The sequence below is a fragment of the Bubalus bubalis genome, chromosome 14, assembly GCF_019923935.1.
Source record: "Bubalus bubalis isolate 160015118507 breed Murrah chromosome 14, NDDB_SH_1, whole genome shotgun sequence".
Lineage (NCBI taxonomy): Eukaryota > Metazoa > Chordata > Mammalia > Artiodactyla > Bovidae > Bubalus > Bubalus bubalis.
This window is the reverse complement of record NC_059170.1, coordinates 30963403-31035491: the sequence shown is the minus strand read 5'-3', so window position 1 is coordinate 31035491 and position 72089 is coordinate 30963403. Positions and strand designations below refer to the sequence as shown.

The following is a 72089-nucleotide window of genomic DNA, read 5'->3' as shown; positions in this document are numbered from 1 at the left end:
CAAATAGGTTCATCAGTACCAATTTTCTAGATTCCATATATATGCATTGTATACAATATTTGTTTTTCCCTTTCTGACTTACTTCACTCTGTATAACAGGCTCTAGGTTCATCCACCTTAATAGAATTGACTCAAATTCATTCCTTTTTGTGGCTGAGTAATATTACATTGTATTTATGTACCACATCTTCATCCATTCTTCTGTTGGTGGACATTTAGGTTGCTTCTCTCTGACAAAAATTGTAGTGATATCTTTTTCAATCCATCTCTCTGAGTAATGATAATAAAAACAAAAATAAATAGGAGCTACTTAAACTCAAAGGCTTTTGCGCAGCAAAGTCAACCATAAACAATATGAAAAGATAATGCACAGAATGGGAGAAAATATTTGCAAATGATGTAACTGACAAGGGATTAGTCTCCAAAATTTACAAACAACTCATGTGGTTTAATATCATAAGAAAAAACCCAACAAAAAATGGGCAGAAGACCTAAACAGACATTTCTCCAAGGAAGACATACAGACGGCCAACAGGCACAGGAAAATGATGCAAATCAAAACTACAGTGAGATATCACCTCACAGTCAGAATGGATATCATCAAAAGATAATAAATGCTGGAGAAGATGTGGAGAGAAGGGAGCCCTCCTACACTGTCGGTGGGAATGTAAATTGGTACAGCCACTGTGGAGAACAGTATGGAGGTTCCTTAAAAAACTAAAAATAGAGTTATCATATGATCCTGCAATCCCACTCTTGGGCATATATCCAGAGAAATGTGGTCTGAAAGGATATATGCACCTCAATGTTCACTGCAGCACTGTTTACAATAGCCACTTACAATGTAATTATTGACAGGTATGTTCTTATATTAATAATCTCAGATATGCAGATGACACCACCCTTATGGCAGAAAGTGAAGAGGAACAAAGAGCCTCTTGATGAAAGTGAAAGAGGTGAAAAAACTGGGTTAAAACTCAACATTCAAAAAACTAAGATCATGGCACCTTGTCCCAACACTTCATGGCAAATAGATGCGGGAACAATGGAAACAGTGACAGACTTTTATTTTCTTGGGCTCTAAAATCACTGTAGATGGAGACTGCAGCCATGAAATTAAAAGACGCTTGCTCCTTGGAAGAAAAGTTATGATCAACCTAAACAATGTATTAAAAAGCAAAGACATTACTTTGCCAACAAAGGTCTGTATAGTCAAAGCTATGGTTTTTCCAGTAGTCACGTATGAATGTGAGAGTTGAACCATAAAGAAGACTGAGCGCCAAAGAATTGATGTTTTTGAACTGTGATGTTGGAGAAGACTCCTGAGAGTCTCTTGGACAGCATGGAGATCAAACCTGTCAATCCTAAAGGAAATCAACCCTGAATATTCATTGGAAGGACTGATGCTGAAGCTGAAGCTTCAATGCTTTGGCCACCTTATGCAAAGAGCTGACTTGTTAGATAAGTCCCTGATGGTGGGAAAGATTGAAGGCAGGAGGAGAAGGGAATGACAGAGGATGAAATGGTTGGATGGCATCACTGACTCAATGGACATGAGTTTGAGCAAGCTCTGGGAGATGGGGAGGACAGGGAAACCTGGCATACTACAGTCCATGTGGTCACAAAGAGTCGGACACAACTGAGTGACTGAACAACAACTGTTCTTATTGCTATGTTGTTTAGTATCTTTTGGTTGTTTCTGTATTGAAAGTTTTTTGTTCCTTCTTTTGCTCTCTTCATTTGTGATTTGATGGTTATCTTCAGTGTTATTTTGGAATCTTTTCTTTTTTTGGTGTGTATCCATTATAGGTTTTTGGTTCATATACAACTATATATATAACTATATATACACACACATACATATATGTGACTATTTTAAGTTGATGTTCTTTTCAGTTTGAATGCATTCTTACAATCTTGCATTTTTACCCTCCCCATAGTCAGTGTTTTTGGCATCATATTTTACATCATTTTTTGTGTGTATCCCTTAACTACCTATTGTGGATATAGGTGGTTTCACTGATTTTGTCTTGTAACTTTCCTACTAAATTTATAATTGGTTGATCTACTACCTTTACTGTATGTTTGCCTTTACGAATGAGATTTTCCTTTTGTAATTTTCATTTTTTCTGATTGTGGTATTTTCTTTTCTACTTAGAGAAATCCCTTTAATATTTCTTGTGAAGCTGGTGTAGTGTTGCTGAACTCTTTTAGCTTTGCTTGTCTGTAAAACTATAAAGTCTGAATGACAGCCTTTCTGGATAGAGTATTCATGCTTATAGGTTTCTTCCTTTCATCATTTAGAGGGATAGACCCTATAGGGAGGACTCCAAAATGGCACCAGCCAACAGTACTGTCCTTGTAGTAGAACAAACTCAAAAATGGTCATCATGAACATCCCTTTCCCCAAGGGGAGTCCCAGTTACCTCCTGCCTCTCCAGGAGGCTTTCCAAGATCAGCAAATGGGTCTGACCCAGGATCCTTATATTACTCTTTCTGAGTTGGGCCTCAGATTTGTGGGCAAGATTTTGAATGAAGTCTCTGGTTCATACAGCCCTTGCTTTCCCATACTCAAGCCCCCTTGGTCTTCAAATCCAGGCTTCTGGGAGCTCATCTTTCTGCTTCAGGACCTCCAGACTAGGGAGCTTGATGTGGGCCTCACACCCCTTGCTCCTTGGGGGAAACCTCTCCAATTGTGGTTATCCTTCTGTTGAGGTTACCTACCCAGGTGGGTGAGTCTTGACTATACTGCATCTCCACCCCCTCCTTCCTTTCTAATTGTAGTTTCTTCTTTGTGTCTTCAGTTATAGAAAGTCTTTTGTGCTATTTTTCAGGTCATTCTCATAAAGAATAAATAGTTGTAATTTTGGTGTGCTCATAGGACAAGATAATCTCAGGGTCTTCCTACTCCATGATCTTGGCCACATTTTGAATAATTCCAAGGTTTCTGACCTGAAAAGCTGGAAAGAAGGAGGTTCCACTAACAGTGGGAAAGGACAGGGGTCAGAAATTCAGTTTGGATATGTTATGTTAGACACAACAACTTGAGAAACATTTATTTAAGAACATCTACCAAGCCTCGATATGAACAATGGGAATTCATGGCATATGAGCTGTTTTCCCACTACCCACTACCCCCACCTCTGTAGTCCTATGAGGACATGGTAGGCCATGAAGGCTAATGAAAGGGACAGACTTTATAGGAGAAGAGTACAGAACCACTTGCCAGGGTGGTTGTAAAAATCAGCAGTGACATCAGTGGCAAATAATTAGAGAAGGCCAACAGCACAGCTAACCTAAGGTCTCTGTAATGGTTGGGGCAAGCAACAGACAGATAAACCAGCCAGAAATTTAACAAGGGAGATCTAGGTAGGAGTCAACCAGAGTGGATCTTTGTAAGATCTCTGCTTAATTCCTGGTGGTCTGAAAGGCTGTGCTCATGCTCAAGGCTGTGAGCTCCTACGGAGAGACCAGAGAGGACACCAGCCAGCTGCTCCTTCCTTGTTGAAGGTGAGGTACTGTAAACACAGAGCATAAAATGTGGACCCCCCCCCTCCTTGAAATTTGCTTGAACTTTAAACACGTTCTCTAAACCACTCACAGACCCATCAGCAAAGAATGGGTGTCTTACTGGCTCAAGGTGCTTTCAGCACAACCTCTGACTAATCATATGTTGGCCAAGAGTGACCTCTAGGAAGTCAGACTTAAAAGTAAAAGCAAGAATTAAAAAGAACCCTAAGTAAAGACATCAGCGCACAGTGTGAGGGAAATAGATTTCATGGAATTAATCCAGGCAAACAAATCCAGGACACACACAAAAAAACACTACTAACAATCACCCCTTCTGGTGGGATTAGAATTCAGAGTTGCAATGATACATAAAATGTCCAATCTTCAACATGTATAAGACATGCAACACACACATACACACATGCCCACACCCAGGAAAGTGTGATTCCTACAGAGAAGAAAGCAGTCAATAACACAATCTTTTTGGGGACCCAGATGTTAGACTTAGCAGAACAAGACTTCAAAGCAGCTATTATCATTATGTTAACCTAACAAATCTGTAGAACACCCAGCAACAACAGAACACACATTCTTCTCAGGCACACATGGAACGTTCTCAAGGACAGACTAATTGCCAGACAACAAAAAGAGCCTCAATCAATTATTTTTCAGATTAAACTTTTTATTTTGAGATAAGTATAGATTCACATGCATCTGTAAGAAGCAATATGGAGAGATCCCACATATTCTTTACCTGGTTTCCCCTAGTGGTAGCATCTGGCAAAACATCTTGTATGGTATCACAACCAGGATATTAACGAAGCAGTCAAGAGAGAGAATATCCCATCACAAGGATCCTTGTTATGCCTTTTTATACCCACACTCTTTCACCTTCAACATCTCCTTAACCTCTGGCAACCACTAATCTGTTCTCTGTTTCTACGACTTTGTCACTTCAAGAATGTTACATACTGTTGGCTCTCTGCATCTATGGGTTCCACTTTCATGGATTCCACCAACCATGGACTGACATTCTGCAACTGATTGAATTCATGGATGCAAAATCTCTGGATGAAGACAGTTGACAGTACTGTGCCATTTTGTACAAGGGACTTTAGTGTCCTTGGATTCTGGCATCTGAGTGGGTCCTGGAACCAGTCCCTCTAGATACTGAGGGATGATTGTACATGGGATCAGATAGCAGGTAACATTTTAGAATTGACTTTTTTCACTCAGCGTGGTTCTAGGAGATTCTTCCAGGTGTTGCATGTATCAAATCTGTTCCTTTTTTATTGTTAAGTAGTATTCCACAATATGGATGTACCACAGTTTAACTACTCACCAGCTGAAAGACATCTAGGTTGCTTTCCATTTGGGTCTACTACAAATCAAGCTGCAATAAATATTTATGTACAGGTTTTTATGTGATCACATTTTTCATTTCTTGGAATAAGTGCCAAGAGTACAATTGTTGGGTTATGTTAGTTGCATGTTTTTTAAAAAAGGAGTTTTTTTTGTTTGTTTGTTTGTTTTTTGTTGCCAAACTATTTTACAAAGTAGCTGTAACATTTCATTTACCCCAGCAATGTAAAGAGTTATCTTGTTCCTCAGTATCCTTGCCAGCATTTGGCATTGTCACTATTTTTAAAGCCATTTTGTTGGTATGTAGTGCTATCTCATTGTGGTTTTAATTTGTAATTTCCTAATGTCTAATACTCCTTGGAAGGAAAGTTATGACCAACCTAGATAGCATATTCAAAAGCAGAGACATTACTTTGCCAACAAAGGTCCATCTAGTCAAGGCTATGGTTTTTCCAGTGGTCATGTATGGATGTGAGAGTTGGACTGTGAAGAAAGCTGAGTGCTGAAGAATTGGTGCTTTTGAACTGTGGTGTTGGAGAAGACTCTTGAGAGTCCCTTGGACTGCAAGGAGATCCAACTAGTCCATTCTGAAAGAGATAAGTCCTGAGTGTTCTTTGGAAGGAATGATGCTGAAGCTGGAACTCCAATACTTTGGCCACCTCATGCGAAGAGTTGACTCATTGGAAAAGACTCTGATGCTGGGAGGGATTGGGGGCAGGAGGAAAAGGGGATGACAGAGGATGAGATGGCTGGATGGCATCACCGACTCGATGGACATGAGTTTAAGTGAACTCCGGGAGTTGGTGATGGACAGGGAGGCCTGGCGTGCTGTGATTCATAGGGTCGCAAAGAGTCAGACACGACTGAGTGACTGAACCGAACTGAAGTGAATGCCTAATAACATTAACATCTTTTCATGTGCTTGTTTTTCATCTCTATCCTACTCAAGGAAAAGTTTATAGATTTTCAGGTTTTCTTAGAGAGATTTTATGCCGTTCTTTACATATTCTAAATGCTAGTTCTCTGTCAGATATGTGGTTTGCAAACATTTTCTCCCAATGTGTAGCTTGTCTTTTCATTCTCTTAACAGAACCTTTTTGCAGAGCAAATGTTTGATTTTTGATGAAGTCTAATTTATCAGTTTTTCTTCTTGGAATTTTGATAGAAATTGCACTAAGCCTGTATATCAGTTTGAGTAGAACTGACTTTTTAATTATGTTGAGGCTTTCAATTTATGAACATGGTATGTCTCTCCATTTATTTGGGTCTCCTTTGATTTCTTTCACCAACATTTTATAGTTTTCAGCATATAAATACATATGTTTTGTTAACTTTACATCTAATTTTTTTTAGTGATTATAAATATATTTTAAATTTTAGTTTGGATTAGTCATTGATGGTACATAGAAATGCATTTGATTAAGGAATTGACTCACACAACTATGGAGGCTGACAAATCATATATATATATCCTATTGATTCTGTTTCTGTAGAGAACCCTGACTAACATGAGCATTACCACTACCACAATCGCCCTCTGCCTTTTTTGCTTCAATTTAAGAAAGAGTCATAAATTGGAGGGAAGGGGTTGACTACAGAGGGGCCGTGTAACAATTTGGGGGAGATAAAAAAAAAAAAAGAGTCTGATAACCCACTCTGCCAGACCAATACATAGAATGCCAAGGATCTTTCTGAGGGACAGCCTCTTAGGCCTACTGAAAAGATGACACAAATGAGAAGCTATTGATGTGGTCAGGTTCAAGGTACTGACCTCTGAATCCCCTCTTGTTGGTTGCTATACAGGAACTGAAGATTGGGCCACTGACCAATGTTAGAAGGAAGGTATTGAGCTGCATGACACTTTGGGTGCACTGGCTTTCACTTTGTCCCTTGGACACATCATGCTTATTTCTACCTCTACCTCACTGCCTGTGTGAGTCAAGGTTCTTGGTTGCAACCAATAAAAACAAAAACTGACTCTTGTTGACTTAGGCAAGAGGCGATGGAGTTGAAATTATGTATAGATTAGAGAGGATGCTAACTGGCCAGACATAGGGAAATATGGGATTCCATGAGTATCCACAGAATTAAAAAGCAGGCAGCAGGTAACAATATGGCAGACTATATATTTCCAAAAATATCTACAGCAGTATTTCCAACCCTATAAGCTCTTCCAGAATCTTTCCACTTCTTATCATGAATTGGGTCTAATTCTCCTCCCCTTGGACCAAGAGTAACTTTGTAACTTCTTTGATGAATAGAATGTGGCAGTGTGACACTGTTGACCCCCAATCCTAGGTCATAAGGGCAATATAGCTTCCATCTGACTCTTTCATGAGCTACTCCCCTTGAAACCCAACCACCACGTTGTGAGGAAGCCCAGGCTATGTGGAGAGGTAGTAGGTACATGTTTTAGCCCATATCCGCAGCCTAGGGTCAGCCAACAGCCAGCACTGACCACCAGAAATGTGAGTAAACAAGCCTTCAAATGATCCCAGACCTAGTTTTTGAGCAGCCCCAGCTTCATTAGGTTGAGCAGAGGTGGCTGTCTCTACCAGTTCAGTCAGTTCAATCGCTCAGTCGTGTCTGACTCTTTGCGACCCCATGAATTGCAGCACGCCAGGCCTCCCTGTCCATCACCAACTCCCGGACTTCACTCAGACTCACGTCCATCGAGTCAGTGATGCCATCCAGCCATCTCATCTTCTGTTGTCCCCTTCTCCTCCTGCCCCCAATCCCTCCCAGCATCGGAGTCTTTTCCAATGAGTCAGCTCTTCGCATGAGGTGGCCAAAGTACTGGAGTTTCAGCTTCAGCATCAGTCCTTCCAATGAACACCCAGGGCTGATCTCCTTTAGAATGGACTGGTTGGATCTCCTTGCAGTCCAAGGGACTCTCAGGAGTCTCCTCCAACACCACAGTTCAAAAGCATCAATTCTTCGGTGCTCAGCTTTCTTCACAGTCCAACTCTCACATCCATACATGCCCATGAGAAAAATAATTATGGTCATCATTTTGAGCCTTTATGGGTTGGTTTGTTACACAGTGACTGGTAATAGGAACATTCACAACCATGTCGTAGCATAAATCACATGGTTATGACACTGCCCAAGGCTCTACCACTATTAAATAAGTTAGTATGTGTAAAGTACTTGAAACAGTTTCTGGCATGTAAGGAACTCTCTAGGAAACACACTCATTTAGATTTTGATCATTATTTTTATTATCAAAATTTCAGCTTAAACGTCACTTCATCAGAGAATCTTTCTCTGATGCCATTATCTCCCCACCATCTGGGGACAGATGGCCTTCAGTTTTATTTATTTGCTTTTTGTCATGTGTCACTATATTTAATTAGCTTATTTCCTTAAAAACTTGCTTACTTATTTACCTGTGTCTCTCACTTTACTTTTTATACTTTTAAAAATGTGATTGAATACCTCTGCATACCAGCTGGAAGGTAATCCCCTTAGTGCAGGGAACTTGGGATCTCACCACTCTGTCCTTGGGTTGAGCAGACTGCAGGGTGGTGGACAGGCAGATGTGCTATCCAGACCATCCATCAGTGGAGGACTTCTTTCCCCAAATGCTAGAAGTGCTGTCTGCAGACAACCCTCGGCTGTCAGCCACTTTCAGAATGGCCTTAGCTGTAGAGCTGCCCAAAGTCATGCTCATTTTGGGCCAAATGGTGGCAGATGATGGCAGATAAAAAGGCCCAGCCATCTCAGCTAAAGCTGGGATAACTCTGACAGGTCATTCTAGCTCTAGAGCTGCCCATGGATGCACCCAGGCTGTCACTAGGCCTGCATCATGGGTTGATTTCTCCTCTGGTCCCTTCTCCTCCTTCCAACCCCCTTCCATGAGGTTGATCCCTAGGTCACCCCTCAGTCAACACCCTGCACCCTAAGTTCTATCCCAGAGTCAGCTTCCTGGGAAGCTCAGTCTAGAACATCTGAGCTTAATGGAGATGGGTAGTTGGTGTTTGCTGGGAGATTGAGGTATCTGGGGCCCCCATAAGATGAGACCATCTTGGATGACACATGGAGCCTCCCTGCTGACAGGAGTGTCCTTTGTAATAAGAGTGGGAGATGATCTTCTGCCCTGGTGGAGGTGTTCAGCAGAGCTCCTTCTGTTCTTGGCAAACATGTAAGAGAAGTGAATGCACAGGGTGGAGGAGAGAGCCCTGGTCAGCTGCCAGGCTTTTATATTTATTCCTGGAGAAGTGGGCTGTGAGCACACACTCTCACAGAACAACAGAGCTGGAAGGATCCAGGACTCACCATGCTTCTCAAATATTTCTTCCCAAGTACCTCAAAGGAAAAGGAAGGTGAACTCAGACCCCCAGTGCAAGAAGACAGGTCATGTTTGCTAAATGACATCAAATACACTGAAGGGATGTGTGGGTCCCCATTTGAGAAGCTTGGATCTGGATGCGAAATCCAAAGCCAAGGCCTAGAGCTCAATCTAGCTGGGGTCTGATGGAGGTCAGGACTTGAAATGAGGCTGGACCAGGGCTTAATGTGGGATCAGAATTCTGTTTGGGACCAGGATTCAGCCTGGGTTCAGGAGTTAATCACAGGTCAGGATTAGAGCTGTCTGGGACTAGGATTGTCTGGAGCTAGGTCAGGGTTTGATCTAGGGTTAATCAAGTCATGGTTTAGCTGTGGTAGGAGCCAGGACTCAATGTGAGGCCAAGATCTAGGACTCATTCTAGCATCACGGTCTAACCCAGTCTAATCAATCATGACTAGTGATGGTTCCATCTAAGGTCATGAGCACAAGCTGGAACCTCATCTGAGTTCCTTGTGAGGCCTGCTCAGGGCTTGGCCCCAGTCCAGGTAGGGGCTTGATCTTAGGCTGAGTGTAGCCTGGCATCAGGACTCAGTCCTGGAGCAAGCAGGTAAGCCAGCCTGTTGTTCTGCAGCAGAGTCAGCAAATCACAACCTGTGGGCCAAACTTAGCATGCCACCTGTTTTTATAAATACAGCTTTATTGCAACACATCCACACTTATTTGTCTACCTCTTGCTTATGGCTGCTTGCATGCTGTGACAGCAGAGTGAAGTAGTTGGAACAGAGATCGTATGGCCTGCAAAGTCCCAGATGTTCACTATCTGGTCCTTGATAGTAAAAGCTTGCCAACCCCTGATCTAAAGGCTTGGAGGCCTCTCTGGCATGAGAAAGCCAGAGCATGCCCTAACTCAGTGTTGAGAACCTCCCTAAAGGTTATGGTGATGTTTAAGAGACCACTCAAAGGACCATGGAGGCCTGAGCCATGGTCCCCACAGCCAGCTGACTAAGGTTTTGCAATCTTGAAATCCCTGTTTGGCCTTTCTCCATGAAGGGCACTGTCAGGGTGTTGCCCTACCACCTGACAGGTAGTCGCTACCTGTGCATTTTTCTTTGCAGCTTCCAAAGTAGCATTTCCATCCACACTCTCCCTTGGGCCATCTTCTCTCAATGTCCCCACATATCCAACCTCTGACCCTGGTGCTGTCATTGGCTGCTGGGGTGTCTTCTGCTTTCAGTTGGAGCTGGAAGGACCTGGTCAGTTTTGTCCCAGTGAAGCACTACCTTGGCCCAGCTGAGAGTGCAAAGGGGTCAAACTAGAGACATGACTACCTGGCAGGTACCCCCATCAGCTTCAGCTACTTCCCCTTCTTCAAACACACATGCTCTGACAGGCCATGCTAGCTCCAGAGCTGCCTGTGTGTACAACCAGGCAGTCACTGGGCCTGTATCATGGGTTGATATCTCCTTCCTCCTTCTTCCTCCCCTTCTCTTCCATGAGGGTTGATCCCAAGGTCACCCTTCAGTCAACACCCAGCATCCTAAGCCCCATCTCAGAGTCAGTTTCCTGGGAAGCTCAATGTGTGACAATTGAACTTAAGGAAGACAGACAATTCGCGTTTGCAGGCAGAATGAAGTATCTAGGGCCCCCAGATCCCAAGGCCCCTTCCTGTTGCTCAATCTTAAGGAAAGGCCTGCCTCCTCTGAACCTACACCTGCCTTTCTTATATGGGTTGTTATTTAGTTGCTAAGTTGTGTCTGACTCTTTTGCAACCTCATGGACTGTAGCCTGCCAGGCTACTCTGTCCATGGGATTTCCCAGGCAAGAATACTGGAGAAGGTTGCCATTTCCTCCTCCAGGGGATCTTCTTGACCTAGGGATAGAATTCATGTCTCCTGTGTTGTAGGTGGCTTCTTTACCATTGAGCCACTCTATGGATCAGCATTCAAAACCTCTGGATGGTTTGGAGCGGGGTCCTGGAACTGAGGACCTGATTCATTAAATGTACCCACTCGTCCGGATTCTCCAAGCTGTCCCCGTGTTGTGTGGAATCATCAGAGAGATGTCTACATAAGGCTTTGGTCACTAAGATCACCCATCAGACACTGTTTATGTGTTTGTCTGACCACCATTTTGCAAAGACCCACTACATGAATTGTTCTCACCCGAATCATGTCCAGGAGGTGTCTCACTGCAGATGTGCCTGTTTTGTTGTTGCTCAGATTACTTAAATTATATGCTTAGTTACAATTCCTTGGCTATCTAGAGCATTTCGGAGCCGATTTCCATGTCTGATGCAGTCATCTTCAGGGTCTTGTGGTGTCCTCTCTAGTCCTCATCCTAGTAATCCCTGTTCTGCTTTGACACTAAGAGAGTATATAATTGTGTGTAGGGTAAGCTGCTGGGGAGATTTTTCAAAGTCAACACTACTCTAGTTTCTAAGAAGTAAATAAACACTTGGTGTACTGAGCTGGTCATATGTGACCATAGCTAGATTAGATTTGGGGCTCTATCCCCCAACACTCGATGATCCCTCCTCTATCTTCAGCTTCTTTTAGGCAGCAGTAACCCTCCCCCGGCCCCCAGCTGCTAGGCCTGTGTCTTCACTGAGGGAAATTCTCACATCACTTTAAGCCCAATGCTTTTCAGGAACATGACTTTGGGGTATAATTTTGCTGGTGTAAATGGCATGTACATGGGCCCCAGATCTGCCTCTAGCTCACCCCATGGTCATAAGCAAGGTTCTCTCCTCAGTGTAGGGTGGAAGTGTTGAGGAATGTTTAGGTGTCAGTGCCAACACTTTTGGGTTCCCTGTCAGAGCTAGGAGGAGTTTCTTGATCTGGCTGTGGTCAGAGCATTGAAGAGTTGAGAGACAAGCAAGGTGAGCACAGGGATCAGCCAGGGTGACGGTGAACTGGCAGGAGGTGGCACAGCTGGGTGGGCCAAGGTTACTGTGACTCTTAATTCATCAGTCTCCCAGCAGCGAGGGTGATGAGATGGAGGTGGGAGACCCAAAGTTTAAGGGTTACTGAGTCTAACACCTCATTTTACAGACAAGGAAACTGAGACTCAGGAAAGGAGGGATTTGCCCAAGTTCACAGAGTAGGGCAAAAGCTGAAGTGGGACTGGAATCCAGGCCTCCTGACTCCCATATGGGAAGGGCAGAGAAGTGGACAGGAGAGGAATAGGGACCTTCTCTTCCCTTCTCAACCCTTCATGCCTGTCATTTAGCTGTGGCCACGTGGATGATCACAAAGCCCTTGATGTCCGGGAAGTGGGGGCTGACGAAGTCTACCTGTAGCTGCCGTGGGCCGCTCTTGAAGGGGGTGATCTTGAATTGGACCGAGGCCTTCTCTTGGGGCTCCAGGCTGGGCACACTGGGGAAAGAAGATGGAAGAAAGACAGACCATCAGTCCTGTCTCCTTCCTGAGCCTGGTCTGCCAGTCCATGGCACTCCAGAGCCCTCAGGATCAAGGTCATACTTTGTGGCTTGACATTCAAGCCTTTCAATGTGCTTTCAGCTTAGTCGTCCCTTCCATTACTTCTCACTTATTTCAACCAGTCAGGCTAGTCTCCTCCCCGTGCCCTGAACATACCTTATACTTACCCTCCTCTAGGCTTTTGGATGGATTGTTCCTCCTACCTAGGGTGCCCTTCCCATTCCAATTACATCCAAGGCCCAGATTAACTTTTTCTTCTTCCAGGAGACTTTCCTTGACAATACCAGCCAGAGAGACCTTTGACTGGGAAGGTCTCCACCCTTCTTGATACCTGAAAAGCTCCCCAAGTCATCATTTAAAGTCCAGTTTAAATATCAGTTCCGCTGGGGCTTTCCCCTGGTCCCACCCCACTCCCACTCAAAGGCTGCCTCTGAGCCCCTAGATTTTGGGGAATCCATCCTTTTGCACAAATCACACTGTCTTCATTTGAAGGGCCATATGTTGCTAGAGTCCTTCTCCAGGCAGAACTCCATCTGTTCATCTTGGTGTTTCCAGCAGTTGACATATGAGTCAGGGTACAGGACCATGTGAGTGTGACTGAGCGAATGAATGAAAGAATGAATGAGTGAATGAATGACTGAGAATGAATAAACAAATAGGTGAGTACACAGATAATTCGAATATGTGTGAATGAGTGAATGAATGTATAAATGAATAAATGAGTGTGAATGAATAGGTAAATAAGTGAGCGAATTAAAGAAATAATATGGATGAATGAACAGGTCAAAACTGAGTTGAGCAGATAAATGAATGAATGAGTGAAAACATGACTAGAAGAGTGAATGAGTGAGTGAAGGAGAGAGTAAATGAATAAGAGTGAGTAAATGAACACATAAATGGGTAAATGAGAGAAAATATGAATGTGAATGAGTGGATGAGTTACATGATTGAATAAGTTAAATGATTAAATAAATAAATGAAGAAATGAAAGACTGATGTGTCTAGGCAGTGGGCTGGTTTCTCCCTCCTCCCCTTGCTGGCAGTGTCTTTACGGCCCGTTTTACATGGAAGGCATCCCTCCCACCCCAGGCTGACACTTACTTGATGCTGAGCTGTCCCTGGAGAAGGCCACTGCCCTCCACCATCAGCGTACAGTCTTTCACTCTCTCCGAGAGCGGGTTAAGCACCATCACTTCTACTGCAACTGCCACCCCCACCACGGCCGGGCCAAGCACCTAGAGGGACAATATCCATAAGTCATACTCCCTCCTCCTCATTCTCCCAGGAAACCCATGATCCTGGCTGGGTCAGGGAATGGGGAGTTAAACTTGGCTATCCTTTGCTTCTACCTACCCCATCACTGAGTCAGTCAGTCAGTTTAGTCACTCAGTCGTGTCCGACTCTTTGCGACCCCATGAATCGCAGCACGCCAGGCCTCCCTGTCCATCACAAACTTCCCCCCTCTCCATTCACACCACTTGTCCCCACCCTTGAGAGCTGAAGCTAGAGCTAAAAGCACAAATCCCCAGCCTCTGATGCCCTCCTTCAGATCTGAAGGGGGCCTGCCAGGAATAGGTGGCCGATTCAGACGGTAGTCACCTTGATGGTAATGAAGTCCTCCAGAGTAATGTCCTTCTCCACCAGGAGCTTCTCTCCTTTGGTCACAAGGCACATGGCAGCCAACAGGATCTTCTTGTCCTCTGTCAGGTCTTCCTTATATTGAGAATAAGATATTGCAATTGGGATCTTTTTCTCTGGAAGGGAAAGCAGAGGTGGGAGTTGGGGGTCCAGTGTTCTTTTTCAAAGAACCCAGAAGAGGAACTCTATGAACCTTGCAACCAATGTGAGACAGTCATTATTATCATCAGTTCACAGGTTAAGAAACCTAAGGCTCAGAGAGGGTAATTTCTTGTCCAGTGTCACAGAGCAAGTACATCAAGGGGCCAGGATAAGGTAGGATTCAAATTCAGGCCAGTCAGCTACCATGACACCAGACTGTCTCTCTAAGAGCTTCTGGAGATGTGTTTAAAATTCCCCCAATCATTTCAGGTGGAGATATCACAATCCATCAGTGATTCATCCATCAGGAATTCACTCACTGTTCAATGAGCACCTACTATGTCCCAGGTGCAGAGAAGAAGGAGGCCAAAGGCCTCCGTCAAGCTTCCTACTCAATGAGGCCAACTCCTTACAGCTTCTCTAAATCGTCTCTCCCCAGTAAGGCCCAGTTCCACCAGCTGCGGAAAGCCTTCACTGATGCACTTACCCAATGATCTTGTGCCCTCTGCCTTCGGAGTGCCTATGGTTCTGACCATGTCTGTCTCTTTCTCATCAGCTACAAACTCCCTGCTTATGTAATCTCTTCTTTTGAGCATGTGTCACACAGGCCATAGGTGACTGTTAGTCATATATATATTTGATCACTGTATATTTTTTCTTTAAGGTACAACACATTCTTTCCAGTTTGCCTAAGCTCTACCATCCCCTACTGTTCTATTGCCACTGCTTCCTTTATTTCTGTTTCCTTCCTGTCCCCAAAGGTGTCTGAATATTCACCCTGTGGGAAACATCCATAAATGTTTCAAACTCTCTGTTCCTCAGAGCTTTGCGTATAATACATGCTTCTTGAAAGATCCACGAGTCAAAGTTCTACCTTAACAGGTTCTCTAAGTCTAGCAGGTTCTACCAGGAGAATCTTTACTACAACAATAATAATAATTAATAATTTTAAAAGCTAAATTTTACTGAGAGATTAAAGTGTGCTAGGGACTTGCAAGCACATTCGGGGATTATCTCATTTAATCCTCACAACAATTGCATGAGCAAGTATTATTATTCCCATCTTATAATAACATCAACAATACTGATGATCACTACCATAAATTAAATGTTCTTTAGTGGTAGGAATTGTTAGAAATACTTTATATATGTTATGTCATTTGTTCCATGTATGGTAGGAGATAAGTGGTTCTCAAAGTGTGGTCCCGGGGCCAGCAGCATCAGCATCTCCAGGGAACTTATTAGAAGTGCAAATTTTATGGCTCCAGAGTAAAGAATCACCAGATGCTCCCACTTATGCACATGAAGAGAGCTTTGGATATTAGTTCAGACCATGGGAGAAGGGAAGAGAAAGACTGTTCCATACAATATTCAGAAGAGAGCTTCATTAAGTTCTCTGGGTCATGAACTCCATTGACAATCTAATAAAAGCTGAGACTCTTTTCATTAACAAATGTTCCCAACAGTCCCATCAACCATTAGATAGAACTGATGACTATAGACTACTTCATCCAACAAGAGCAGAATACACATCCTTCTCAAGTTCATACTGAATGTTCCCCAAGAATGATCACATTGTGGGCTATGAATAACACATGAACAAATTTTAAAGAATAAAAATTATACAATGTATCCTCTCAGACCAAAATAGAGTTAAACTTGATATCAGTAACAGAAAGATAGCTGGATGACTCCAAAATATTTGGAGATTAAGCTACACACTTCTAAATGACAATTAGGTCAAGGAACATACATCAAAAAATTTAAAAACATTTTGAACTAAATGAAAATATAACAATTTGTGGAATGCAGTAAAGCATTGCTTATGTAGAAATCTGTAGCACTGAATACAGATATTAAAAAAGAAGAAAGACCTAAAATCAACAAATCATAAATTTCCATCTTAAGAAATTAGAAAAAGAAGAGCAAATTAAATCCAAAGTAAGCAAAAAAAAAAGAGAAATAAAATTTAGAAAAAATTTAAATCAGAAATCAATAAAATTAAAAATAAGAAATCAAAAGAGAAAATCAACAAAACCAAAAGCTGTTTTCTTAAAAAATGATCAATAAAACTGATAAGTCTCCAGCCAGGTTAAATAAGAAAAAAAGAGAAGACACAAATTACTAATAACAGAAATGAAAGAGGTGATATCACTATAGGTCCCATGGACATTAAAAGGATAATTAATATTATGAAGAACTATATGCCCACAAATTTTATAACCTAGATGAAATGTACCAATTCCTTGAATACATTTTCTGCCAAAAGTCACAGAAGAAGAAATATACAATCTGAACAGGTCTATTTTTATTTAAGAAATCAATAGTGAATCAAAGAATCAATAGTGAATAACCTTTTAAAACATAAAACATCGTGCCCAGATGAGTTCACTGGTGAATTCTTCCAAGCATATAAGGAAGAAATGCCATCAATTCTCTACAAACTCTTCCAGAAGATGGAAGCAGAAGGAATACTCCCTAACCCATTCTATGAGGGCAGCATTACTCTAATACCAAAACCAAAGACATTATAGGAAAAGGAAATTATAGACCAATATTTCTCATGAACACTGATGCAAAAATCCTCAGCAAAATGAATCCAACAATGTATAAAATGAATTATATATATTGACCAAGTGGGATTTATTACAGGTATATGAGGTTGGCTCAACATTCCAAAGTCAACTAATGTAACCTATCACATCAATAGACTAAAGAACAAAAGTCACATGAACATATCAGTAGATGCAGAGGAAGAATTTGACAAAATCTAGCACCATTTCATGACTAAAATTCTCAGAAAACTAGGAATAGTTGAGGAAGTTTTCAACTTGACAAAGAACATCTACATAACTATTAGTCCATAAAAAACAAAAAAAAACCTACAAAAACCTACAACTAACAACATACTTAATAGTGAGAAACTCAAAGCTTTCCTACTAAGAAGGAACGAGGCATGGATGTCTTTCTCACAACTCCTTTTCAACACTGGACTAGAAGTCCCAGCTAAGACAAAAATACAAGAAAAGGAAATAAAAGGTGTACATATTTGGAAGAAAGAAATGAAACTGTTCATAGATGACATGATCATCTATGTAGAAAATCTGAAATAATCAGCAAAAAAACTCCTCAAAGTAATTATACTAATTACTAATTATAGCAAGGACACAAGATATAAGGTTAACATGCAAAATTCAATCACTTTTTAAAAATACCAGCAATAAACTAGTCAATTTTAAGTTAAAAATGCCACTTATATTAGCAGCACCAAAATGAAAAACTCCGGCATTAATCGAACAAAATATGTCAAAGATATACATATATCAGGAAAGCTAAACAAACAAACAAAAAAACTGATGAAAGAAATCAAAGACTAAATTAATTAATGGAGAGATATTCCATGTTCATGGATAGGAAGACTCAATACTATCAAGACGTCAGTTCTTCCCCACTTGATCTACAGACAAGGTAAACCCATCAGAATCTCAACAAGTTATTTAATGTATTTCAACAAACTGATTCTAAACTGATTTATGTGAAGAGGCAAAAGACCCAGAATAGTCAACATCATATTGAAGGAAAAGATGAACATCAGAGGATCAACATTACCTGACTTCAAGACTTAGTATAAAACTACAGTAATCAAAACAGTGTGGTATTAATGAAAGAATAGACAAATAAATCAGTGGAACAAAACAGAGCTCAGAAGTAGATCCACACAAATATAGCCAGCTGATCTTTGACAAAGGAGCAATGCAAATAAAATGGAGAAAAGATAGTCTTTTTAATATATGGTGCTGGAACAACTAGACATCCGCATTTAAAAACAGATTCTAGACACATACCTTAACCACTTTATGAAAATGAAATCAACATCGATCTTAAGCCTAAATGCAAACTGTGAAACTATAACATGTCTAGACAATAACAAATGAGAAAACCTAGATAATCTTGGGTATGATGATGATGACTAATTTTTTAGATACAACACCAAAGGCATGATCCATGAAAGAAAAAATTGATAAGTTGCATTTGATTAAAATTAAGAACTCCTGCTCTGTGGAAGGACTGTCAAGAAAATGAGAAGACAAGCCACAAACTGGGAGAAAATATCTGCAAAATACACATCTGATAAAGGACTATTATACAAAATATACAAAGAACTGAAACTTCAATAAGAAAATGAACAACATGATTAAAAGATGAGCAAAAAATCTATGCAGACAACTCACCAAAGATGTATAGATGCACAAGAAAAGATGCTCACGTCATACATCATTGTGAAATTTCAAATTGAAACAACGAGATAGGACCACATATCTATTAGAATAGCAAGAACCCAAAATACTGACACCATCAAATGCTGGAAAGGATGAGGAGCTCTTCATTCATGAACTGCCATTCATTAATGGTGGGAATGCAAAGTGTTACAGCCACATTGGAAGATAACTTTGGCAGCTTCTTAGAAAACTGAATATATTCTTATCATACCGTTAGCAATCATACTCCTCAGTATTTACCCATATAAGTTGAAAACTTATCTTCACACAAAAACCTGCACATGGATGTTTATCGCAGCTTGATCCATGATTGCCAAAACTTGGAAGCAATCAAGATATTCTTGATTGTGAATGGGTCAGTCAACTGTGATATATCCATATAAAGGAAATTCAGTGATGACGAGAAATGAGCTGTCAAGCTATAAAAAGCCATGGAAGAATCTTAAATATACCTTCCTAAGTGAAAGAATCCAATCAGAAATGGCTACACACTATATGATTTCAATGATATGACGTTTGGGAAAAGCAGAACTGTGGTGACAGTTAAAAGATCAGTGGTTGCCGGAGATTTGAGGCAAGGGAGGGAGAAGTAAATAGAGGAAGAGCAGGGAATTTTAGGGCAGTGAAACTATTCTGTGTGATATTCTAATGTTGGATACACGTCACACACTTGTCAAAACCCACGGAATGTACAATACAGAATGAACCCTAGACTATGGACTTTAGTTAATGATAATGTACCAGTATCAGTCAATTGTAACAAATGTACCACACTCTTGCAAGATGTTAGTAACACAGGAAGATGGGAGGTGGTGAGGGAATATATGGAAACTCTTGGGACTTTCTGATCATTTTTCTGGAACAAAAACTGCTTTAAAAAGACTGTTAATTTAAAAATTATAAATTTTTAATAAATTACATATATTAATAGTTACACCATTTGGCTTAGTAATTTCATTTTTGTGAAGCTATTCTGAAAAAAAGCAGCCCAAAAATCTAGACCAGAATACAGGAATTTTTTTCACCAGAGTGCTTGCTGCTACTGCTAAGTCACCTCAGTCGTGTCTGACTGTGTGTGACCCCATAGACGGCAGCCCACCAGGCTGCCCCGTCCCTGGGATTCTCCAGGCAAGAACACTGGAGTGGGTTGCCATTTCCTTCTCCAGTGCATGAAAGTGAAAAGTGAAAGTGAAGTCGCCCAGTCGTGTCCGACTCTTAGCGGCCCCATGGACTGCTGCCTACCAGGCTCCTCCGTCCATGGGATTTTCCAGGCAAGAGTACTGGAGTGGGGTGCCATTGCCTTCTCTGAGTGCTTACTTTAGTCTTTTTTAAAAAATAGCAGGATGGGGGACACAAGTACACTCATGACTGATTCATGTCAATGTATGGCAAAAACCACTACAATGTTGTGAAATAATTAGCCTTCAATTAAAATAAATGAATTAATTAAAAAATAGCAATAGATAATAACTACCTCAAAGAAGGTAACAGATAAAATAAATCACCATATATTTATTTACAGATTATACATCTGTTAAAATGATGTGAGTGAAGAGCTTATAAAAATATTTATATTATAATGTAATATGAAAAGAGCAGAGCACTAATGAGTTTTTCAAAAAGCAACAGGCTTTAAAAATTTGGAAGGAAAACATGTTAACAATTTGTAGGCGGGTGGCAGGATCATAGGTGATCTTTCCCTTGTGCTAAATCTTTAATGAATGTGCATTACTTTTAATAAGAAAAAAAGTCAGGAAAAAGTGTATGTTAATCAATAAATCCTTGTGAAGTGTTATTTTGTGATTTAGATTCTGTGAAAAATAAGTGAGAGAAAAGCAAAAAATATGGGACACCTCCTTCACATATTTTCACACCTTGTCAAAAAACACAAGCTTCACTTACTGGAAAAGTGGTTCAGAGAACAATGTCTTTGATTGAATCCTTAGGGTTCAGAAAGTGTATGAGAGAGAGAGGGAGAGACAGAGAATATATGGGATGAGAGGAGAGGGGAGAGGATTCAGGGTGGTTGTAGGTTGTGCCTGATGCCTGCAGAATTCTCAGGACAGGGTCTCACATAGGTAGGCACTTAATAAACACCTCTTACTGGTCTCTTGAGAAACACTAGAGCCAGATGAGCTCCAAAATTTGTTGGATTTTAAAAAGGTAACACAAGACATATTCCACATGTTATGAAATGCTCCCAGCAGGTATTTATTCATTGGTAAGTATTCAAACTGAGTAGGAACACTTGAGCATTACATGTTTGCCACGAGATGATTGTGCACTTTTATTATTATCCTTATTATTCAGTCCCTCTGAACCTCAGTTTTCTCATCTGCAAATGCTCAGAAATATCCCCTTCTCTTCTGGGTAAAGGGGCTGGGCCGACCAGGTCCCACCCAGCTGGGGCGTTCTTACCTTCTTCTGGCCCTAGCTTCACTGTGTGGGATTCGTGCAGGATCTCTGCCACTGGCCTGCGGGTGTAAAGGATGGTGGCACCGCTCAAGTTGACTTGGACCCGCTGGGCCCGGGAGGTGAGGCTGGTCAAGCACAGGGCCAGCTTCAGGTCATGGCCCAGCACCGGTGGCTCCAGCACCTTGAACTTGCCGGTGATGCTGGGCTTGGTGGCAGGCTCCAGGAGGTCATCACGCCAGAGACCACGGCTGCCCCCTCTGCGGACCCAGGCCCTCCTTCCAGAGGCTTCCACACTGAACAGCTTCTTCACGGCCTTGCTGTACACCTGCCTCTCCTTCCGGGACCCTGCAGGGCATGGGACATCATGAGGCAGGCACCATCTTCTCTGCCACCTCTCCCAGGGCCAGCTCTCCTCATTTCCCTCTTCTCTAAGCACAACCACTACTCCATCCCCACTTTAATTTACCATGGCTGTCGGAGGTCTCAAATTGGCAGCCCAAGAGCCATATGCAGACCTCAGCATTGTATTTGGATCTGGGACTACTTAAATAAAATTTTAATCAGTTACCAACTTCAGATTAGAAAATTTCACATAACAATAGAGATTGGTAGCCCTCTGACATATGGATGTGAAATCTCATATAATAAAGATAGTTGACACTTTTGTAGACTTACTATGTGCCAGGCACTGTGGTTCTAGATGATATATATATATGTGTATATATATATATATATATATATATATATATATATATATATATATATTTCCACCCTGGCCCAGGATGAAGGTACTATTATCATCCCAATTTTACAGATAAGGAACCCAAGGCACAGGAAATGAAGAAAACTTGTAAGAGAGCTAAAATTTAAACCCAGGCAGTCTGGTTCCAATTTCTGTGTTCCTAATCACCCCCTCTTCCCAACCTCTACATGGCAGTCATGGCCTCGAGCTGAGGAAGCTGTGCTTTCTCCGGATGGGAACATACTCGCTAGTTCTCCATAGTCTCCACCTGTAATTCTCCTGCTGCTGGTCTGCCACACTGGGGTGCCATCTGCAAGCTCCTGAAGACATGAGTTTAGGATCCCCGATCTCCTACTTTCCCTGTTGCTAGCACAGACCTGTCCTCTTTTTTGATCTCCAGACCAATATATGACTGGTCCACTGGCCCACTTCCACCCCTGGGATGTCCCACAGGCGCCTCCAACCCAACCAAATATGCCATCTTCTGCCTGGCAGCATTCCCGTGTCAGCAAATGGCTCCACTGTTTACCCAGCATACAAGTCAGAAACTGGACATGTCCTTGACTCTTCCCTCAACCTTGCTACCCACAATTGGTCAGGTGATAAGTTACGTCCAACATCCTCACTGGCTCTGGAAACTGCCCCCTTTCCCCCTCACTCCTTTCCCCTCAGACCACCATGTAAACTGTCTCACCCTCAGGATAGTTTGCCGCCAGGCGACTGTGAACTTTATTTTCATTTACAGTCCCTCCAAGTCTCCGTTTCCCGTCTATGAAGTGGGGAGAAGAGGTGCACAGGCGAGGCCTGAGCACAGTGCTCAGGAATGTTCCTCCCTTCTGGAGGATATGGGCTCTACGTCCACTCCAGTCTTTTTTCTACCCTGACCTGTTCAAGACCCATCTCTGATGCTTCCTCTTCCTTGAGCTCTGGGCTGTGCTCCTTCCCAAACGTTCTCCCAAGTACCTCACTACTGTGTGGCCTGGGCGTGAAGGGATTCGTGTGGACCTAAAGGTTCTTTAAGATGTCATGTTTTATTATTAAAATTTATGTGACGTTTTCAGTTTACTCCATAATTTACTTATAAAATATTTTTTACTAAGAAAATGTTTCTTTTCTCTGCCAAAAATTCTAATATGACTTTCTCAGGGAGGCCTTCTCTGACCACCTAATTTTTTAAAAACAGCTTTATTTGGATATATGTTAATTTACCAACACACAATGTACAGATTTAAAAGGACACAGGCCAATGTTTTTTTAATACATTCACTGAGTTGTGTACCCATCACCACAATCTAATTTCATAACAATTTCTGTCACCCTTAAGAAACTCTATGACCATTAGTGGTCACTTCCCATTCCTCCCTGCCCTGCCCCAACCCTAGGCAACTGCTATTTTAATTTCTAATTTGCCTATTCTGGGCATTTCATATAAAGGGAATCATATAATGTGTGGTCCTTTGTGACTGGCTTTTTTTCACTTAATATTTTTAAGGTTCATCAATATTGTAGAATATATCAGTACTTCATTCCTTTTTATTGCTGAATAATATTGCATTATTGGAGAAGGCAATGGCACCCCATTCCAGTACTCTTGCCTGGAAAATCCCATGGATGGAGGAGCCTGGTGGGCTGCCGTCTATGGGGTCGCACAGAGTCGGACACAACTGAAGCGACTTAGCAGCAGCAGCAGCAGCAGTGGATGTGAAGCAGTATGTTGTTGTGGCTTTGAATATTATTAATGCTGTTAAGCATCTTTTCATGTTTTTTGGACATGGGTATATTGTCTTCAGAGAAAGGTCTATTTAAATCCTTTGCCCATTTAAAAATTGGGTTATTTATCTTTTTATTATTGAGCTATAAGAAGTATTTATACATTCTGGATACAAGTCCCTTATTGGACACATGATTTGAAAATATTTTCTGTTCCATGGGCTATCTTTCTTTTTTCTTGATGGTACCATTTGTAGTACAAGTTTTTAGTTTTAATGAAGCCCAATTTATCAGTTTTTTCTTTTGTCATTTGTGTTCTTGATGTCATATCCAAAAAGGCTCTGTTAAACTCAAGCTTATGAAGATTAGCTCCTGTTTTCTTCTAAAACCTTATAATTTTAGCTCTTTGATACAGATCAGTGACCCATTTGAGTTAATTTTGTGTATGGTCTGATGTAAAAAGCCAGGTTTATTCTTGTGCACATGGATAATCAGAGGTCCCAACACCATCTATTGAAAAGGCTATTCTTATTTGCCCTTCATGGAATTGTCTTGACATCCTGTCAAAATCAATTGAGCATAACTATAAGGGTTTATTTCTGGATTCCTCATTCTTTTCTATTGATCTGTAAGTTCATTTTCATGACCGTATCACACTATCTGGGTTATTGTATATTTATAGTTAGTTTTGAATTTGGGAAGTTTGAGCCTTCCAACATTATTCTTCTTTTCTAAGATTGTTTTGGTTATTCTGGGTCTCTTGCATTTCCAAGTGAATTTTAGAAACAGCTTGTCAATTTTGGTAAAAAAAAAAAAAACTCAGCTGGAACTTTGATAAGGGTTTCATGGAGACTGTAGGTCAATTCTGGGGCATTGCCATCTTAAAAAAAAATCTCTCAGTCCATGAAAATGGGAAATCTTTCCATTTATAATTTCTTTCAACAATGCTTTGTAGTTTTCAGTGTACTAGTCTTGTTCTCCTTTTGTTAAATTTATTCTTAAATATCTTATTCTTTTTTTGCCATGCTGTGTGGCTTGCAGACCCTAAGTTCCCCAACCAGAGATTGAACCCAGGCCCCGCCAGTGAAAATACCAAGTCCTAGCCACTGGACAAACTACCAGGGAATTCCCAAAGTATTGATATTTTATTCTTTTGGATACTATTGTAAATGAACTTGTTTTCTTAATTTCATTTCAGATTATACATTTTTAGTATTTTGAAATACTATTAATTTTTAAAAATTGATTTTGTTTTCACAATTTTGCTGAAATCATTTATTGGCTCTATTAACTTTTAGTGGATTCCTTAGAATTTTATGTGTACAAGATTATATCATGTGCAAGAGATAGTTTTACTTCTTCCTTTCCAGTTGGGTTTTCTGCATCTATTGAGATGATCATGTGGTTTTTGTCTTTTTTATTGTTATAGCATACTATATTAATTAGTTTTTAATATTAAATCCACCTTGCATTCCTGCAATAAATCCCTTCCTCATGGCATATAATCTTTTTTATATGTTGCTAGATTCAGTTTACTAGTATTTTGTTGACAATTTTTGATTCTATGCACATAAGGGATATTGATCTCTAATTTTCTTTTCTTGTGATTTCATCATCTGGTTTTGGTATCAGGAATACTAACCTCATAGGACAAATTGGGAAATGTTCCCTCCTCTACCTTTTTTTGAGGAAAAGTTTGTGAAGAATTGGTATTAATTCTTTTTTTAATGTTTGGTAGAATATTCACCAGTGACATGTGGGCTTGGTCTTTGTGTATGTGTGTGTGTGTGTGTGTGTGTATTTTTAAATTACTACTGCATTCTATTTATAAACCTATTTAGATTTTCTAATTCTTCCTAAGGCAGTTTAGGTAATTCTTAGAGAAATTTGTCCATTTTATCTAAAGTTATATAATGTGCTGGTATATAGTTGTTCATAGTATCCCCTAATGAACTGTTTTATTCACAACTCTTCTGACACCAAATGTGTGGGGGTTTCCCATACATACACAAGAAGGAAGGGAGGGAGAAGGGCACAGCACAAAAGTGGAGAAACAGAGAGCAGAGTAACAGAGAGGGAGGGAAAGGGTGGAAGGGGAGTTCCCTAGGGGCTGGTCACTGGGTCTCTATGGATCAGCCTCTGAGCTCCAGCCCCATAGTCACCGAATGCACTGTCCTCTGCCTGCCTGGCTGGCCAGGGCCTGATCAGCATCTGCTGGGTCTTCCCCCGTCACAGGATGAGGTGGGCAGAATAGTGTTCCCCTAAATGGTATGTCAAAGTCCTAATCCCTGGAACCTACGAATATAACCTTATTTGGAAATAGGGTCTTTGTAGATGTAATTAAGACTCCTGGGATAAGATCATCCTGGATTTAAGGTGGGGCGGACACAACTGAGCGATTGAACTGAACTGAACTGAACTGAAAGTCAATGATTGATGTCATTGTAAGAGAAAGGAGACGGTGATTTGAGACACATAGGAGGAAAGAAGGAGGAAAGATGGAGGCAGAGACTGGAGTGATGCAGCCACAAGCCAAAGAATGCAGGGACCACCAGTAGCTGGAAGGATCAAGGAAGGACTCTCCCCTTAGAGACTTTGGAGGGAGTATGCTAACACCTTGGTTTTGTACTTCTGGCCTCCACAACTGTGAGAAAATAATTTTCCGATGTTTTAAGTAGCTACAGTTGAGGTAATTTGTTATGGCAGTCCTAGCAAGCAATATGCAGGCTCAGAGGCAGATGGCTGAACCGCCAACCTGGCTCCCCTGCAAGCCCCTGGCACCAGCCTCTAACTGAGATCTTGCCTCTGTGCTTAGAGCCTCTGACTAAAGATCAGTGGGGGGAAACTGCCTTCCTCCGCTCTACTCTAAAGCCTGTTGCAGAAAGCCCACCTGAATCTGAGGACAGCCAGTGTGTTCTTTGTAAATACAGTTTCCTTTGCTTGGAAAGCTGGTTGGTTCTTCTTTGCTCAGCATCCAGGCTGACTCAGGGGTAGGGACAAAGCACATTGCCCCAGGGGCTCTGAATCTATGCTTCAGTGAATGGAGCAAGTAGACGGGCCTTGCCATTTCATCCGTGGAATGGGAGGCCTGTGGTTTGGTTGAATAGCACTGCTTAGAGTGAATCTGGAGTCAGGATGCAGAGGGTCCTGTCTTCTCAGAATGTCTTCCCAACCCTTTATCTCCTGGCTAAATCTTGCTCCCTGTAGATGCTCTTCATGAACTCTCCGCCCTGGCTGGATTAGCAACCCCTTCTCTGTGCTTCTCCTTCTAGCCTCCCCTACACTGTGCTGATCACCCTGCACTGTCCTTACACTTACCGGATGGTGAGTTCTCTGGGCTCTTCTTTTTCTCCCTTGCCTCTGAATCATGCCTGATACTTAGGAGGTATTTTATATTTCTGGAATACATAAAAGAACCTGGCACAGTGCATGGCACATTGTGGGTAGTCATGGAAGAGACAGCAGTCTAGCAGAGTGGAGGACCAGAGGCTCTGAGATTAGACAGAAGCTCTAGTTAACGCCCTGCTCTTCTAGGTTTTGGAAACTTGGAGAAGCTACTTAACCTCTTTGATTCAACTTGCTTACCTGTAAGATGGGATATTTATGAATATTAAATGAAACAAGTCATGGACATTGCTTACCACGATGCTTAACACAATTTAGATACTATTATTAGCCTAGATGTAAAATCAGCTGCCCCACAGTGGGCAGTCAATCAACAGTAGATTATATTATAATTAGATAGTGCAGCCAAGTGTAGAGGAAGAGCATCGTTGTGTTCCTTGGCTGAGTCCACTTTCCTCTCTGCACCTGTGTCTTTCCCTCTGTCAAATAAACGTTATATAAGTGTCTACCTTACAAGCTTGTGGGAACTTCTTTGTAAACACTTGTTAAATAAAAGCATTAAGTAACACGTGAACATGGCCAGCCCACAATCGGCACTCAGCATGGTGACTGCGGTTATTGTCATTACACAGCAGGATGTTGATTTCTCTCATGGCCATGGCTGATGCTTAGGACAGAAGGCCCCAAAGACCTTGTATTCTAAGTTCTAGAAACTCCCAGCAGATGGGACCAGGCATCAAACTGCGGGACATATGAGAGAAGTAGGAGTTTAGAAGAAGCCTTGCCACATACCACCCCTCTACTCCCCACCCTGTGACAGTGAGGAAGAGGCCTGAAGAGGAGAAGGTCATCAACATCAAGGGCCATGTTTCTAGAGAAGGAACTGAGGGAATATGGTAGTGTGTGTGTTTACCTGTGCATGTGTGTGCATATGTGTGTGGGGAGGTGTTTACAGATAGAATCAGTGTTAAAGTTTGGAGTGTTTGCAATAAGAAGGAGCTGGCTGGTAAAGGCTGGCAATGCCTACAGGAAGAGAAAGCTGGCATTTCATTCTGGTGGCATTTCATTTCATTCAGCTCATTACTGAGCTGTGTATTCCCTGAGCACAGAGGAAAAAACTGAAGGAAGATGGCAGGTGGATCACGGCCCGTCAAGAACTCTCTCCCCACCAGCTTCTAAGGGGGACACAGCAGCTGGATGAGTTTGGAGGCCACAGCCCTCCAGAATCTGGGGACAGAAATGACCACACATCAGAGAGAAGCTGTGGGATGGCCAGTGGGGCGGGAGGGGGTCTGCCGCAAGAGGGGCCAGTGTCTCAGGAATCAGCAGTGCCTGGGGCCAGCTTAGGCGTGAGTCCCAAGACTGCAGGCCATAATAGAGACACCATCTGTCCTCCCAAAGCTTCAGAGTGAGTAAGACAGCAGCACACGCCTGCCTTCAGGCCTTGAATCCTTGCCCCATGAAGTCAAAGGTATTTCTTCTCTCCTCTCCTCCTTGGCCTAACACACTAGAAGACTCAGACTGGTGTTCTCAACTTGGCTGCACATTGGAATTGCCTGGGGTGCTTTTAAAAGTCCTGATGGCTGGGCCACACCCTCTAGAGACTGCAATTCAGTTAGCCTGGGTGCAGTCGGGTTGCTGTGGTAGATTAAAATGGCCATAATACTTTCTTTGCAACTCTTCTCATCAAGAGGTAGAGTGTACTTTCTGTCCTTTCCATCTGGGGTGGTTGTTTATTGTTTGACCAACAGAATGTAGCAAGGGTAAGTTCTAAGTAAAGCCTCAAGAGACCCTGTAGCTTTTGATGTCACCCGCTGGGCACACTGCCAGGATTCTGTGGGTCTGTAGTTGACCCACAGAATCCTGAGCAAAGGGTAATTGTTGTTCAGTCTGTATAACTAAGACTATACCCTAGGTGACTCTGATTTACATCCAGTGCTGCAAACCACTATACTAGAGGGGAGATAGTGGACAGTTGGAGGCAGCCGGAGCACACGCTGTCCCCTCCTTATACAGCAGCCTTCTGGGGTCACCGCCCCAGTTTGTGCTCAGAGGAGGGGAGGAGACTAGCTCTGACTCAGATTTGAACTTGAAGTCTTGATTACCCAAACAACATCCTTTTAACAGGCAAAAATGGCTGAAAAATGCAGTCAGATCACAGCATTATTAAGGAACCTGTTACTTAGTGGGAAAAGGTGATTTTTAAAGTTTATAGCTGGAGGCACTGACCAGAAAAAATACATGTGTTTTGTGTTTGTACCCCAACAAGCACAGAATCTTCAGTAAGCCACTGACCCCCTAAATTAGTGACCATGGCTTAGGCCTTGGCAGATGATAAACAGGAGTTACTATTATTATTTGGTAGGGCCTATTTGTATGGACTTCCCTGGTAGCTCAGACGGTAAAGCGTTTGTCTACAATGCGGGAGACCTGGGTTCGATCCCTGGGTAGGGAAGATTCCCTGGAGAAGGAAACGGCAACCCACTCCAGTACTCTTGCCTAGAAAATCCCATGGATGGAGGAGCATGGTGCAGGCTACTCTCCATGGGGTCGCAAAGAGTCGGGCACGACTGAGCGACTTCACTTCACTTCATTTCTCTGGTATGTATCCTATTGTTTAGCCTCTAAGTTGTGTCTGACTCTTTGTGACCCCATGGACTGTAGCCCACCAGGTTCCTCTATCCATAGGATTTCCCAAGTGAGACTACTGGAGTGGGTTGCTGTTTCCTTCTCCAGGGGATCTTCCCCATCCAGGGATTGAACCTGAGTCTCCTGTATTGGCAGGTGGATCCTTTACCATTGAGCCACCAGGGAAGCCTCGGTATGTATCCTAAGTGTTCAATAAATAATACATGTTACTATCATCACTATTATTAGTGATTATTATTATCACATGTCAGAATACCTGGCACAGTACATGCAATATATATGTTAAAGGAAATGTAGCTATTGATATTGTCAGATGTGAGAAATCTATTTAGTAAACAAAGGAAGCTGTTAATATAAGCTAAAGACACTTGGATCAAAGCAGAGAGACAGTGCCTAACCAGGCTGTCACCAACACATCTTATGAGAAAGGGCCTGGTCATGTTGCCCATCTGCAGCAGCCTGGCCACTGGGGAGGCTGATGTAGGCCACTATACGCCCTTACCTTCCGGATACTTGTAGAGGCTGGTGATGTCCACGCGGGAGTCGCTGCCCACCGCCTTGGTGCTGATGCACCGCCCAATTTTCTTCGTGTCTGAGTACACACGCTCCCGGCTCTCATCCTCATTCCAAAGCCAGGTGATGTAGTCCGCGTTGACCTCCGCAAACACGAAAGGACCATCGTGGGCCAGATGCACGTCGCCCTCGCGGATGGCGGTGACGGAGGCCGGGCCACACCGGAACACGCCTGCGCAGGAGGGGTGGGCGTGAGCATCTCCAGGAGTCAGAAAGCGGGAGTCCGGGACCCACCCGGCTGAGCCCGTACCTTCGCTCTCCTCCTGGGGGGTGGCATCCAGAACCTGCCAACCATTGTAAGAGGGGCCCAGGTCCCGCCGGGCAAACCAGCTCTCATTCCAGACATGGAAATTCCTGCCGCAGAGAGGAAGGGGCAGGGTGGCCTCTGGTGAGCAAGAGAGGTTCCCCAGAGAGGGCAAGTGCCTGTTGCCAGCCAGACCCTGGGCCCTGCTCTGTGGTTGAGTTTATGAACTGTCATTCAGCTGTATTGATGAATACATATCATCCACACAGGTACAGGCAGACCTTGTTTTATCCTGCTTCATTCACTTTATCCCGCTTTATAGATAACTGTGTGTGTGTGTTTTTAATAAATTGAGTGTTTATGGCAACCCTTCCTCATGTCTGTCTTGCCTGTTCCCAGCAGCATTTGCTCACTTCGTGTCCCTTTGTGTCACATTTTGGTAATTTCTGCACTATTTCAAACTTTTTCATTATTATATTTTTTATAGTGATCTGTAATATTTGATGTTACTAGTACAACTCGCTGAAGGCTCAAATGATAGCATCTAGCAATAAGTATTTTTAATATAATGTATGTATATTGCTTTTTAGACATAATGCTATTGCACACTTATTAGACTATAGTGTAAACATAACTTTTATATGCTCTTTTGGATTAAAAAATTCATGTGACTCACTTTATTGTGATATTCACTTTATTGAAGTGGTCTGAAACCTAACTGGCAATAGCTTCAAGGCCTGCCTTTATGTATACATATATATGTCTATATCTATATCTATGCTGCTGCTGCTGCTGCTAAGTCACTTCAGTCATGTCCGATTCTGTGTGACCCCATAGATGGCAGCCCACCAGGCTCCCCTGTCCCTGGGATTCTCCAGGCAAGAACACTGGAGTGGGTTGCCATTTCCTTCTCCAATGCATGGAAGTGAGAAGTGAAAGTGAAGTCGCTCAGTCGTGTCTGACTCTTCGCGACCCCATGGACTGCAGCCTACCAGGCTCCTCCATCCGTGGGATTTTCCAGGCAAGAGTACTGGAGTGGGGTGCCATCGCCTTCTCTGATCTATATCTATACCTATGTCTATATCTATATCTAGATCACCTATATCTATATCTTGTTGTTCAAGGTCCAAAAATGCAACAGCCAATAAGACAGAAGACCCTTGTTCTCATGCAGCTTACATTCTAAGGAAGGAGACAGATAGGAAGACAGGCAAAATTAAGTAAGCAGATAATTAATAAAACAATAAAGTAACAATAAATGCTGTGAAGAAAGAGAGGAGCTTGAGATGGAGAATAACTTCTGGAGATCTTTTCTAAGTAAATGACATCTAAGATGGGACCTAGAGTAGAAAGAATTAGTCATAGGATGAATGAAGGGAACAGTGGTCCAGGAGGAAGGAACAGCATGTGCAAAGGCTCTTGAGACAAGAAAAAACTTAGTGTATTCAAGGAACAGAAAGTATGTGTCTTTGGGCTATATCAAGCACTAGGGTAGGTAGGTTTCAGATTATGCAGAGTTCTGTAGGCCTTGGTAGGGACTTTAAGCTTTAAGTTTTCTATGTTAAAGATGAGAATATGAGGCTAGGAAAAGTGACACCATTTGCCCAAGATCACACGGTAGAAAGCAGCAGAGAGAAACCCTGATTGGCCTGAGTTGGTGTCTTTTGTCTTTACAGCTGGCCTCCAAACTGTTCTTTGGAAAATATTATAAAAAGCCTTTGGAAGTAAAGGGGAGAACATATATAACCTGCATGGTGACAGAGATCCCAATAACAAAAGAATGGCCTGTCCATTCTGCATAAATAAAGAGAAGAATGAAAATGTTTTTGGTGCTACTGCAAAGAGAGGGAGTGAAAAGAACCAAAAATAAGAGAAGAAAAGGGGAGAAGAGAGGCAGAGAGATGGTCTGAGGCTGGACACTAGCTTGAGGGGAAGGGGTCCTGGGCATGCTCCCCTGGGGAGCTAAAGGACATCCTAAGAAGAGGGATGCTGAGGCTGGCTGTGTTTCTTTCTGTACCACATGCTCTTCACTATTCCCCTGCTCTTTAGAAAGTTGGTTTTTCTTGGCAACTTGCACATGTATGAACAGACATTTGGACAAGGTTATTCATGGAAGCCTTGTTTGTAAAGGCAGATGTTTGGTCCGGCCACATGAGGTGGTTAAATAGGCAATGGTTTTGCTGTCCAATTGAAAAGCAGGCCAGGTTTGTAACTTCTCTTCCGCTCTCTAGCTGTGTGGCCTTAGGCAAGTTACTTGATCTCTCTGTGCCTTGGTTTTCTCATCTGCAAAACAGAGACAACAATACTACCTTGCTCACAAGGTTGTTTGAAGGAATACATGAATTTGTACACAGGTACGCCTTGGAGGTATAGTGGACTCAGTGCCAGACCACTACAGAGATGTGGATAGCGCAATAAGGTGAGTTACACAGTATTTTTGGTTTTGCAGTGTGTATAAAAGTTATGCTTGCACTATGCTGTCATCTATTGAGTGTGCAACAGCTTTGTGTCTAAAAAAACAACCTATACACCTTAATGAAGCTGTTGAAAAAATGATGCCGATAGACTTGCTTGACACAGGGTTGCCACAAACAAATCGTTTTTCGATTTGTTGAAAAACGCAATATCTATGAAGCACAGTAAAAAAAGAGTAATAAAATGAGGTAAGCCTGCATTGCAGCACTTAGAACTGGGCCTGGCATAGACTGTGCTCACCAAGTATGATGTTATTAAGTTTAAAACACTATGAAAAAAAAAATAAAACACTATGAAAATAAGGAAACTTTGTATGTACTGATATGGGATTGTTAAATGTAAAGCAAGATGAACAGTATTACATTATGTTGCTGATATTAAGTAGGAGGGGGAGGTGGGGGTGCGTGGAGACTGTGCATATGTGTGCGCCTGTATCTGCAGGGCTTCTCTCTGAAGAGATGTAAGAAACTAATTTCAGCCTTGCATATAGGAGGATGGGGAGGCTTGAAATGGGGGAGGGAGACTTAAACGCTGTAGCCCATTTGGTGCCTTTTGAATATTAAAGCACTGAATGTATCTTCTACTTTAAAAAATTAAATTAAGATGAATTTTGTGAAGCTTTGTGCAAAGAGTTTTGTTTGAGCTGAGAGAGGAGCTTTTTTCCCACACAGCATAGCGCACAAGCAGCCCAGAGAGCAGGAGCAGGCTACAGAGGTGACCCTGCAGAGGCAGTCACAAGAATCTAGGGGCCGGCTCAGAGTCCTGCAGAGCGGAGAGCTGGGGGTACAAGGTCATTCAACCTTGAGGCCCGTTCTTGGTCTCTCAGTTACATGTCCAGAGGCCCCTGTATCTCAGAAGAAGAGTCATCCTGCTGGGGACCAACCCCTCCTCTGCAGGGTGCCTGTCACCCCTTCCAGAACTGGCTCAGACCCAGTGGAGCTGGGCTGCAGATCTGGGTGGGCCACAGGGTGCCCCTGGGACCCTATAGCCGGGGACTCACCACATGCTGTCTTCTGTCAGGTCTTCCAGCGTTCGCCCGAAGGAGTCCACATACTTGTCCACACTCAGGTTCCTGTCCGTGTCATGGGCCGAGTTAAAGTTGGACACAACCCGTGTTGCGATTCCCAAGCACCTGAGGACTGAAAAGCAGGACGCTTACGAGGCTCCAGGACAGGCCGGGACCCAGCCTCAGGGATGGGTGGTCTGGCCCCCCTAGCAGGCGGCCTGTCTCACGTCTGGCCACAGCCCCCTCCCTATCTCTCCCAGGGCTGATGGCTGTCTCCAGGCTCAGAAACACCTCCATCTCCTGGACATTCTCTCAGGGGACTTCGAGAGTCACCACTGCCACCCCCCTGTGAATAGATGGGCTCTGAAGCTGAGAGGACCTTGGAAGCTGTATAATAACCCTATAGTAGCCATAACAGCCCATGAGGACTGGGGGCCCAGGACCACAAGACTCTCTCAAAGGCACTCAGTGAGCTTGAGATTCCTCAAAGATCAAAAGTTGCGTAAATGAGGGATCTGGTTTCCCTCTTCATGAACCTGTCTTCTAGTCCCCCATCACTAATAAAGATATTTTTGGTGTGGGGGAGGGATTCTTATGAAAATATATGCAACCAAATGCAGTTGAGTTGACCGGGGGTTGGGGATCTTCTTTCTTGGGGTACCTGTGCACATGACTCCAGCGAAGACCCAGCACTGGCCATACTTGACTGGCTTGAACCTGCTCTTGAACCACTTGTGCAGAATGGCCACGCTGCCACGCCAGTGCAGAGGGCTGGTGCCGCCGCCGTACTTGCCCTGCCACTGGCCTTGAACCACACCCCGGTCGTTGTTGCTGTTCACCTGGACAGAGGAGGCCACAAGTCCACCCTCCGGCAGGGCTTCCCTCTTCAGGAACTTCACCATCGTAAAATCTCCAACTTTGGGCCACCCCCTTATTTGGGGCTACTCCTTCCTTTTAAACTGTCTGAAAATTGGGGCCATCTGCTGTCTTAAAATACTTATCTTTTGGTGCCATTTATCATTTTCAGTTACCTTCCTTCGGGATGTTCTATTGTTGAAAATCAAATATAGTTTTTGAGCATTTCTTGTTTTAAGTGATCTGTTTTGGGGACTGTTGGTGGTAATAGCTATAGAGACCCTTTGTTGTTGTGGTTTTTAGTCTCTAAGTCATGTCCGACTCTTTTGCAATCCTGTGGATTGTAGTCTGTCATGCTCCTCTGTCCATGGGATTTTCCTAGCAAGAACACTGGAGTGGGTTGCCATTTTCTTCTCCAACGGATCTTCCCAACCCAGGGATCAAACTCGCATCTCCTGCATGCATCTCTTGCACTGCAGGAAGATTCTTTACTGCTGAGCCAAATGTTTACTATGTACCAGACACTGTTCTAAAGGCTTAGTACACACTATATTAATCTTTTAAACCTATGATGTACATTCTATTATCTTCCTTTTTTTTCAGATGAGGAAACTGAGATGCATAGAGGTTAGGGAACTTGCTCAAATTGCACAGAAATTTAGAAAGAGGTGACCTGTGAGTTCAGTACTTTGACTTGGGAGCCTGTCAAATCCCACAGGCTTGTAACGCTCTACTGTTTGGGACTGGTCACTGCTTTTGATTCTCTGAGCTCCGACATCTCTCTGAAATCTTGGGGAACTGAGAATATCAAATATGAAAAAACCAGTTTTATCTGTTTTTGGAATCACAGATACCCAGGCACTGACTTTAACAGCCACTTGCTATAGAGAGAGTTAGTAGGCCCTGTGGCTGCCTTCTGAGGAGGAAGCGCTGGCCTGTAACAGATTAAAGATGGCACTCTTCCCACAGCGAGGTGGTTCCATGTACCCTCTCCCTGAATCTGGGCTGGCCTGTGACTGCTTTGACCAAGGACATGATGGAAGTAGTGCTGCGCCTGTTCCCTGGCCTAGGCTTAATGAGACTGGCAGCCTCTACTTCTTCTTTTTAGAATAATTGCTTGGGGAGGCACCAGCTGCTTTGTCTGATTACCCTGACACTGCCATGCTATGAGGAAGCCCAGCCTATTCACACGGAGGCACTACATGGAGAGACAGAGTGATGACTGCCCAGCTGCAGCTCATGCAACCATCCCAGCCCAGGGGCCAGACATGAGAGTGAGCAAGCACCTGGGCATTCCAGCTCCAGCAGACATGGCATGGAAGAGAACCAAGGAAACATTGACTGCTGGAACCAATGCCCTGGATATATAGTCCCCACAAACCATCCCAGAAATCTTCCAGCATTCAGACACCCCAGCTGAAGCATCTGGGAACAGAGATGTTCCGTCTTCCCAATGCCATGCCCAGTTCCCAGTTCCTGCAAATCACTGATTTGCAAAATTGTCAGCATAGTAAATGGCTGTTTTATATCACTGAGTTTGGGGGTGGTTTTTTTTAATGCAGCAAGAGAGAATTAAAACAAAAGGTGACAGGAAAAATCTTAGGGTTGTTCCTGAGGTTTGGCCTAGGGACCTATGAAGGAGAGTGCGTGCAGGGATGGCAGGTCTCCTCACCATGGCGCTGACGGCTCTGGTGATGTAGACGGGGTTATGGCGGTGGGACACGTCGGTGGCTGGGTCGTCTTGGTAACTAGGGGTTCGGTCCAGGATGGAGAGGCAGATGTTCAGGATGTCCTCCTCAAACTGTCCCCAGAGAGGCTGCTCTTAGAGGTCAGAGTCACACCCACAGTTCAGACCCTCTCACAACCTCCCCCAGTCATTTGTGTTGTGCAAGGGAGCTTGCCTATACTTCCTGCCCCCCACCCCACTCCAGGGGCACCACAGAGGACCCCCAAGTCTCAAAAGCCCTCCCTCAAAGAGTTACCAGGAACCATATGCTCAGCCTTAATCACCTTTTTCCCCATGATTTTTTCAAATACACTTGAGTTAGTTGATAACATTTAAGAACTGGGAGATTTTTCACATACAAATTAAGATTTCTGGTCTTTGAAGATTTGGAAGGTCTGGGAACCCTGGGCTGATTTTCACACGTGTTGAGATGGCGTTACCCCTTAGACGGAATTAAACCTTCTGGTATATCATCCCTGCCCAGTCCTGAACCCTCAGTGCTTTCAATCCCTGCCCCTCAGCCTGAGAGTCAAGGTTCTCTACTTGCCCGGAGTCCAGGCAGACAGAGCTCCTCCACAGAACCTCCGCTACTCCCTGACTCCCCTCTTTCACTGCTCTGACTGCTCTTCCTCTGACTGTCCAGATTCTGCCTGACTTTGGGGACCCAACCCCAATATCATGAAGTCTTCTGTACTCCCTGAGGTGGTTTTCCTTCACAGTCTTTTAAATTCTTTCTGCTGCCATCTGTACCATTCTGACCGTGCCACCCCCTCCCACAACATTGCACCTTGCATTGTAACTGTTTATCTAAGCCAGTGGCTCTTGAAGTGTGGTTCCAGACCAGCAGCAGCAGCAGCAGCAGCAGCACCTGGTGACTTGGAATACAAACTCTCAGGCCACCTCAGACCTAATGAATCAGCAACTTTTTGGGGAGGCACATGGATCCCAGCCACCTGTATGTTTTAATGAGCCCTCTGTGTCCTTCCTGTCCACACTCAAAATTGAGAGCCCCTGATCTAAGCTATTTATGTATACTCAATGTACCTTCCCTTCCCAAGGACCCAGTGTAGGCCCTGGTACAACTAATAGTAGAGACTGGATAAGTGGGCTTGGTCTGAGAGTCGGTCTAGTTGTACCTCTTGGGAAGAAGAGGACACACAGAAGGGCTCCTGCATTGACTTTGCTCATGTCCCCAGCCCTCCTTCTGCCTCTCATGCCTCTCACCCCCCTTTTGGTCTGGGCCCCTGGAGACCTGCCCGAAGTTCCAGCCTTGGGCTCGGATGCGCTTCTCCACACCCCGGAAGATGATCCCGCTGTCGTTGAGCACATACTCTTGTCTCTCTTCCTCTGAGTCCAGAAACACGTCGTCCTCTGAAAAGCAGTGGTCAGGCCTGGTGTGAGGGATGGGAAGGTGGAGCCCTGGCCTCACCGGCCTGGGGAAGGGGCTACATCAGGCATCAGCTGCAGGATGGTGCCTAGAGGCAGCTGGAATAGGAGCAGGCAAGAGGGGCTTGCCAGCTCCTAGGCTGCCCCCTGGCCAGGCCCTATTCCACCTGGCTGGTCTTTCCTCAGGCAGGGACCAACCCCACCCCAGGCCCAGATGGAAGGCATTTAGGAGTCCTGATGTCTTTGGATAACCTGACTTAATGCCAATTAAATATTAGTAAGAATTGTCATTCAAGTTCCTGCTTACTGACTTAACCCTCAGTAAGAGTACTGACCCCAGTACCCCTTATGATGTACCTTGCATACTACAAGCATTAGCTCAACGGATTCTCACCAAAACCCTAATAGGTAGACACTATTATTATTCACATATTACAGATGAGGAAACTGAGACTCACAGAGGGCAGCAACTTAGCAAAGCAGGGACTAAACAAGGCTGTCTGATGGCTAAAGCCTGATACTTACCCACTTTTAGGTCTTTCCTGCCATTAAGCCCCATCTTTGCCCCCTGGCCTCCACACGCTAATTCCTGTCCCTCTGGCACAGCACCTTTGGAGTGTCTGCTACCAACTTCCTCTGCCCAGGCCTGCCCCCACCTGGGCCCCAGGCTCTTGCCAGGCCTTAGCACTCATCCCCCTGTCCCCTAACCTGCCTCCCAGACTTTCCTGAAGGACAGTTTCTGGGAAAACCTCAGCCTCAGACTCAGGACCTCCTACCTGGGCACCATGGGTTGAAAAGGAGAACAAACTCGCCCAGCTTCCGGTCACTATGTTTGCGGCGAGAGGAAACCCTGGCGCTCAGCTGGTAACGGCCAATGACGGCATTGGGAGGGCTGGCAAGACTGAAGGTCGTGGTGTTCTCTGTCTGAGCCTCCTTCACTGCCATCCAGGTGTCACCCCGCTCCAGCTCTGATGTCTGGAACACAGCTTTGGTGCGGAGGGCCTCAGAAGCCTGGGGTCCTGGCAGAGAGGAGAGGGAATCAAGAGAGCCAGCCGGCTCCAGGAAGCTCAGCTCTGGAGAAATGGAAAAGCCACAGGCCCGGAAGGCCACCCTTCAGCACCTGAACTGCTGGACAGTGCGGTGGGGAAGGACCTGACCAAGATGCAGGAGGTGGCAGAGTGGAGTCCACGTTGGCTGTCCTGACTCCTGCCCACTTGCCAGATCAAGGAAGAAATAACAAGCCTCTCTGAAACCAAAGAGTGCTTGAGGAATTTCCATACCTTCCCAGAACGCTGGACTTCTTGGTGTGCATAGAATTCCAGAGTTGTCATCTTGCCTGTCCTACTGCCTGCTGGCAGCACCTTCCAACCACCCCAGAAAGCTCAAACCACCTACAGGGACTTGTTTTCTGCAAAGTCTGGGCTGATGTCCACAGGGTTTCAGGTTACTGGTCACCAGACCCATTTTTAAGACTGCAGATTAGCAGCAGAACGCACTGACCAGTCGGGTACCTGTCTCCACGGTGAAGATGAGGGTCTCCTCGCTCTCCAGGGGTCTGTTCAGCTCCAGTGTGAAGGTGAACCTCTGGCCCCTGCGGACCACCAGGTCGGAGCCGGGGTACTCCTGGGTGTGGTGTGCAGTGCCGTTGCGCAGCCGCTGCCAGTCCACCTCAGTGACTCTGAGCCCTGGGCAGGGAGAGCACAGGGAGATGGGACCCAGCTCTCGGACATTTCCCATTCACGCCTGGCTCACCTTGGGGTCACTATTTACCAGGTACAGTAGTTTCTGGTAAATTGTGTACCAGAAGTAGTTATTCTAGGTTGTTCTATAGTGTTCACAAACTAAGTCTAGGTTGATGTCCACTGGGCTAAGCTCTGAACTAGCCAGTACTGAACCATTGTTCCTGGGCGAAAATACAGGGCTTGGTTCCTGTGAGCCTCTGGTCACAACTTTTTCATCAACCGAACAAAACATAACCTTGTTTTATGTGTTTCTGTTTAAACACATCTTATTTAGTAAATTGTTGATTCATTAATATTGAACTCATGGACAACAGCACTGTAATTAATGCCCGAACAAAGCTTATCCAACACATGTGTTTTCTCCATAAGGCATGTCACACCTCCCTGTGCTTAGGAATACTGGACAGCACTTCAGAGCTAAACATGGAATCATTTTAAACAGCAAAAATCAGCAACAAAAGGGACAAAAATGCAAATTACATAGCACCAGATAGACCATGAAAGCCACTTGTCTGAGAGCTGAAACAGCAAGGCAGAGTGTGCTCATCTCTGGAAGGTACTCAACGAACATGTCTAGGATGAATGAAGATACCGGGGCTAAGGGAAGTGAAGCCACTTTCCAAAGGGCACACAATCAGGCTCAGGCCAGAGTTGAGCCTGCGAGCTGGTTTCCTACTTTTGACCACTGGTCCGCTGGCTTTCACAGTTTCCTTCATGACCCACTGAAGAAATAGTGTTACCTGTTGCCCCAGTGCCTGCAAACATATAAACACGTTCAGATATAGATAAATCGGAAGTTTCACTAATATTTTCCCTTATTTATTATGATGAGTAACAAATGCTGAAATTTTATGTCCTTTTCTGTCAAAGCTCTTGAGCCACAGACCACCAGGGACACAGCAGAAGTTGAACTAGTCTCGTGGCGGTGAGAAAGCTCCACCCCCCTGGGGAACCAGGAAGTGCCTCAGAAAGGGGGTCCTGGAGAGGGCTTACTGTGGGATTTGGGCTGTTTTTAGATGGTTTTGGTGAGAGTTGAAGGAAGCAGGGCTTTGATCTGGACTGGATGCTGTCAGGAAGCAAGACAAGTCTATGTGTATCTTAATTATTCTTATGTAGAAGGTGGGAAGGACGAATGGAGGCTGAAGCTGTCGGTGGAGTGGCAGCATTCATTAGCCAGAATACAGGGGTGTTTACTCATTCTAGGGTGTGGACAACATTCGTGCTTTTGTCTGGTTTCACACAGGATTATGGCGCGCTCTTTTTTGTCTTGACCCGTCACGGCCGCATTACATTGGTGGTGTTGCTGCTGCTGCTGCTAAGTCGCTTCAGTCGTGTTTTCTCTACTTCAAGAGGTGGAGAGAGAAAGTCAGCTTAGAACAAATTTTATTTGGAATGAATTCCCTTGAGTGACTTCCATTACTTACGTCTGTCTTTGGGCATCAGGTACCCACTCTCTGGGGTAAGGCATACAGAACCTGTGTGGCCTGGCAAAGATGGCTCCTCTAAGTCCTGCTTGGTATATGAAACTAGACAGGTTACAGGTACATTCACTATAAGGAGGATCTCAGGAGGAGAAGAATCGAGGTTCCCAAGCTCTTGCCTTTTGAGGTTCAATATTACTGGAAGTTTTTTGATAAAATGAATTTGTCTTGATTGAGGTTGGCAGCTGATGTTGCCCAGATTTACATCTCTACTCTGACTTCTTTGAAATCCAAACAATATATCATCTATTTGCATTTGGTGGTCTTCTCGGCAAATCCAATCTAATGCACTCAAAGCAGAACTCTTGATTTCTTCCTCCCGGATCCCCAAATCCATGCTCTCATGCATCTTGGTAGACAGCACCCCATCTACCCTGATGCTCAGGCCCAAACCAAAGAATCTTCTTTGATTCCCCTTTGCTCTCACATCCCTCATCCAAATCACCATCAAGCTCAATAACCATCACCACCTCAAAGGTGTGTGCTCAGTTGTGTCTGACTCTTTGGCAACCCCATCAACTATAACCTGCCAACTTCCTCTGTCCATAGAACTTTCCAAGCAAGAATACTATAGTGGGTTGCCATTTCCTTCTCCAAGGGATCTTCCTCACCCAGGGATCGAACCTGTGTCTCTTGCATCTCCTTCATTGGCTGGCAGATTCTTTACCACTCCACTGCATACCCCAATGGCTCAGTGCATAAAGAAGCTGGCTGCAAGGTAAGAAACACAGGAGATGTGGGTTTGATCCCTGGGTGAGGAAGATCCCCTGAAGTAGGAAATGGCTCCAGTATTGTTACTTGGAAGATTTCATGGACATAGGAGCCTGGTACTGTCCATGGGGTTGTAAAAGAGTCAGACATGACTGTAGCCAGTGACTCTAACTCACCACCTCTAAAACCTGCCCCCAGTTCATCACAGGTCTCCATCTCCACCACTAGCCTGGGCCAAGCTACCTGATGTCTCTCTTGTCTAGATGGCACCAGCCTTCTAACTGCTCTCTACTTATGAGCAGCTGGGCTGTTGCTACCATCTCAAACTCAGGCCTGGGACTCATAGAAAAGGCTACTCTTGCTTGAGCTCAGCTGGCAGGCTTAGACTGACATCATGGTTTGGGGGTAATGACTGAACATGAGAAGGGAACTTACATACTGACATGTGCCCTAGTTTGAGAGCTCCTGCAGGCACCACTGTATTGTGCAGGACCAGTGTTCAATAGCAACCCCATGCGTCAGGAGCCCAACACTAGTGCCAGGGACTTCCCCAGAAGCTGGCCCATTCTCCCATTTGAAAGTAGAACTGAAGCCTTCACATGTAGTGAGTCCAGGAGCTCTTGGGCAGAATAGACCACTCAAGCCCCAGAAATTTGAGCTCAGATGGTCTCTGTTTAGTCTGAACACACAGGAAGAAACTCCATTTACCTTGTACATAAGGTTGTCTAATCTAATACCAGCAAAGCTGAAGGGCCACGAGAAGCCCAGGTTTCCATTTTATTGACAGAAACTGAGACCCAGAGAAGAGAAAAGAAGGGCTTCCTGCTTGAGGGCAGATTGGAGCCACAGCCTATGAAATCTAGCCACTTCCTCTGTGGGGACCGGCTGGAACAGAATGCAACTGCTGGCTTTTTTTTTTTTCCTCCATAAGATGAGTCAGGAGCAGGGGATGAGGCTATTATGTGATAATTATCTCCAGTATGCCCCAGGGCTGCTTGGTGGGTGGGGGGAAGGGCTTAGGATGTGGTGAGTGTTCCTGGACCCTGGGTCATGGGTTCAAGCCCTGAGGAGTCCATCTCAGCATCCTCTTTCCCTGTCACAGCCCAAACTGGCTCCCACCAGCCTAGGGGCATCTGTAGGCTCATCATAGGGAGTGGCGTGCGTGAGTGGCGTGCATTTGGGGTTGATGAGTAAGAACTTCCATCATCACTATCCTCAAACCTCAGAGACTGTCTCTCTCACAACTTCCTGCCCAGATCAATTCCCTCAGCCGAATTCTTAATGGAAACTTGATCATAGTTCCAGCTTCATACGTCCAAGAGGTGGCTTGTCTGCTGCCCTGATGTTAAGAAGTCTTTCCTTCTGCTGAACCAAGGTTTGTTTTCTTACAACTTCTCCCCACATGTCCCCACTCTTACCCTTACCCCCACAGAACACACCTGTTCCAATTGCCCCTTGATGATTTTATAGTGCTATTACTGAAAAGTCCTGACCTATCACCTCCACCAGTTCTACATTTGCCCTAACCCAGGAGGTTACAGATCTGGTCCCTGGGTGATCCGTCCCTGGAGCTGCTACTTAGATGATGTAAGTCACCTGTACGGTCAACATTACTCTCCCATGACCTGGTGGGCTGATGGTCAGGGCTGGGGGCCAGGACCCTATAGGGAGAAAGCAGCAGGTCTAAAGTTACAGCCAGTTCTTCCCTAGGAGAGTCCTCCCCAGCCCTCATGGGGACTGATGGACTCAGGGGAGGGGAGTTCTATGTACAGGGCAGCCCAAAGCAGGGAGATAGATGTATATGTAGGAGGATTTCTGGATCCCCATCAAAATAAACCCAGTGATTACCTCCTCTATGTGCTCAGCTTGAATTTTCCTCTCTGAGACATATGTTTCTGTCTTCAGAAAATCATCAAGGCATTGGGATTATAGCTGTTTGCCTACACATTTCTCTCCTCCACTGAAAGGTAAGCCCCATGAAGGCAAGGTCTGGGTCTCATTCTCTGTGGGTCGTTAGAGCCTGGCTCAGGGCCCAGGGCATAGTGGATGCTTGGTGAATGTGGTTGGAAAATGAATGGCTGGGATAAGAGCAGCTGATGCTCACAGCTTCCTGGCATGGCCTCAAGGATCAGCATCCGTGCCTCTCCACCTGCTCATGCCCCAGCTTCCCCACCCATCCATAATCCCTCTGTCTTAAGCTGTCACATTTCAAAGCCTGCCCTTCCTTCCAGACTTCCTTCCCTCTGCGGCCTTCCTTCCCTTCTCCATCCCACCTTCCTCTCTTAGCCTTCCTTCCCACACTGCATAGTGGTTAGGAGCCTGATTTCAGAGGCACACAGTTGAGTGTAAATAAAAACTTTACCACTTGCCAGCTGTGTGACCTGAGGCAGGTGACTGATCCTTTCTGAACTTCAGTTTCCAGATGAAAATGGTGGTGATAATAGCTGCCTCCTTGGGTGGTGAGGATTAAATGAAATAATTCACACAGAATAATTAGAAAAGCACATATGAGGTGCTCAGTAAATGTGCATGTTATTAATCATATTATTATTGTTATATTTGCACAAGAATTCCTGGCTGCCATTCCAGGGTTCTGATAATCAACGCAATTCTTAATCTTTAACTTATTGGCTATGTGACTCTGGATAAATTAGTAGACCTTTCTGAAGTGGCTTCCCCGGTGGCTCAGACAGTAAAGCGTCTGGCCTGCAGTGCGGGAGACCTGGGTTCAATCCCTGGGTTGGGAAGGTCCCCTGCAAAGGAAATGGCAACCCACTCCAGTACTCTTGCCTGGAAAATTCCATGGACTGAGGAGCCTGGTGGGCTACAGTCCATGGGGTCGCAAAGAGTTGGACATGACTGAGCAACCTCACTACTTTCACTTGGCAGGCAGTGGTGGCTTAGAGGTTAAAGCATCTGCCCACAATGCGGGAGACCCGGGTTTGATCCCTGGGTAAGGAAGATCCTCTGGAGAAGGAAATGGCAACCCACTCCAGTATTCTTGCCTGGAGAATCCCATGGACGGAAGAGCCTGGTGGGCTATAGTCCACGGGGTTGCAAAGAGTCGAACACGACTGAGTGACTTCACTTTCACTTTCTGAAGTACAGATTTCCTTACCTGAAAAGTGCCAATAATAATACTTTCCTCATAGGATTTTGGGGGAGGATATGATTAAATAGGGTAATGGGGAAATGCATTACCTAAATCTGTAAATTCTGAGAGTGAAAGGAGAAGCCATTAATAAACACCCTAGGACAACAAGCCTCAGCCAGGTGAGTGGTCTCCTTACTTATAAGGTACTTAGCACTTATAAGGTACTGTGCTTGGTTCACAGTTTCGAGATCTGTAGATGGGGTTTTATATCATCACCTCTTCCTTTCTCCCCCACCACTTTGGCCCTCTTCTCCCAATTCCTACACACATTGTTTTTCTTTTTGTTCCCTCTTCACCTCTTGCTTAAATTACTTCATGGCCCCAGGAACCTGAGAACATTTTCAACTGTTTGACCCAACCCGTAACTATGGAGAAATTGAGAGTCAGTGAGAGAAGGGATTTCCCTGTTGCGTGGGGGTCAGCATGTCATTTCCCCTGCTCAAGAGCTGTCAAACCCACGACCATTATGCTGGCATTCAAGGCGTACCTACCACTCCCTCCCCTGCCAACCTAGCCTTCTGCTCCCCAGCTCACTTGCTCACCAGCTGGCCTAAGAAAGAGTTCCACTTAGAAAGAAGGGTCCATGGGCAGAGGATTGCCTGCTAACCTCAGCCCTAGCTCTCCCTGGCTGTTTTTCCTCTTTCCCTTGGGTGACACCAAGCAGCTGATGATGCTCTGCTCCCTGGATCTCTGCTCCAGCCGGGGGATGAAACCCAGTGGGACTGAACCCAGGAGTCTCTGCTAAAGCCAGCACCATCTCCCAGACTCTGGACTCCATATAATTGGTTTTTAATGGGTCTCATTATGACCCTATCCTTACTGTGCGTTATGGGTGCCTGACCTTCACACTAAGTGATTAACCAAGGAGTTGCTAACCTCAGAAGCTGCTGACCTCTCTCTCATCAGTAGGCAGTGGCCCATCAACTCCAACCCGGTGTCCCAGACAGACAATCCCACATAGAATATCCTTAGAATTTCTGAGCTGAAACATTATTGTAATTCAACAATGACAAAAAGGGTCCAATTTCATTTGCTAATCAACTGGTAGGGACTACCTGAAGAACTATATTGAGAATTCTGGGGCCACATCCAGGCTCTTGTAGGGAAGAGCTCTGGCATCAGCTAGTGATGTCCGTCAGGGACAGTATGAAGGAGGGTGAGAGAAGGAGAGGCCTGCAGGTTACAGACTTTAGATCCAGGATTTGAGATCTCAGTCTTTCACACACAGATTGCATAGTAGGCTTGGTCTACCGCTCTCAGGAGCAGGTTCCCAAGAAGCCAGAAGGACCCAGAAGATTGGGGAATTGAATTCAACCTACTAGTCAACTTATACACTAGACATGATGGAGCCAACCTTGATATTTTACATGTGGAGAAATCGAGGTTCAGAGAGAGGAACGATCACCCAGCGAGTTAGTAATGACCTGACATGGAACCCCCTGTCCCCAACTTTGCTCATAGAAGGATCCTTTCTCAGCAGTTAAACTTGGCCAGATTTAAGGCTGATAGTATGCTAAATATTGAGGGAAGAGGGACCTCTAGCTGAGTCCCAAAATATACATCCTGAAGGAAGCAAAAGCGGTATCTCTCATCCAGAACCAAAGGGAGAAGCTGCCCTAGCTCTTGAAACTGAAGCCTAGGGTAGCAAGTTCTGGTCATTATAGAACAGACCTTCCCAAGAGCCAGAAGGGCCCAGGATGCCAGTAATGTTCCCAATTGCCAGGTGACCATAAGAAGAGGAAGTTCAAATATGATAAGGAAATTAAAATACCAGCCTTGAAAGTCAAAGAGTAAACAGGACTTGATTCATATAACTGTTACATAATACTGAACAATCGAAAATAGAAACATCTTTTAAAAACCTGTGAAAGTAGGATCCCTGCTTCCGCTGACCTGCTCATCACTGGAGCCCAGCTCCCAGCACAGAGTAGGTACAAAGTAATTATTAACTAAAAGACATATTCCTGGGGAAAGGCAGGGAATTTACCTCTCACTGTATTGGGGCCCTTGGGGGAGGCACATTTTCTGAGTGTTATGTTGACAAGGCCCCACATGAGATACTGCTGGGGCTGTGAATACTTGGTCTCATCAGTTCCTCACTGCAGGCCTGTGAGATGATCTGAATTATAATACCCATTTTACAGATGAGAAAAGTGGAGGCACCAAGGGCAAATTCTCTTGTTCACACTCATATTGCTCTTTTCACCTGGGCTAGAGCTGCACTCACCCTCAGCTCTTTGGAGTGGGGATTAGAAGAGGATGCAGCCCATGGGTGCTTCACTGTCCTTACCCAGCCCACAACCCCCAGCTCTGCCCAGACATGCTTCTGGATCCTTGTAATGTACACACAGAGTGTGAGAAGATTTCAGACCTTCTACGCTTCCCTTTCTGCTCCCCCTCCTCCAGTCAGTCCCACAGGATGTGTTGGGGAGGCCTGGCCCCAGTTCAGGAAGGACTTGCTTGCTGGGTGGTCAGGGCAGGCTCTTACTGTCTCTGGGCCTCTACATCCTTATGAACATGAGGAATAACTCATGGACTGGGCCACACCACGGTGCTAAGAAGCAGTGACCCGAGTGTCTTTCCACAGACACCTGCTTCCCAAAGTTCCTCTCATGGGCCTGGTGCCCTGAGGCCCCCAGGCCCTGCCCACTCACCTGCCATGACAGGGCTGCCCGACTCCTTGCTTCCTCTGCTTGGTGGTGTATGAACTGTCAGAACAGCGTTTTTGAGCAGCAAACCAGACCCACGTTAACGAGGCAAGTGTTGGGACACTCCTAGGCAGGACAGTCAGAATTCAGAAGGAGGCGTGGCCCTGCTACTCCAGCCGTGACACCTACGAGACACCTAATCACCCAGTAATTGCCTTGGTTTGCACCTAGAATTTGTCCATTGTGGGAGGGGCTCCAGCTAAGAGGCTTCCAAATGCAAAGTTGAGAGCCGGACTGTGAGAGAAACAATCCCACAAGCCTGGGAACAAGTTTTATGGTCTGCTGTTCTTACAAGAAAACAGAGGCTCAGAGAGGGGGCCCTAAATGTACATGGCTACCAGTTGCAGAGCTGGAATGGGCCAGGCCTCATGGCATCCAGTCCAGGGCAGTTTTCTCCCCTCCTGGTTGAGGAGAGAAGGTTCTGGAAAACACAGTTCTCTCTTGTGTGGGCTCCAGAAGTGTCTACAGGAGCAGTGACCTACGATCCTCTCCCAGGGATGTGCCCTCACCACGTTCCCACCCGTAGGTTCAGCCTCCACAGAGGAGCCCTTAGCTTCAGAGGAATAAACTTTAGATCCAGCTGGCCCAAGTTTGAAGGCCAGCTCCTGCCCCTGGTCACTCTGATCCTGCAGAGGTCTGTGATCCCCTGAGTCTTAGTAAAATGAAGACAGCAACCTTTCTTTATCTGGTGACTAAGGGAATGAGAGGGGAAACTCTGGGGCAGAGCCTGGGTGCTTAGAGAGCCTGGCTCACTGGTCCCCTGCTCTTACAGTCACCCATACTTTGGGAGTTGAACCATTCCAGCTTGTCTGGCCCTTCAGTGTTGGGATCTCTGAGCTCTGTAGAACAGAGGTGGGGACATCATGCTGCCTGGGCTAAATCTACTCTGGGGATTGAAAGGAGACCCTCAGCCTGAGTTCTTGTGGGATCTTCTATCCTTTGGACTCCTTGCAGGGCCTCCCTGTGACAACCCAACTGCCTGGAGTGGTGTCAACCTAGGCTTTTGGGAGGAAGTGAATAATAAAGAGGGGAGAGGCCCTCTGGTTCAAAGCGAGGCTAATTCACTGATCTTTGTGAGCTGGCTCCAGCCTGGAACTTAGAGACCTGAAAGCCACTGGTGCCCCATGACCTTGGATAAGACCTCTCCATCTGAGAATGCTGTCTTCCTACCCTGTGAACTAAAAAGGACTTGGCTAAAGTATTCTTAAAGGAATTTCTAGTTCAAAGTCTAAGATTCTAGGGCCCAAAGACTCTAGACTTGTGTGGAATGAAATGGGGGAAAATTTATTTTCAGGGGAGCTGGGAGGAGAGTTTCTCTTTGTTGGGGAGTGCCTTGAGAGGAGGCCCTGGGGCCATCAGAGGCCAAGTGGGGCAGGCCAGGGAGGAAAGAATAAGTGGGAGGGAGTAGACTCCCTGAGATGGGCACGGACGGGCAGGCAGTGGTCTATGCCATGCACCCTTGCTCCCCCCTTGCTTGTGTGATCATCATTTGGGAAAGTGTATAAAAATCCCAAGGTGTTTGATGTGGTTGGTTTTCTTACAGAAAGTGGCCAAGTGGTTGCGTTCTGCCTGCTGGTTTGATGCAGGCCAAACATCTTTATGGGCTCTTTGCAGGCTCACATGCCTTTAATTACTGACATCTGGCATCTGGCTCCTTCTCTCATGCCTGCAGCCTGCTGCCCTGGGCGCTGGGCAGACCTGGGCCCTCCGAAGCTGTTCTTCTGCCTATATAGGGTCAGACTCCTCCCTGCTAATGACAGTCTCACTCAGGGCCCTTTTATCTTTCATCTTGGGTTTGCTCGCCTGGACTGGGGCTTCCAGAAGATGCCAGGGCATTCCAAAATCACCCCTTCAACAAACCCAAACAATTCATTGTCAGATTTAGGGGAAAGCAGCCTTGGAGTAGAGCCCTGGGATGAAAGCCAGGAGATTGGGCTTGGTATCTCTGGGCCAAACCGGCTGTGTGGCCCACAGCAAGTCACTTACCGTTTCTGAGACTCTGTGTCCTCATCTATGAAATAAGAGTGTGAGCTGGATCTTATTGGTTCTAACATTCTCTGATTTTAAATGATCAGACTAGAGATGGTAGACAGGAGCCAAAGACGGAAAACTCAGGATACTCCAGTGTCCATCCAGCATATAGTGGGTGTTTCACAAGTTAAAATCTGTGCTATGGAATAAATATGCTTTAAAATAATTTAATTATTTTTCTTGCTGTAAAGAAAACTATACTCATAGAAAATCCAAGCAACACAGAGGAAGAAGAAAGCATACATGCATATTGCCTCAAACATATGTAAAATAAATTTCCATAAATCCCATTGTCCAGAGAAGCTCGTTTGTTGCCTGCGCTTTATGCTTAACCATATAAATGCTCGTTAGATGCTTTCTTCTCCAATCATGGACTGCACACGCACTGTCGTCAGCAGTGGTGTCTCTTGCGCGAGTTTACAGAATTTAGTTAACCCTCCCCAAATCGATGGGGATTTAGTTTGTTTCCAGCATTTTTGTCCGTACAAAGAAACAGAATACTATTTTTCCTGGTATTTGTGAGTGCTCCCTGTTTCCGTCTCCTTGACTGAAGAGCATCTTGAGGGCTTTGGAGTTCCCTGTCCTCCCACCTGCTCCCAGCACCAAGCCCTAGATCTGGTGGAGAGAAGGTCCTGTTAAGTAGCCCTGTCCTTTTGGTAGTGGTAGCAATGGCGCCCCACTCCAGTACTCTAGCCTGGAAAATCCCATGGACGGAGGAGCCTGGTGGGCTGCAGTCCATGGGGTCGCGAAGAGTCGGACACGACTGAGCAACTTCACTCTTACTTTTCACTTTCATGCATTGGAGAAGGAAATGGCAACCCACTCCAGTGTTCTTGCCTGGAGAATCCCAGGGACGGGGGAGCCTGGTGGGCTGCTGTCTATGGGGTCACACAGAGTCGGACATGACTGAAGCGACTTAGCAGCAGCAGCAGCAGCAGTATGGAAAAACAGAGGCCTCTAGAAAAACAGAGGCCTTGGAGAATGCGGGAAAACTTTCTCAGAGGCCTTGGAGAATGGGGAAAAACTTTCTCCAGGAAGTGAAGCAGCTAGAGGACTAGGCAGGGCTCTTGCCTTTTAAGCAATAATGGATTATCCACATGCTTGAGACCCGCAAAATGTGAGCACCAAAAGCAATTTAAAAAATAATTAAAAATTTAAAAAATCAAACTGATCACCTTGGGAAAAATAATTTTGTTGGGTTTGTTTAATTTCAAATTTACTTGTGTTTTAGTTATAGGGATATTGGGAGGGCATCATGGCTTTTCCAGGACTCAGGGCAACTATCTGGCCCTGCCTCAGAGAGTGGCAGAGGCACAGCTGAGAATCTGTGACTGTGGTCTGCAGACTAGCAGCAACAGTATCACCTGGGAGATGGTTAGAAATGCAGGCTCCTGGGCCCTACCCCGGAACCCCTGAACCAGAATCTGCATAGTGACAGGTGATTTGCATGCATTCTAAAATTGGAGGAACTCTATTCAGACCTTCCCTGAATGAATAGAATTGGAGGAATTCTATTCAGACTCTATTCAGGGGCTTCTCTGTGGCTCAATCAGTAAAGAATCTGCCTGCAATGCGAGAAACCTAGGTTCGATCCCTGGGTTGTGAAGATCCCCTAGAGGAGAGCATGGCAACTCAACCCAGTATTCTTGCCTGGAGAATCCCCACGGACAAAGGAGCCTGGCTGGCTGTAATTCATGGGGTCACAAAGAGTTGGACGGCTCAGTGACTAAGTACACACAATTCAGACCAGCTATTCAGGTCCAGGGTTCCCAGGACTCTTTTGGCCAATCTGCATGGTCAAAATTATTTTCATAATATTAAAACTTTCTGGGGCCTATTTCACTTTCATTGTCTCATGAGTGTACAGTGTTTTCCAGAGGCTACATGATATTGCAAAAAATTGAATGCAAAAGCAGATATGAGAATAGAGTCTTCTATTTAAAGAGATCTGCAAAAAGAGTAAAACAATGCTATTCTTATTTTTTGTTTTTGAAAATTTAATTATTTTTCATAAATACATGTTTTTTGTCTTAAGATGCAATGAGCTTATTAGTTTTTAAATGAGTTAATGAATAACATTTTATAAGTTTCTCAGTGTTAATTTCCAACTTGGTAATTATTCAGAAATATAACCCACATAAACAAGTGCTCTTTGGAATTCTCAATGATTTTTAAGGGTAAAAAGAGGTCCTGAGACCAAAATGTTGGAGAACTGCTAGACTAGAATATGGTTCCCCTCTAGGATTTCAGTTCTGTCCCTCAAGAAAAAAGCCATAAACTGACAAATCAGAGAGGAGGGGCCTGAGGCCATGCCCTCAAGTCCAGATGAGGCCATAGGACAGACAAGTCCAGGGGCAGCTGTGTTGTGCTTGGGGCAGCCCGCAGAGTGCCCTGGTGCTGGGAATCTTCATTTCCAGAGCCCCGTGGCTCCAGCAAATATGGACAGGTGCTGCTCATGGGTGAATCCAAAGGTCTGAGCAGTCGGCTGGAAATATGAGTCCCTGTGTGCTTAGGATAGAAGTTACCTCCACTGTCTTGGGAACTCGTCCTCATAGGATCATGGTGGGTCAGAGGGACCCACCAGGACTAGACCTGGACTGGTCTGGTGGTAAGCCATCCCTTCCCCTCTCTGTGCCTCTGCCAACCCAGCCTGTAAAATGGAAGATGATTCTGTTCCCCTCCCAACACTGGGTGAACTCACTGGACAACTAAGACTGTGAAGCTCTAACTCATTGCTGCATCACCTCATCCTGAAAGCAATAACTATGGTGATGTAGACAGAGTTCAGACTGTGAGAGGGAAGTTCTTGCCCAGTAAGAAAGCAAGTTTCTCTTCTACTATCTTCAGGAGACCTTGTTACTGCCTGCTGTGTGTGGACCAGCAACTGCAGGGCAAGCCAGGAGGTTAGAGGTGGCCTCATCTGGCCCTCAGTGTTCAGGTATTACCTTGTTTATCCATCTGTACTTCTGTCTAAGATCACTGAAACCACTAGGTGGTGTTTCAAGGGCTCCAAGGAACTCCAGTCCTTTATGTTCCAGTGAAGAAAGAATTCAGCAAGAGGCAAAGAGTAATTTGTTAGAATAGGGCACTTGTAAGAGAAACCCAAGTAAGACGGTAGGTGTTGCAAGAGGGCATCAGAGGGCAAACACATGGAAACCATACTCACAGAAAACTAGTCAATCTAATCACACTAGGACCACAGCCTTGTCTAACTCAATGAAACTAAGCCATGCCCATGGGGCAACCCAAGATGGGCAGGTCATGGTGGAGAGATCTGACAGAATGTGGTCCACTGGAGAAGGGAATGGCAAACCACTTCAGTATTCTTGCCTTGAGAACCCCATGAACAGTATGAAAAGGCAAAATGATAGGATACTGAAAGAGGAACTCCCCAGGTCAGTAGGTGCCCAATATGCTACTGGAGATCAGTGGAGAAATAACTCCAGAAAGAACAAAGGGATGGAGCCAAAGCAAAAACAATACCCAGCTGTGGATGTGACTGGTGATAGAAGCAAGGTCCGATGCTGTAAGGAGCAATATTGCATAGGAACCTGGAATGTCAGGTCCATGAATCAAGGCAAATGGGAAGTGGTCAAACAAGAGATGGCAAGAGTGAATGTCAACATTCTAGGAATCAGCGAACTGAAATGGACTGGAATGGGTGAATTTAACTCAGATGACCATTATATCTACTACTGCGGGCAGGAATCCCTCAGAAGAAATAGAGTAGCCATCATGGTCAACAAAAGAGTCCGAAATGCAGTACTTGGATGCAATCTCAAAAATGACAGAATGATCTCTGTTCGTTTCCAAGGCAAACCATTCAATATCACAGTAATCCAAGTCTATGCCCCAACCAGTAATGCTGAAGAAGCTGAAGTTGAACGGTTCTATGAAGACCTCCAAGACCTTTTAGAACTAACACCCCAAAAAGATGTCCTTTTCATTATAGGGGACTGGAATGCAAAAGTAGGAAGTCAAGAAACACCTGGGGTAATAGGCAAATTTGGCCTTGGAATACAGAATGAAGCAGGGCAAAGACTAATAGAGTTTTGCCAAGAAAATGCACTGGTCATAACAAGCACCCTCTTCCAACAACACAAGAGAAGACTCTACACATGGACATCACCAGATGGTCAACACTGAAATCAGATTGATTATATTCTTTGCAGCCAAAGATGGAGAAACTCTATACAGTCAGCAAAAACAAGACCAGGAGCTGACTGTGGCTCAGATCATGAACTCCTTATCACCAAATTCAGACTGAAATTGAAGAAAGTAGGGAAAACCACTAGACCATTCAGGTGTGACCTAAATCAAATCCCTTATGATTATACAGTGGAAGTGAGAAATAGATTTAAGGGCCTAGATCTGATAGATAGAGTGCCTGATGATCTATGGAATGAGGTTCGTGACATTGTACAGGAGACAGGGATCAAGACCATCCCCATAGAAAAGAAATGCAAAAAAGCAAAATGGCTGTCTGGGGAGGCCTTACAAATAGCTGTGAAAAGAAGAGAAGCGAAAAGCAAAGGAGAGATATAAGCATCTGAATGCAGAGTTCCAAAGAATAGCAAGAGAGATAAGAAAGCCTTCCTCAGCGATCAATGCAAAGAAATAGAAGAAAACAACAGAATGAGAAAGACTAGAAATCTCTTCAAGAAAATTAGAGATACCAAGGGAACATTTCATGCAAAAATGGGCTTGATAAAGGACAGAAATGGTATGAACCTAACAGAAGCAGAAGATATTAAGAAGAGGTGGCAAGAATACACACAAGAACTACACAAAAAAGATCTTCATGACCAAGATAATCACGATGGTGTGATCACTCACCTAGAGCCAGACATCCTGGAATGTGAAGTCAAGTGGACCTTAGAAAGCATCACTACGAACAAAGCTAGTGGAGGTGATGGAATTCCAGTTGAGCTATTCCAAATCCTGAAAGATGATGCTGTGAAAGTGCTGCACTCACTATGCCAGCAAATTTGGAAAACTCAGCAGTGGCCACAGGACTGGAAAATGTCAGTTTTCATTCCAATCCCAAAGAAAGGCAATGCCAAAGAATGTTCAAACTATCGCACAATTGCACTCATCTCACATGCTAGTAAAGTAATGCTCCAAATTCTCCAAGCCAGACTTCAGCAATATGTGAATTGTGAACTTCCTGATGTTCAAGCTGGTTTTAGAAAAGGCAGAGGAACCAGAGATCAAATTGCCAACATCTGCTGGATCATCGAAAAAGCAAGAGAGTTCCAGAAAAACATCTATTTCTGCTTTATTGACTATGCCAAAGCCTTTGACTGTGTGGATCACAAGAAACTGTGGAAAATTCTGAAAGAGATGGGAATACCAGACCACCTGACCTGCCTCTTGAGAAACCTGTATGCAGGTAAGGAAGCAACAGTTAGAACTGGTCATGGAACAACAGACTGGTTCCAAATAGGAAAAGGAGTACGTTAAGGCTGTATATTGCCACCTTGCTTATTTAACTTCTATGCAGAGTGCATCATGAGAAACGCTGGACTGGAAGAAACACAAGCTGGAATCAAGATTGCCAGGAGAGATATCAATAACCTCAGATATGCAGATGACACCACCCTTATGGCAGAAAGTGAAGAGGAACTAAAAAGCCTCTTGATGAAAGTGAAAGTGGAGAGTGAAAAAGTTGGCTTAAAGCTCAACATTCAGAAAACGAAGATCATGGCGTCCGGTCCCATCACTTCATGGCAAATAGATGGGGAAACAGTGGAAACAGTGTCAGACTTTATTTTTTGGGCTCCAAAATCACTGCAGATGGTGACTGCAGCCATGAAATTAAAAGACGCTTACTCCTTGGAAGGAAAGTTATGTCCAACCTAGATAGCATATTCAAAAGCAGAGACATTACTTTGCCAACAAAGGTTCGTCTAGTCAAGGCTATGGTTTTTCCTGTGGTCATGTATGGATGTGAGAGTTGGACTGTGAAGAAGGCTGAGCACTGAAGAGTTGATGCTTTTGAACTGTGGTGTTGGAGAAGACTCTTGAGAGTCCCTTTGACTGCAAGGAGATCCAACCAGTCCATTCTGAAGGAGATCAGCCCTGGGATTTCTTTGGAAGGAATGATGCTGAAGTTGAACCTCCAGTACTTTGGCCACCTCATGCGAAGAGTTGACTCATTGGAAAAGACTCTGATGCTGGGAGGGATTGGGGGCAGGAGGAGAAGGGGACGCCAGAGGATGAGATGGCTGGATGGCGTCACTGACTCGATGGACATGAGTCTGAGTGAATTCCGGGAGTTGGTGATGGACAGGGAGGCCTGGCGTGCTGCGATTCATGGGGTCGCAAAGAGTCGGACACGACTGAGCGACTGAACTGAACTGAGGCTTACACGTGGGCGGGTGAGAGGGTGCCTTACCCCGACAACTTGGTGGGGTACAGTTTTATAGTCAAAGGAAAAGTGGGGAGGGGGAAAAAAACCACTTTCTTCCTGATCCTTGAGTAGATGTCATGCTTCTAACATCGGCTCCTCCTCCAGGTTAGGCAGAGGAGCTTTTTTGTCCCTACATGGTCAAGCCAGGACTGTCACGGCTCTATGGGAAAATTATTTCAGGTCTCAGTACAACGAGCATCTTTTATTTTGAAATATCACCTTTTTAATAAATTATTATTTTATGCATGCAGAGAGCATGTCCAGGGATTATTAAGTCCTTGAACTCACTGGGCAGGATGTGGGTCTCAGGCCACCATTATTTTATTGTTTTACAATATGTCTCAAGCTTCTGTTGCATGGTTTTGTTGCTAAACAAGCCTGCTAGGTTTTGTGGTTAAGTAAACCTGCTTTCTTGAGTAATCAGTAACTTACAGGGGTCACCCACATTTTTTTCTACTTACAATCCCCTAGTGGCATTAACTATTTAATTATCTACTTTGTTCCTTTACTCTATCATCATCAGGACCTAGAAGCTGCTATGAAGGTATTCAGAGCTCACTGTGTTCTTGCTTTGGGTGCTCATGATCCACTCATGATTAATTTTTCATTCATTCACTCCTTCCCAATTAGTTTGACAAATACTTCTTCATTCCCACCAAAGGGCAAATCACTGTGAAGTCTCCAGAGATATCAGTGGTTGCTGCAGTTTTTCTATCAATGTCTAGATAGCAACTGATTTTAGCTTCTCCCCTTGGTTCATGTTGATACACTCATTCTGTAATGGGGACAGTGTTTTGAAGTATTTTGAACTGTATTTCCTATAAATTATGTTGCCTGGAACTCCTCATCCACTGAAGCCAAAGATGGAGGAGGATGAGAACAGTGGGCTACTGCTCAGCATTGGCTGCCTGATTGAGTTCTGTTTTCTGTTTATTTTGTCCCTCACAAGACAGTGGTCTTCTGGCTTTGCTGGAAAAGGGCTTAATTAACCCTAAATTTGCATTAAGAAAAGCCAGACATAATGGATTTTACCCTCAAGGTTACTATAAGCCAAGGCCAGAGATCTCTGGATGTACCACTTAAGGAAGTTCTTTCCATCCAGGAAGGGAAAAAACCAACATCTGCTGATTGTGAGAGGAGGAAGGGGGGGTCAAATGAGACGAAGCAGACAGATTTATCCACCTGACTTCACTTCTCTGGACCAAGTTTCCAGAGCAGCAGGAGGGCAGGTGGGGAAGTGTTGGTAGCTCCTACTTTGAAGGAAAAGCCAAAATTAAAAAGGGTTTTGCCAACTAACCTTTGATGGGAAAAGATCAGAATGGTGGTTGCCTTCGGGGTGAGTTGTTGATAGCAGTTGACTTGGAAGGGTCAGGAAGGAATTTTCTGCTGTGATGGGTTGATTGAGATAGTTGATTGGGAGTCTCAGGTGTTTGTTAAACTTCAATAAATGTACACTTAGGATTTATATATTTTGTTGTATGTAAACTTAATATCCAAGAAAAAATCTGTAAGCAAATTTCAAGCTTTAGTTAATGATAGGCATGCTGAAGGAGAAGGCAATGGCACCCCACTCCAGTACTCTTGCCTGGAAAATCCCATGGACGGAAGAGCCTGGTAGGCTGCAGTCCATGGGGTCGCACAGAGTCGGACACGACTGAGCGACTTCACTTTCACTTCACTTTCATGCATTGGAGAAGGAAATGGCAACCCACTCCAGTGTTCTTGCCTGGAGAATCCCAGGGATGGAGGAGCCTGTTGGGCTGCTGTCTATGGGGTCGCACAGAGTCGGACATGACTGAAACGACTTAGCAGCAGGCATGCTGAAGTGTTTAGAGAGAAGTGTATCACCAAAAAATGATATGGATGGGCAGATGTGTGCTAAAACAAATATAGTAAAATGTTAAAGGAGAATCTAGGGGATGGTATACAGTACTTAATAAACAATTCTTTTAACTTTACTGCATGTTTGATAATTTTCATGAAAAACTGAAAAAGGTTTTTTGCTTCATGTGATATAACCTGGTGTAGCTGCTGAGCCCCTTTTGAATGCCCTTGATGTGTTTTGTGAATTTCCAGGCTTGAGTCCCAGTATCCAAAGGCAGGACACAAAAAACTGAAAACCCACCCTCCTTTGCAGCTAGGATGCCAGCCTGAGACCCATATGCATCAAATTACACCCAGACTCTAGCTCGGAAGTGTGTGATTTGATGAGACTGACTCCTCACACAACCTGTGTTTATTGGCATGGGTGGTGGCAGGGACCAGCTTCTGTGGTGATTGTGCTTTTCCAGACACTGCCAAGATGAGTTCCTGCCCCAAAGGTGCTATTGGCAGGGTGGGGAGGTGGGAGCATCAGTAGCAACTGTTGTTTCTTTTTGTGAGGCTAGTTGTGAGGTTCCAGACATCACTCCTGGAAGCTGAGTACTTCTGATGATTCTGTGGGTCCTCCTTGTACTTTTAATAAACTCATTTTCTGCTGAAAACAGCAGTTGCAGAAAGAGGATGCCTGAGAGGCACGCCTGAAACAACCGTGTTTTATATATCAGGTAGGAATCCAGATGTTCCCACATATCTCAGGAAGTAGAGATGCCGAAAGGGCCCATGGAGGAGGTCTTCTGGCTCCTGTATGGCATGTGAGGAGCTTTGCAGTGCTCATGATGTCCTTAGAAAAAGTAAACAACCAAAAATCAACAACTCTACTTAGATCCATCAGAGAAATGAAGTTACAGGGAAAACTGCTGCCCCTTCGAGTTTTAGAAACAGACAAGCAGATACAGAGAATGCCAATTTACTGGAACAGAAACCCACCAGTAGAAACCATGGCAACCTATCCAGGAATAGAAAAACCTAAACTGTGATTGATGAATTGCTGGAGGCTCAGTGTGGATAAGATTGAGAGCTACAAACTCCAAGAGGCTCAGTCACAGAGAGGACCATGTGCTTTTGTGAGTTTTACCTCTAGGAGCCCACTAGGTTCTCACAGTGAATAATGGAGAAAAAACCTCTCAAGTTTCAGGCAAAGGGAGAGGAAAAGGAACCATTATGAAACATACCCTAGCTTTTCATCCTTAACAAGGCTTGTCTGTAAGAGAAACTGTTTCATTAGATGCTAGTGAAGTGAAGCTGCTCAGTCGTGTCCGACTCTTAGCGACCCCATGGACTGCAGCCTACCAGGCACCTCTGTCCATGGGATTTTCCAGGCAAGAGTACTGGAGTGGGTTGCCATTGCCTTCTCCATCATTAGATGCTAACCTACTGGATAAGAACCTAACTGATCTGGGGCAAGGGAAATACCCAACTCCAGCCCACCCTAGCCATCCTGACTAAAGGGGTGGGGGAGAGACTGAGAAGTGCTTGTGAAGGTCACAACCCAGAAATGCAGGCTTCCTAAAAGAGTGAGACCTAATCAAAGGATAATAGAATACCTCCCCACCCCCTCAGCTTTATTTATATTAATAAAGGTGTATTTTACCAGAATTCTTTTTAACCAGTCCAACTTTCAACAAAAAATTTTACAGCATACTAAAAGGTGAAAACACAGTTTTTGAGAGAGCAAACATCATAACCAGATGTTTGATACGACAAGGATTTTGGAATTATAAGACTGAGAATTTAAAATAACTAAGATTAATATGCTAAGGGTCCTAATGGAAAAAGTAGACAATAAGCAAGAACAGATGGATAACGTAAGCAGAGGGATGGAAATCCTAACAAAGAATCAAAAAGAAATGTTAGAAACACTATAACAGAAATGAAGAATGCCTTTGAGGGCTCATTAGTAGACTAGACACAGCTGAGGAAAGAATCAGTGAGCTTGAGGTTATGTCAACGGAAACTCCCCAAACGGAATAACAAAGAGAAAAAAAAGTGAAAAAAGAAGAGAACAGAATATTCAGAATTATGGGACAATTACAAAAGGTGTAACAAATGCACGATGGGAATGTCGGAATACCAGAAAGAGGAAAAGGAACAGAAGAAATATTTGAAGCAATAATAAGTGAGAATATCCGAAGCTCCAAGGGCACCAAGTAGGCTAAGTAAAAGGGCTAATTGAACTGAGGTGGCCTAGGACTGAGACAGAAGCTGCAGAAAGCAAGAACTTCTAACTGGAGGCACATGGTTGGAACCACAGCCTCCAGTCCTGGGAGCCACCCTCATTCCCAGAAGGCCAGATGGGGTCATGGACACATCAGCTGTCACCAGTAAAGACTTATCAGGTCAGATAAATCTCTCTATAACAGAGCACTCCCTGGGGTAAGCCCCCACCCCAGGGCTCCCAGACAGACCTGGAGAGGAACAGGAAGAGGAGAAAGATCCGAGAGACTGAGCATTCATCCGTCCTGCAGGGGCTGGATCATTACTGTAGGTCACATGAACTGGAAGTGTCTAAGGTATGGTTGATCCAAGTTTAAAATGTGTTGTTCCTGGGATTCAGCAGGACCAGGGCTCATGAAGTTTCGAACAATGATAGAGAATTTTAAAGCCATATTTTCTTATCTTTTGAGAAATTATAATAGCCAACATTTATTGCGTGCCACTGCTCTAATCTGCTTCTTATAGATCATTTGGCACGTGTTGTCCTCATTTTTCAGAAGCAGAGACTGAGGCTTGGAAAGGACACACATTTCTTAGGGTCACAAATCTAAATATTGGTGGAATCAAAATTTGAACCTGTGTAGCCTGAGTTTAGAGCCCATATTCTAAATATAGTGTTACACAGTGAATTAACTTTCCAGCCTCACTGAAATTCTTCCATTTCCTTATTTCTGCAACAAAAAGCAAGTGCTGTTTGTTGGGAAAGGAACAGGTATAGCTGGAATACAGCAGGAATACAAGGAGGTAGCCATGCTCTTGCCTCTCTGGTCCAGTCATCACTGTTTAAGATTCCTCTCCTTCTCTTGCCAGCCACTGAACATACTAGATCTTGTGTCAGGAAAGAAACCGTGGAAGGTTGAGTTAGACACACTCCTGCCACCAGGTCTTATATAGTTCAGAATCCCTTAATTAATTCACGCACTCATTCTGAGACAAGCTGGGACCTGGGACCCGGGACCCTGTGCTGCCGTGCTAGAACTTGGACAAATATCTCCTTGAGCAGCAAAATGCAAAGAAATTATAAGGGACTAAAAAAACTGCATGCATGCAAAGTTGGGGCTAATTATGAACAACAAAATACGAAAGACCAAAAAAACCCAACTGCTACTTCTGAAGAATCCAGAGCAAAAGCACAGTGATGGGAGCAAAAGCAGGGTACTGTACATGACCCGTGAACACAACACTGCCAAAGCAGTGGGCAGACCACTTAAACCACCCCTCTGGCCTGACACCTACCCTCATCCCATGTAAGGTACCAGCTCGCCCCCACCTTGGGGAGTGAGCAAGCAAAGGAAGCTGTTACTTGTTCTCATTCCCCTCTGCTGCATCAGGGGCCCCAGTGAAACCTTGCCTGAATTTGTCTGGCCTCTTATCAATTTCTGTTGATTTAGGACGCCAAGTAGGCTTCCCTGGTGGCTCAGATGATAAAGAATCTGCCTTCAATGTGGGAGACTTGGGTTCGATCCCTGGGTTGGGAAGATCCCCTGGAGAAGGAAATGGCAACCCACTCCAGTATTCTTACCTGGACAATTCCTTGTACAGAGGAGCCTGGCCAGCTAAAGTCCATGGGGTCACAAAGAGTCAGAGTGACTAACACACACACACAAGGAGGCCAAGAACAACTCAGTCATTTATAAAATGCTTATTAACACCTGCTCTTGGCAAAGTGATAATGAAGGTCTGGGAAGGTGGGGGAGATAAAAATGAGTAAGACACACTCTCCAGCCTTAAGGAAACTCAATGTTTATAAGAAAGAGAAAACAAGTACATAAAATAATTATGGACATGGTAGAAATGGATAATTCCTAAGAAGTGCATAAACAGAAAATGTGTTAGAAGTGAGAGAGGCCATTACCAATAAGTTTCTTGGGAAACAGAAAAAAAGTAATTTAATTCTACTGGGAAAATTATGTTCTTTTTGTGAGTCCTTAAGTGCTCTTTTTTTTTTTTTTTAAATTAAATCTCAAATCTAAAATACTCTTGCACCTAACTTCCCACTTTCCTGTCCTGAAGCATTCTTCAAGCTCTCAGGGAGAGGAAAACAGAAGAAGATGATGAAACAGTTAAAAGTGATAGTCTTTTGGCTCTATGTTCAGGCCAGCACAGCCTGGATGGTCCTCAGACCAGTAACTTCAGAAAGCCAGATTCTCCTCTCACAGAGAGGTGTGAGGGGTGACTTCCAGGTAAAGATGTTAAGAGTGAATATATACAGTCATTTCCTGAAATCCCGCCAAAATGGCAGGAAGGAATTCCTATGCAAAAATCATAAATGCACAAGGATGGGATAACTAGGCTGAAGGTCACAGCAGCAAAACTTTAAATAACAGAAAGAAGAATGGCAACTTACTGCTGCTGCTGCTAAGTCGCGTCAGTCGTGTCCAACTCTGTGCAACCCCATAGATGGCAGCCCAACAGGTTCCTCTGTCCCTGGGATTCTCCAGGCAAGAATACTGGAGTGGGTTGCCATTGCCTTATCTGGGGCAACTTACTAGCAGATCTGAAAAAAAGAAAACCTATCCCTTACCTGGCAATAGAGAAAGCCAGGCGGTGGAGGAAACCAACCCAACAGTCATCGTGAAGTTTCCCAAAGACTCCAGAACTGACAGCTCCAGGCACCTCTGTAAATGGAGGTTGGAGTTGGAGATGGGGCTTATGGGAATAAGTAAGAGTTGGTTGAAAATCTGTTTATGAAGCAGTCAGCGCCAGGTCCCTCCCTCATTCTGTGAACTGAATGATTTCTCCTTCCCTGTGCCAGGAAATCTTTACTCGTTGCATAGAATACAATAGCATGCACATTTGAGGTCTAGAGTCCTGCAGTGAAGCTAAGGGTACTGAGGGGATGTTTCCATACTAGATGTTGAGATGCTGGCCCATCACACCTCTACCTTCTTCTCACACTTTCTACCTATGATGCTGGCAGCTGGGAGGAAGCACTTCTCACAAGGCTGACCACTTTAAAAGATCTAAAAATACTGAGTTGGAGTTTCCCCAGTGAAACAAGCCTAAGTAGTCATCCTATGACACTTGGTCCACAAGCTTCACCTACCCTCTTGGAGCTTCCCATCACCAATCACCACTTCAGTTCCCACTCTTTTTTGAAATTGATGTATCATTGATTTGGGCTTCCCAAATGGCTCCATTGGTAAAGAGTCTGTCAGCAATGCAGGGGACCCAGGTTCAGGAAGACCCTCTGGAGAAGGGAATGGCAACCCACTCAAGTATTCTTGCCTGGAGAATTCCATGGACAGAGGAACCTGTTGGGCTACAGTCCATGGGGCTGCAAAATGTCAGACATGACTGAGCAATTAATACTTTTACTTTCCATCATTGATTTACAATGTTGTATTAGTTTCCTGTGTACAGCAACATGATTCAGTTATGTATATGTGTATATGTACACACACACACACACACACACGCACACATATACAGGCTTCCCAGATGGCTCAGTGGGTAAAGAATCAGCCTGCAATGCAGGAGATGTGGGTAAAGAATTCCTGGGTTGGGAAGGTCCCCTGGAGGAGGGCATGGCAACTCACTCCAGATTTCTTGACTGGAGAATCCCATAGACAGAGGAGCCTGGAGGGCTACAGTCCATAGGGTTGCAAAAAGTTGGACACAACTGAAGTGACTGAGCACACATGCACGTATATGTATATTCTTTTCCAGATTCCTTTCAATTATAGGTTATAGAAGATATTGACTCCAGTTCCTTTGCTATGCTTCCTTGGTGGCTCAGACGGTAAACACATCTGTCTACAATGTGGGAGACCCAGGTTTGATCCCTGGGTGGGGAAGATCTCCTGGAGAAAGAAATGGCAACCCATTCCAGTATTCTTGCCCGGAAAATCCCATGGACGGAGGAGCCTGGTAGGCTACAGATCATGGGGTCGCAAAGAGTTTGGACATGACTGAGCGACTTCACTTTCACTTTCCTTTGCTATGCAACAGGTCCTTGTGGTTTTCCTAAGGAAATGGCAACCCACTCCAGTGTTCTTGCTTGGACAATCCCAGGGACGGTGGAGCCTGGTGGGCTGCAGTCCATGGGATTGCTGAGGTCAGACACGACTGAGCGACTTCACTTTCACTTTTCACTTTCATGCATTGGAGAAGGAAATGGCAACCCACTCCAGTGTTCTTGCTTGGAGAATCCCAGGGACGGGGAAGCCTGGTGGGCTGCTGTCTATGGGGTTGCACAGAGTCGGACACGACTGAAGTGACTTAGCTTAGCTTAGCTTAGCTTAGTGTGTATCTGTTAATCTCAAACTCCCAATTTATCCCTCCCCCCCTTTCCCCTTTGGTAACAGTGAGCTTGTTTTCTTTGTCTGTGAGTCTCTTTCTGTTGTGTTCATTTGCATCATTTTTAAAGATTCTACATATAAGTGATGTTGTATGATATTATTCTTTGTCTGACTTATTTCACTTAGTATGATAATCTCTAGGTTCATCTATATTGCTGCAAATGGTATTATTTCATTATTTTTATAGCTAAGTAATAGTTCATTGTATGCATACAACATCTTCTTTAACCACTCATCTGTTGATGGACACTTATGTTGCTTCTATGTCTTGGTTATTGTAAATAGTGCTGCTGTGAACATTGGGGTGCATGTATCTTTTCAAATTAGAGTTTTCATCTTTTCTGGATATATGCCATGAGTGGGATTGCTACATCATATTTGTAACTCTATTTTTAATTTTTGAAGGAATCTCCATACTATTCTCCATAGTGGTTGCACCAATTTACATTTCTACATTTTCTCCACACCCTCTCTAGCATTTATTGTTTGTAGACTTTTTGAGGATGGTCATTCTGATTGGTGTGAGGTGATATACCTCATTGTAGTTTTGATTTTCATTTCTGTATTAATTAGTGATGTTGAATGTCTTTTTACATGCCTGTTGGCCATCTGTATGTTTTATTGGAGAAATGTTTGTTTAGGTCGTTTGCCCATTTTTTGATTGGGTTGTTTGTTTTTGATATTCAACTGTATGAGATGCTTGCATATTTTGGGAATTAATCCTTTGTTGGGTGCATTGTTTGCAAATATTTTCTCCCATTTCATACGTTGTCTTTTCACTTTATTTATAGTTTCCTTTGTTGTGCAGAAGCTTTTGCATTTGATTAGATCACATTTGTTTACTTCTGCTTTTATTTCTTTTGCCTTGGAAAACTGACCGAAGAAAACATTGGTATGATTTATGTCAGAAAATGTTTTGCCTGTGTTCTCTTCTAGGAATGTTATGGTGTCATGTCTCATATTTAACTCTTTAAGACATTTTGAGTTTATTTTTGTGTGTAGTGTGAGGGAGTGTTCTTACTTCATTGATTTACATGTGAGTATCCAGCTTTCCCAACACCACTTTCTGAAGAGACTGTTTTTTCTCCACTGTGCAGTCTTGCCTCATTTTTTGAAGATTAATTGACCATACGTGTATGAGTTTATTTCTGGGCTCTCTATTCTGTTCCATGCGTCTGTTTTGGTGCCAATACCATGCTGTTTTGATAACTATAGCTTTGTAGTATTTTCTGAAGTCTGGGAGGGTTATTTCTGCAGCTTTGCTTTTTTCCTGAAGGATTGCTTTGGCAATTCTCAGTCTATTTTAAATCTGTAGATTGCTTTGGGCAGTGTGGCCATTTAAACAATATTAATTTCTTCCAGTCCAAGAGCATGGAATATCTCTCCATTTCTTTGAATCATCTTCAATTTCCATAATGTTTCATAGTTCTCAGTGTTTAAGTCTTTCACATCCTTGGTCAGGTTTATTCCTAAACCTAGGAATTTTTTTTTGGTGTGATTTTAAATGAGATTGGTTTTTAATTTCTCTTTCTGATATTTCATTATTAGTGTGAAGAAATGCAACCAATTTCTGTATTATAATTTTGTATCCTGCCACCTTGCTGAGTTCATTTATCAGTTCCAGTAGTTTTTGTGTGGCGTCTTTAGACTCTTCTATATAGAGTATCTTGTCATCCGCACATAATTATGATTTGACTTCTTCCCTTCCAATTTGGATATCTTTTATTTCTTTTTCCTTTCTGATTGCTATGGCTAGGACTTCCAATACCATGTTGAATAAAAGTAGTGAGAGTGGGCATCCTTATTCCAGAATTTAATGGGAAGGCTTTCAGATTTTTTTCTTTGGTGTATTGGCTGTAAGTTTCTCATAAATAGCTTTTATTATGTTCAGATATATATTTTTTCTACCCATAGTTTGACAAGAGTTTCTTTTTTTTTTATCATGAATGAATGTTGAATTTTGTGAAATGCTTTCTTTGCATCTATTGAGATGATCATGTGGTTCTGTCTTTTCTTTTGATGTGGTGTATCACAGTGATTGATCTGCATATGTTGAACCACTCTCGTGACCCTGGGATAAATCCAACTTGATCATAGTGTATAACCCTTTTGTATGTTATTTGATTCGGTTTGCTAATATTTTGTTGAGGATTTTTGCCTCTATGTTCATCAAAGAAATTGGATTGTTATTTTTCCTTTTTGGTAGTGTCTTTTTCTAGTTTTGTTATCAGGGTGATGGTGGCTTCATAGACTGACTTTGGGAGAGTTCCTTCCTCGTCTGTCTTTTGGAAGAGTTTGAGAAGGGGTCATAAAAATTCTTCTTTGTATATTTGGTAGAATTCCCAGTAAAGCCATCTGGTCCTGGACTTTTGTCTGTAGGGAGTTTTAAAATTACACATTCTACTTCACATTTAGTGATTGATCTGTTCAAATTATCTTTCTTCTTGATTCAGTTTTGACAGGCTGTATGTTTCTAGAAACTTGTCCATTTCTTCTAGGTTGTCCATTTTTTGTTGGCTCTTATGGTATTTTGTGTATCTATAGTATAGGTTGTTATTTTTCCTCTTTCAATTCTTCTTTATTTAGGTCCTCTCTTTTCTTGGTGAGCCTGGCCAGAGATTTGTTGATATCATTTATCTTTTCAAAAGACCAGTTCTTGGTTTTATTGATTTTTTTCTATATTTTAATGTCTGTTTTAATTTCTCTCTAATCTTTATTATTTCCTTCCTCTGCTGTGACTTTAAGTTTTATTTGTTATTCTTTTCTTAATTCTTTTAGGTAGTAGATTAGGTTGCTTGTTTTGTATTTTTCTTATTTTTTTAAGGAAGGCCTGTATCACCATGAACTTTCCTTTTAGTATGGCTTTTGTCACATCCCATATTTTGTATGATTGTGCTTTCATTTTCATTTGTCTTATGGCATTTTACAATTTCCTCTTTGATTTCATTGTTGAATTATTAGTTTTTTAGTAGCATGTTTTTTAGTCTCATGTAATTTTTGTTTTTGTTTCTTGCTTTTCTTTCTGTGGTTGATTCCTAGTTTCATGTTATTGTGGTCAGAAAATATGCTTGAAATATTTCTATCATCTTAAATTTGTTGAAACTTATTTTGTATCCTAGTATGTGGTCTATTCTTGAGACTGTTTCATATACACTTGAAAAGGATGTGTGTTCTGTTTTCTTAGATGTAATGTCCTAAAGATCTCAATTAAGTTTAACTGTTCTATTGTGTCATTTATTTATTTTTTATTATTGTTTTTTCTTTTTTTTATTTTTTAACTTTATAATATTGTATTGGTTTTGCCATATATCAACATGAATAACATGAATCTGCCACAGGTATATCTCTGTTGCCTTATTGATCTGTCTGAAATATCTGTCCACTGAAATCAGTGAGAATGTTAAAGTCTCCTACTATTATTGTATTCCCATCAATTTCTCCCTTTACATCTCTGTTAGTATTTGTTTTATGTGTTTAGGTGTTCCTCTATTGGGTGTAATATGTTAATGAGTGCAATACTCTCTCCTTGTATTAATCCTTTTGTCATTATATAATGTTCTTCTTGATCTTTCTTTGTGGCCTTTGTTTTAAAGTCTGTTTTGTCTTACATGAATATGGCTATCCCCACTTTCTTGTCATTTCCTTATGCATAAAACATCTTTTACCATCTTCTCACTTTCAATCTATATGTGTCCTTTGCCCTAAGTTGGGTCTCCTTTGGCAGCATATTGTATAGTTTTGTTTTATTATCCAGTCTTCCACTGTTTGTCTTTTGATCAGAGCATTCAGTCCATTGACATTTAAAGTCATATTGATAGATGTGTATTTATTGCCATTTTAACTTTGTTTTCCAGTTGACTATGTATTTCTTTTTTGTTATTTTCTTTTTTTTTTGTTTTTCCTTTTGTGGTTTGATTTTTTTTTTCTATTATGCTTGAGTAACTTTCTGTTTGGTTTTGTGAATCTATTGTATGTTTTTGAGTTGTAGTTACCCTGGTTTTCAAGTATATTAACCTGTCATTATATCTGTGTACTTTAGACTGGTACTCATATAAGCTCAAACACATTCATAAAGGTCTACATTTTCTTACCCCTTTCCCCACATTTTGTAATTTTCATGTCTTATTTTACATCATCATGTTTATCATCTTGATATTCACTGTAGTTAAAATTGCTTTCACAGAATTTTCTGATTTTTTAAAAAAATGTAGGTACTGGCTAATTTAAGTGATCTTCAATCCTTATGTATTTTTACCTTTCTTATTGTCATTTTCACTTTCCTATAGATTATCTGTTTCTTTCTTTAGGTTTGAGAAGTTTTCAGTCATAATTTCTTCAAATAAACTTTTGATCCCTTTTCTCTTCCTTCTTTTGATTGTCATGCTTTCTATTATCCCATAGATGTCATATATTATTTTGATTTTTTCATTTTTCTTTCTGCTGTTCTGAGTGGTGATTTTCACTATTCTACCTTCCAGATCACTTATTCATTCTTCTGTATTATTCAGTTAGTTATTTGTTGCCTTTGGTTTGGTTTTCATCTTGGCAATTGAGTTGTCTAATTTTGATTGGCTTTTCTTTATAGTTTCTAGTTCCTTGTTACAATGATCCACATTTCTGTCAGTAGTCTTTCTTAATTCCTTCAGCATTTTTACTACCTCCTTTTTGAACTTGGGATCTGGTGGTTTGGAGAGGTCTGAGTCACTGTTATCTCAGGGGATTCCCCTAGTTCTTTTAATTGAGGGTGGTTCCTCTGCTTTTTCATTTTATTTGTACATTTCTGGCTTTATGAATTTAGAAGAAGCAGTTGTCTGCTATGGTCTTGAAGGGCTCCTTTTATGTAAGAGTGTCCCTGTTGCCTACTTGAGTCCAGTAGTTTTGGTGCAAGGATTATTTTTGGTGTGGATGCCTACCACTTCTTTCTTCAGAGTGTGCTGGCCATTATCTCCTTGATAGGGGGTATGTTTGTTGTGGTGACGTCAGTGCACACTGGATGCTGGATGGGGCCTCCTCTTTACTCTGTGGATGTCATGGCCCTGTTGGGGGCAGGGTCTACTCCCAAAATATTGTAGTAGAAGTCCCCAGATCCAGTTCTAAACTGCAGTGTGAGGTAGGTGGGACTGGAGTGCTCATGCTGGGAAAGGAACTGCTGCATATTCCTCCCCAGGAGCTGTTCCCTGGGTTATGCACTCTGTGACATCACCTGCCACCTGGTGTGTATGCCCACAATATATACTGTTATTCACACTGCCCTTAGCCCCACCCCTACTGTGGGAATGTTGATACTAAGCTTAGATGTCCCTCAGGTGCTGTGCTCACAAATCCGCTGGTATAACCTGCTGAGGCCATGCGCCCACACCTACTGTAGGAGTGCTGAGAATTGGCTTGGATTTTGGCCCTACATGTGTGTGTACCCTCAAAGCCTGCTGCTGCTGGCTCCAGACGTGCCTAAGCTACAGGCGCCAGTAACCAGCTTGGATGTCTCTCAGTCACTTTGGTCACAAAGCTGCTGGTGTAAATCATGAAGCTGCATGCCCACACCTGCTCTAGGAGTGCCAGAAGCTGGCTTAAACTTCAGCCCTGCCTCCAGCTGTGAAAAGCCCACTGGTTCATGCATGGTTCCAGAGCTTGCAGCTTTGGACTCATCCCCACTGTGAGCATGCAGAGAGTGAGGCTGCTAAGGCAGGACCACATACTTTCATTTGTGTCCTTTGACAGTGGAGTTCTATGGTGGACCTGGACTCTATCCTGCACACACCCCAAGTTATGGCCCAGACCACACTAGTCTCTTTGGACTGGCTCCATGCAGCCAAACTTAGTCCTCGCCCTGGGTTTGTCCACTGAAGCTGGAGTTTCAGTTTCTGTGGACTTATCGGGCTGGGAAGTGAAGCCAGATGGCTAGGACCATCTGTGCTGGTTTCTTTCTGTCCTACCCACTATGAAGAGGCTGCTGTCCTCTCCTCTGAGTCTCTGAAGCTCCCTATCCAACCCAGTTGACCTTCCAGTTGGTGAAGGAGGTTCCCAGGGTGAGGGACCCTTCCCTTTGGGGAAGATGGGGAGTCGTGTTTACTTCATTTCATCCTTGCCCCTGATCTCTTTGCTCTCTACAATAATGAGTGGATCCTTTGGTGAAGTTGGCAACTCATCCTGAGTTTTATAGGTTGCATTCTTCAGGAGAGCAGGTTGTTGCCTTTCTTGGAGAACTGCCTTCTGAAACAGCCCAGAGAGACTTGGTGGCTGTCAGGGGGTGAATAGATAGAACAAATTCACTTTCTCTGCCTCCCTTGTGTAAGCCCATGGCAGACAATGTCCAGGTGTTGTGCAGGCCTGGCACAGTTAATGTCAGGAGTATGGAACAAACCTGCCCTTTGAGCTGGGTCTTGAAAAATGCTTCCAGCAGGTACAGGGTCATATTCATGACTCTGTTTTTGGTTTTCTTCTTTTATTCTCAACTCTATAGATAAATGTGTTTAAAAGAACAACAAAAAAAATTTATTTAAAAACAGAAAGTGGGGAGAACATGATGGGGGAGGAGTAGTTGTACATAGAGTACATCTCTCTCTACGGATACATCAGGAATACACCTTCAGACACAGAAGTGCATGCAGAACACCAGCTGAGAGCAGACAGGAGTACCTGACTAGCAGAAAAGAATATATAGAACTACACAAAACTCAGTAAGATGAAGGAAATAGGGGGAAAAATAGGAGTGTTACTAGGACTGGACTTGCCCTTGGTGGGTGGGGGAACTGAAGTAGGGCTCTGATCCCCACATTGGGGCAATTGTCTGAGTCAGAGGAGAAACATTTAAGGCTGAGAATGAAACAGCTGATCTGTGGCAACCTAAATGAAATGAGAATCAGACAGTCCTTGCTGCAGCCATATGTACCCCAGACAGGGATACAGGTCCCCTAGAAGGTGCAGCAGCTGGGAGTTGGACCTTAGGGATTGTGGAGCAATCCCAGGGCAAGGGCTGCTGTTGACTGCAGCAGAGATGGACTGAGGGGATGTGAGGGAGGAGATTGTGGTGGGAAATGCCTGTGGAGAAAAAGCCAGGCAACCATGGAAGCGAGCCGATACTGCTGAGTCATGTGGAGGGGGTGGAGCCATCACCAGAGCTTCTCCCTCCCCACACACCAGCTTTGACAGCTGAACTATAGAGAGGCTGGCCCATCAAGCGCCTGATGCAGGGAACTACAGAGCACCCACCCAGGGTGCTCCTTTAATTGATGCGCCAATCTACAGAATAGGACCCCAGTCAAGGGGGCCCTGTATGTGCCTGATGTGCTGAACAACAGAGAAGGACCCCAGGCAAGGGAACCCTCTAAGTGACTGAATGGGTGGAGCTATGGAGAAAAACTAGTCAAAGAATCTTTCAGATCGCCAGCTACAAAAGGGTTGAAAAAAGACTCTGATAGGGCCATATCTCCAGTGACTGAGGCAGTCCATATCCCTGCACACTTGGCACCACCAAGGTCCCCACAAACCAAGCAGCTGCACTACCCTCATGCTCAACCCTTTCTGGGACAGAGCTGCCACAGGCAGAAAAAAAGTCTTGTGTCTATGCATGCGGGGTTGCTTTGGTCTTGTCCAACTCTTTATGACCCTGTGGACTGTAGCCTGCCAGGCTTTTCTGCCAGGGGGGTTCTCCAGGCAAGAATACTGGAGT

At 43.9% G+C, this 72089-nt stretch overlaps 1 protein-coding gene across 1 annotated transcript; it reads right to left on the bottom strand.

Moving 5' to 3' along the window:
* Positions 1 to 12049: 12049 nt before the first annotated feature.
* TGM6 (transglutaminase 6) lies at positions 12050 to 47646 on the bottom strand. Its single transcript, XM_006044870.3, has 13 exons — positions 47528 to 47646; positions 39297 to 39470; positions 38562 to 38804; positions 37652 to 37770; positions 36346 to 36474; positions 34480 to 34657; positions 33813 to 33951; positions 30344 to 30447; positions 30023 to 30265; positions 21078 to 21419; positions 14200 to 14354; positions 13702 to 13835; positions 12050 to 12537 (listed from the first exon to the last, which is right to left on the bottom strand). The coding sequence occupies exons 1-13, from the start codon at positions 47532 to 47534 to the stop codon at positions 12384 to 12386; spliced, it is 2121 nt and encodes a 706-aa protein (XP_006044932.3). The 5' UTR covers positions 47535 to 47646; the 3' UTR covers positions 12050 to 12383.
* Between the last annotated feature and the right edge of the window lie 24443 nt (positions 47647 to 72089).

What these genes read in the sequence shown, in the direction of transcription:
- TGM6 (XM_006044870.3), bottom strand. An exon ending in TTTCAACCCATGGTGCCCAG is followed by an intron (nt 37,771 to 38,561) that starts GTAGGAGGTCCT and finishes ACTGCTTTTCAG; the next exon opens with AGGACGACGTGTTTCTGGAC. An exon ending in CTGACAGAAGACAGCATGTG is followed by an intron (nt 30,448 to 33,812) that starts GTGAGTCCCCGG and finishes TCTCTGCGGCAG; the next exon opens with GAATTTCCATGTCTGGAATG.